This window comes from Eubalaena glacialis, chromosome 3 (genome assembly GCF_028564815.1).
Source record: "Eubalaena glacialis isolate mEubGla1 chromosome 3, mEubGla1.1.hap2.+ XY, whole genome shotgun sequence".
Taxonomy (NCBI): domain Eukaryota; kingdom Metazoa; phylum Chordata; class Mammalia; order Artiodactyla; family Balaenidae; genus Eubalaena; species Eubalaena glacialis.
This window is the reverse complement of record NC_083718.1, coordinates 182,136,708-182,207,121: the sequence shown is the minus strand read 5'-3', so window position 1 is coordinate 182,207,121 and position 70,414 is coordinate 182,136,708. Positions and strand designations below refer to the sequence as shown.

The window sequence follows — 70,414 nt, the reverse complement described above, 5'->3', positions numbered from 1 at the left end:
AGAACCAGAGCAGACAGTGCTTTGTGACCACCTAGAGGGGTGGGATAGGGAGGGTGGGAGGGAGATGCAAGAGGGAGGGGATATGGGGATATATGTATACATATAGCTGATTCACTTTGTTACACAGCAGAAACTAACACAACATTGTAAAGCAATTATACTCCAGTAAAGATGTTAAAAACAAACAAGGAAACAAACAAAAAAGAATCAGAGCAGAGTGTCAGGGATAAGGAGAGTGTGGGAGAAGGTGGGACAAGGTGTAACATTAAATAGAGTGATGGGCGGGGGGTGCTCACTGAGAAGGTGACATTTAAGCAGAGCCGTGAAGAAGGTAAAGGAGTGAGCCTTGTGGATATCTGGGGGAAGAGCATTTTATGCAGAGGAAACGGCCAGTGCAAAGGCCCTGAGGCAGGACAGCCTGGCAGCTTCATGGAACATCAGGAAGGTCAGTGTGGCTTGAGCAGAGTGAGTGAGGACTGAGCCTAGTGGGGTGGAGGAGGTTCCCGGGAGATGGCAGAGGGCAAATCAGGAGGGGCTTTGTATGCCATTGTGAGGACTTTGCTGTGTGTGATGCGAACCGTTGCTTTTGAGCATAAGAACAACGTGATCCGCTCTGAGTGGGGAACAGACTGGAGCGGGCACAGGTGGGCTTAGGAAGCTGCCCAGCACTCTAGGTGGGTGCAGGGGTGGCAGTGGAGGAGGTGAGAGGTGGTCTCGAATGGATTTCTTGTTGGGTTAGAGAATTTGGAAGCATAAAAGCAGGAAGCTTTGGGGGAGGGGGGGGATTGAGGATGTCCAGAGGTTTTCAGTCTCTGCTCTCTGGAGCCTCAGGGGCCGTGGTGGGAGTGGAAGGGTTAAACACCGTGGCTCGGCACCACCCCCGGCTCCCTTTTGTCCTTCTTCTGTCTGGGGTTCCACGCAAAGTCCACTGAAAGGGCTCTGCCACTAAAACAGAGCTCAACAGCCACTGCTCTGCTCCAAGCCCTTCATGTTGCAGATGGGGAGACTGAGGCCCAGGGACGACGTGCCCAGGGTGGGTCACATGGGAATCAGTGGAGAGCTGGGATGGAGCTCTGGGGCTCAACCAGGTTGGTCTCCTGGCCAGTGGCCCCCTCCCCCACCGCCGCTCCCCACTCCAGCTGTTAGGGGGCGCTGTTGCATAGCCGGGTAGCCCCAGCCCACTACCCCACTGGTCTCTCTCCTGAGCCCCCGGATGCTCTCCTCTCTCCTTTCTATCAGTGATGTGCCCAAGGGTGCTGAGACCTTCAGGGTCTCTGGGAGCTCCGGGGTGGAGGTCTTCACGGTCTACAACACAGCACAGGTGACAGAGCCCACAGACAAGGCCCACTGGCCCCTGGATGCCGGCGTGGACGTGATCATATCTGTGGACGCAGCCAGTAAGGCTTTAAACGATCTCAAGGTAAGAGGCTACTTCCCCACAGAAGGTAAGAGCCCCCCACAAAGCATACCCCGTTCACACATCACCCCCACTCAACCAAACCCCACAAGGCTTTGCCACCCACGTCCACGCGACACATCCTGATACAACTCAACAGACACCCAAACATGCAAACCGACCCCAATGCCCCAACGTCACACGCACACATACACGAATGCTCCCGTAAAAGCACAGCCTTCCTGCTCGCCCCCTCAAATTCACAAACGCCCCCTTTAACACAGCTCCACACAGACCCCAAACAAGCCCCCAACTCCTGTGCAGACAGGAGTCCTCGGCAGCACCCATACACACATGCACGCACGTGGACACAGGTACATACCAGAGTGTGTGTCTCCCACCTAAGGAAGCAGGAAGCCTTCTCTTTCACAGATGGTACCCTTCTCACTCACCCTCAGGCACCCACCACACACACAGTGACCCCTGATTCATTGATTCAGCCTTTTCTCCAACGACACCAAAAAGGTGGGGACTGTGCAGCTGTTGAGAGTAGGGGCCCTGGAGCTCAAATCCTACCTCTGAGCCCCATCTACTGGGGTCATCCTGGGGGCTCACTGAGATGGCCCGGGTCGAGTCCTGGCCATGGGTTCTAAGGCATGGGGAAAGCTCTGTGAGCTTGGGCTGCTACTATGGGGTGGGGGTGGGGGGTGGTCATTGTTCCCATTTTACAGATGAAGAAACAGAGGCTTAGAGAGGTTGAATAACTTGCCTGTCCCTAGTGACAGCTGTCCCTTCCCTCATTCTTTCTCTCTGACATCCCCATGGATTCCTGAGGGTCCAGCTGCTCCCTCTGGGATCCTCCCGCACCCCGTCTGGCCCTCCTTGCCCCTCAGCTCAGCCCTGGGAGCTGAGGAGGCATCCACAGCCTCTCCAGCTGGAGAAGGGGGCTCTGGATCCAAGCCGGGAGCCCGTGGGCCTTGGGCCTTCAGCAGCAGGGAGTAGCTGGGCCCCCCATGCCTCCCCTGCCTCTAAGCAGGGCCGCCGGAGTGTCCCCTCACTCCCCCTGTCACAGCCATCTCTGAAAGGGCAGCCGTGCTGGCTTAGGGTTGACCATGTCCCCACAGGTGAACGTCTCCTACTTCGGGCGGCAGAAGGACAGTGCCTTGGGCCACAGTGTGCTCTACCTCACTGGCGCCGGTAAGTCCCACCTCCCTGGCTCTCCGTACATCCACCCCTCCATGCTGGCTGCTTGACGGTCTTAGGGGAGCCCCCAAGGGCAAGGCCCATGGACATCTTCCTCCCCCATCGAGGAGCTTGGCTTCTTCAGAGGCGGTTCATCCACTCTAGAGCCTCAGGGGTGGAGTCCCAGCCATACTTAGGGCCATAAGAATCTGGAAACTGCACTGCCCGTGGGTCACCAGCTAGACCCACAATAGGCCTCCTTCATCCAGAGTCTGCCTATCACACTCACTGGAACTTCAAGACATCACTAAACCATGGAGAGCCACATGCTACCTTCGGCCAGACCCCGGCAGCTGGCCCTGAGAACCGCAGAACCAGCACCTAGAACCTCAGGCCTGATCCCGACCTCCAGAGTCAGGGCCCCCAAGAGCTAGCAATTCAGCCCACATAGATGAGTCAAAAATTCAAGAGCCAAAGCCTTGGGTCCCTCCAATGCCCAGAACCACAGGGGGCTGCCACAAGAGCCTCTCAGGTGTTGGGTGTGGTCCCCAGAACAGGGCTTCCTGGTTCTCAAGAGCTTGTGGGGGGGCCGAAGCTTGCCCCGACCTGGACGTTATGGTGCGAGGGTGGGACCGGGGAGCCCTGGTAGTCCCTCTACATCTCTTTGCAGACATCTCCCTCGACGTCGACACGGGCCGCACGGGCAAGGTGAAGAGGAGCCAAGGTGACAAGGTGGGACTCTCCTGGTTACCCCAAGATGGCAGAGTTGACAGGCAAACCTGGGGGTGGTCCTGGCGTGGAGTGGGCTCTTCCTCCAGAAGGGTGATGGATTCCTAGGGTCTGTGGTATCCAACAGTATAGGGAAGCCATCTGAGGACTCCCAGCGTGAATGGGCCTTAACTTACACTGTGTGATCAACATGCTGTGTGACTCCTGGAAAACAGCTTACCCTCTCTGGGTCTCTCGTGCCACCTTAGAACTGGGATTGGTTCTTTTTCTTGAGGCCTTTTCTATTTCCTGGGCTGTATTTGGACCCCCAAGCATGGTAGGTGACTTGTCAAGTGACTGACAGATCCTGAAGAGTAAGCACGAAGATGGGGTGGGCTCAAGACATTACCCCACCAGATGTATCTGAAAGCCATCCTGGGAGGGTAGAAGATATGATTTTCAGGGAAAGACCCCAGAGAGGAAGCCTGAATCACATATAAGACTTTGTGGACAAGATGGGGTAGGGCTGCCACGGATGACTGTGCAGGTTGTTCACTGCACAAGGTTGCTTGGGCAAGGTCGTGGGTGGGGCCTATGATATAAATCATGTCTTGGGCCCTGTACAGAGAAACATCTACCCAGAGGGGTGAACAAGAGTGCCATATAAGTTAGCAGTGGTCCTGTAAGGTCCCCCAGACCCAAGTTTGAATCCCATCTATGTGACTTGGGGTTCACACCCCAGAGCCTCTTTTCCCTCTTCTTTGAAATGGGGAAAATAAGCCTTGCCTTGCAGAGTCTAGTGGGGATAAAGTAGAAGCACGTCAGGAAGGGGACTTCCCTGGTGGTCCAGTGGGTAAGACTCTGCACTCCCAATGCAGGGGGCCTGGGGTTCCAACCCTGGTCGGGGTACTAGATCCCACATGCATGCTGCAACTAAGAGTCCGCATGCCGCAAATCAGAAGTATGTATGCTGCAACTAAAGATCCCACATGCCGCGACAAAGATCCTGTGTGCCGCAACTAAGACCCAGTGCAGCCAAAATAAATAAGCAAATAAATTAAAAGAAAAAAAAAGAAGCACATCAGGAAGAGCTTTGATCACAGAGGCAGGGTTCCAGCCATCTTCCCCACCTCTCAGCTCAGACTATCTTGCAGGGACTGCAGGATCTCAAGTGAAAGTCAGAGAAAACTGTGAGACAGGCCCCAGGAGAGGACTGGGATGGGGAGAGTCTCCCAGGAATTCTCCAGCCCCATCAAGGTCAGGGCGAGGCAGTCTTAGTCTGCTGGCAGGACCAAAGCTCAGCAGATTGGCAAAGGCCATTTCTGGTTTTGGCGCCATCACCCTTCCTCTTCCAGTGTGATGGCTGGGAGGAGCTGTTGTTCAAGTTGTTCACTGCACAAGCATGGAGTGGCTCTGGGTGTAGGGACCTGGAACTCCATTCCCCAAATCTATGATCCCTCTATAAATCTTTAAGCAAACCCAGAATACAGAAGTCTCCAAGTTAACAAAGCAGACAGCTCTAGCCATGTCCAGAACCCCTTCCCAGAGACCCCTGGGTCCCACTGACCCTAAGGCCTCTTGCTTTGCCACAGAAAACCTGGCGCTGGGGCCCTGAGGGCTATGGGGCTGTCCTGCTGGTAAACTGTGACCGGGATAGTCTCAGGTCCAGGGGGATCGACCTCGCCAACACCCAGCTGACATCACTGGATGGTGAGCACCAGAAGGGGTGTATGGGGTCGTCCAGGGTGATGGTGTGGGATGGAGCAGGATTGTCTCATGGGCACCACTCTCTCCAGACCTGCAGGACATGGCCCCAATGGTGCTGAGCTGCGATGGCCCTGATGAGCTCTTTGACAGCCACAAGCTGGTCTTGAACGTGCCGCTTTCTGATTCCAGGAGAGTGGGGGTCTTCTGCGCTAGGGGTGAGTGGCCTGGAGGGGTCTCTTCCCTTCCTGCTCCATCTTCTGCTTCCCAAACCATTCTTCTCTTATCCACCTCTCTCCCTCCTTCCATCATCATTTTGTAACTCTCACTACCACTTACAAACAGCCACTCCATCAGGACACGACATATCGCCCAAGAAAGAGGTTCCCAAACTAGACCCATTTTATGGAGGAGAAAACTGAGGCTCAGACATGTGAATTCACTGCCCTAAGGTCACACAACCAGTTGGGGATGGAGCAAGCATTCAAAGCCAGTCTCTTGGGCACCAAAGCCCCTCTTCTTTCCACTACCCTTGCCCTTTCTCCCGAGCCCATCCTTTCTCTGGTCGGTTAGCATGGAATGAGTTCTCGATGTAAAACAAGCACTGTCCAGGCTGGGTGGGGTGGAGGCAGGGACTAGCAAAGCTGAGGCCCAGGCCTGCCTTCAGAATCCAGTTGTTCTGACAGTTTATTAATCAAAGTCTGTGGATTAAAAAAAAAACAAAAAAACCCCCAGCAAAAACACTAATCCTTAACCCTGAGGTGCCCTTACATTTTCATAAATCACAAGAGACCTCTCCTGCCCCTTCCTTCTTCCGCTTCATCCTCCTCTGTTCAAACTGACTCAGAACTTGTCCCAGCTAAATGAGCCTGGTAGGGACCAGAATGTTCCAATGGTGGAAGGTTACCCAGGAGTCCGGCTTGGAAACACTTTCTGTGATACCAGAACATAAGCAAAGTCTCCGTAAGTGAGCTGACAACATTTCATGCTGTAAGAGCGTGCCAGGGTGGCGCTTCCCAGACAACCCTCAGGGGAGGGGAAAAGGCGACGGGCCAGAACTACTAGGTGCCAGGCGATTTTTTAAAAAAATTGAGATGAAATTCACATAACATAAAATTAACCATTTTATTTTATTTACTTTATTTTTTTATAAATTTATTTATTTTTGGCTGCACTGGGTCTTTGTTGAGGGGCGCGGACTTTCTCTAGTTGCAGCGAGCGGGGGCTACTCTTCGTTGTGGTGAGCGGGATTCTCATTGCGGTAGCTTCTCTTGTTGCAGAGCAGGGGCTCTAAGGCGCGTGGGCTTCAGTATTTGTGGCATGTGGGCTCAGTAGTTGTGGCACACAGGCTCTAGAGCACAGGCTCAGTAGCTGTGGTGCACAGGCTTAGTTGCTCCACGGCATGTCGGATCTTCCCAGACCAGGGCCCAAACCTGTGTCCCCTGCATTGGCAGGCGGATTCTTAACCTCTGCACCACCAGGGGAGTCCCCAAATTAACCATTTTAAAGTGAACAATTCAGTGACATTGAGTACATTCTCCATGTTGGGTAACTACCACAAAATTTCTAGCTCTAAGACATTTTCATCACCCCCAAATAAAGGCCTGTACTTATTAGCAGTCACTCCCCAACCCCCAACCCCCACCCCTAGGCAACAGCTAATCTGCTTTCTGTCCCTATGGATGTACCTATTCTGTGCATCTCGTACAAATGGAATGATATGATATGAGGCCTTTTGTGTCGGACTTCTTTCACTTAGTATAATGTCAAGGTTCATCTGTGCTGTAGCATGTATCAATACTTCATTCCTTTTTATGGATGAATAACATGCCAGCATATGGACATACTACATTTTGTTTATCCATTCATCCGTTGATGGACATTTAGGTTGTTTTCACCTTTTGTGCCAGCTGCTTTTACTTCCTTATCTAGTTTAAAGCTTACGCTGACCGCATGAGAAACATAATATTAGCCCATTTTACAGATGAGGAACTGAGGCTCAGAGAGGTTGAGTCATTGAGCTGAGGTCACACAGCTTGCACATGGCAGAGCTGGAGAGGAGTCCAAGTAGATCTAACACAAAGGTGGTTCTGCCTCTACATTCCTGGCCTCGGGTTTCCTGTCCTTGCATCCTCACAGCCCCACACCCCTGTCCCAGCACTGGGCCCCCAGTGCTGACTCTGGTTCCCCGTAGGTGGGAATTCTCTCTCAGACTACAAGCATGTGCTGGGGCCCTGGCGTCTGTCCTACGAAGTGGAGCGGCATCCGGGGGAGCGGAAGATCAGCTTCTACGTGGAGGGGCTCACCTTTCCCGATGCTCATTTCTTGGGGCTGGTCTCTCTCAGCGTCAGCCTGGTGGACACCAAGGTATGTGTGGCACTGGGGACTGTGATAGGGGATGAGGGGCTTCAGGGACCAGCTTGGAGGCTCCAGGGCTGGGAGGCTGGGGGCTGCGGGGTCTTGAAGCCTGATGGGGCTCCCTGCAGGGCCCACTGAGTCCTCATTTTCCCCCCAGACCCTGCCTGAGGTGCCCCACTTCACAGACACCGTGACCTTCCGCGTGGCCCCCTGGATCATGACCCCCAACACCCAATGCCCCCTGGAGCTGTATGTGTGCAGGTGAGGCCTCGCCCCTCCTGCAGCTCTCCCACCGTCTCTGGACTCATAGAGATAGGAACAGAATGCTGTACCAGGCTTGGCCCTGCACTCATACTGGACGGATTCATTGCAGGCACCCACGGACACAAGCTGGGAATAGGATAGCAGCAGGCTGGCTTGGGCCTGTCAGCCCCACCTGCTCTGAGCAGCTAAGGCCCTGGCTGAGGTCAATGGCTCAAGTCCAGCACACCTGCCCTACCCTGTCCTGCATGTAGCAGCCCCAGAACATCTAGGATTTATTCCAGGCAGTGGGGCCAGGCCCCGTTCAGACTGCTGGCAGCTGCAGGAGACCCAGCCTTGCTCAGATGTGGGTGTACTCCTGGGCCTGCAGAGAACTTGGGACCCAGACTCCAAAATCCTCTGTGAGCCCTGCCCCAACCCGGGTCCCTGGTCCTTCTGCCATCTCTCAGAATCCTTGTCAGGCCCCTTGATGGGCAGGTGAGCCTGGATTGGCAAGGCTACTCCGGGCCTCTGCATCAGAGGTTGGACCACTGGAAAGGGCCATAGATGACTTGGAACATAAGTCAAAAGGCCAGGAAGGGTGTGGCCAAACAGGTTTGCTCTGCTGAGCTGGGCCCAGGTGTTCAGAAGGGAACACTTTCTTTCTGTTTGCTCACTAACCCCACCCTGACTCCTTTGTTTAGGCCAGTTGTGAGAAACAGGAGGAGATGGGGCTACCTGCCCCCTCACTACCACCTTAACCAGTGAGATTCAGTCCCCAGTCACCTTCTCCAGGACTTTGGTGCCCTGCCTTTGGGCTCCACAGCCCCGGGCTTGTCCCTCCCCTTGCACCTGCCACCTGATGTGATCTGGGGACATTATTTGTCTCTGTCATTAGCCCATGAGTCTCTCTAGTGCAGAGACTGGGTTTGAACCCCTGTGCCCAGGGGCCACACGGGGCCTAGCACAGACCGCACCAAGGCCACCGCATCCATCCCCTGCCTCCTGGCCCTGAGGCCAAGGCCACAGTCAGCGGTCATTATTTCGCTCCCCTCTCCCTGTGTTTCGCAGTGTCGTAGACTCCCATGGCTCAAATGAGAAGTTTCTGAAAGACGTGTCTGACCTGGCGTCGAAAGCCAACTGCAAGCTGATCGTCTGCCCTTGGATTGAGAATCGGAATGACCGCTGGATCCAGGTGGGTGCGGGAGCAATCCGGGAGAGGAGGGCAGCCCGGGAGGCCTGAACCCCGTCCTTTACACTGGCTTTGGGAAAGCTGGCTTGCGCAGGCTCCTACCGGCCTCCGTTTCCCTAGAGAAGCCAGGCCGGCCTGGATGCCAGGACTTAGGGTGGGGGACATGCAGTCTGGGGGAACGCCCCCCCCGCCACTGCCTGCATCGCCCCAGTCTCTCCTGCTTCCCTCCAAGTGCTCTGGTCCCAGGCAGAGTCCTCCTCTGGCTGCGGTCCTGAGAGGCCTCACTCCACCTCTGTTCCCTGGCCCCTGCACCCTCCAGGTCTTGGGGAAGATCCACTGTCCTGCCCTGCCCTGCCCCGGGCCTGGGGGGATTAACCCATTCTTAATACTATACTGAGGCAGTCACTGTGGTCTTTTTCTCTCCCCTCCCAGGATGAGATGGAGTTTGGCTACATCGAGGCTCCTCACAAATCCTTCCCAGTGGTCTTTGACTCCCCCCGAAACAGACACCTGAAGTATTTCCCTTATAAGAGTATCCTGGTATGCGGCAAAGGGCAGAGTGGGGAAACCATGGGTGGCTCCTCCTATAAGATTCTCCAGTCAGTCTTGCCTGGTCCTAGTCCTTTAGGGGCTACAAAAGGACACATGTGGTGGGTTCTGGCAAATGGAGAGTTAGTGGGAGGTTTGGGAGGAATATGTAAATGAAATGCAAATCTCACGCAAATCACCCCTGTTCTGGGAGGGACAGGCCAGCAAAGTCCTCCTTGGGGTCCTTCCTCTCCCCCAAGGGGGAGTGAACAAAGGAGTCAGCTCTGGGGAAACCAAACTGCCTTTTGAGGGCAACGCACCCTGAGTGAGCCCTCATGGCTCTTGCTTTTGTGAGCCAGGTCCTCTCTTCAGGTAACGAATGTTTTCTGAACACCTACTGTGTGCCAGGCACAATGCTGCTTCTATACACGGGAGGGCGACAGGAGCCACTCCAGCAACCGTGTCCCAAGTTCCAGGCCCTCCCACCTAGCTTTACACAGTTGCTCATTTAATCCACGTGGACTCCTATGGATAAGTATGGATATCCATACTCCTATGGATATTATTATTCCCTCTTTACTGAGGCTCAGAGAGGTTAAGCAACTTACCCAAGGCCACACAGCTAGTTAGCAGTGGCTTCAAAACCAGAGGGGCTGCCTCCACGGCCCCTGAACTTTACCGCTAGGCTAACCCCCCTTTTGAGGTGGGTCGGGTCCCAGAACTCACATCTCTGCCTGTTTACTGACCCCTGTCCCCCACCTCCAGGACAATGCCAGGGTCTGGTGGGGGATATGATGGGGAAGGTCCAGGAACTCATGGGCACACAGAGCAGGGACATTTACCCCAGCCTGGAGGGATCAAGGAAGAGTCCCTGGGGAGGTGACAGTGAGCTCTGTGGGGTGAGTCTGCATCAACAAAGGGCCTGACCCCAAGCCCTGGGCTTGACCTGGCCAGCGCCTTTTCCACTGTTCTCTGCTCTGTCTTTATCATTTCCTTCCTTCTACTTTCTTTAGGTTTAATTTGCCGTTCTTTTCTTAGCTGGAAACGGAAGCTAAGATTTTTCAACCCTTTCTCTTCTTAATATATGTGTTTAGAGCTGTGGCAATTCCCTAGAAGTGCAGCTTTACTGGCATCCCCTCAAGTTTTAATGTGCTGTGTGGTTTTTACCTTTCACTTCAAAATGCTGTGTAACCTCCCCATTGATTTCTTCTTTGACCCATGGGTTCTTTAGAAGTATGTTGCCTCACTTCCAAACATTCAGGGATTTTCTAGTTATTGTTCTGTTATTGGCTTCGGCTTTAACAGCACAATGCTCAGGGCACCGGGAGGATGTGTGAAAAGTGAATAGCGGTTGTTTTTCAGGGAGTGGGATTCCCCCAGGAGCACCCCTCGCTCCCCTACCCCAAGAGCTGTCTCTTCCTTTTCTAACTGACCCCTCCTTCTGGGGGTGGGGGGCTCTCGACGGTTTTCCCTTAGGGTCCCGACTTTGGATATGTAACCCAGGAAATCCCGTTCGCTGGTGTCTCTGGCCTTGACTCCTTCGGCAACCTGGAAGTCAGCCCGCCTGTCACAGTGGAGGGCAAGGAGTACCCCCTGGGCCGAATCCTCATTGGCAGCAGCTTCCCCAAGTGAGAAGCCAGGGTAGGAGAGTGGTGGAGGTCATGGGAGGGCCCGGGGGACCCAAGGCAGCATCCACTCTCCAACCCCCACTGCCTCCACCGCAAACACAATTCTCCAGTCTGAAAAGTGGTCTTAAGTTCCTGCGTGGAATCTTAGAATAGAGTCACAGAATCGTAGGTTGGAAAGATCACGGAATCTTAGGAAAAAACAAACTATTGGCCCACGGTCTTTTGCCCTGCCTAGTATTTTATGAGCATAATTCGTCACCAACATTAAATATACATATATCAGGAGGCTTCATATAAAAAGCCAGATTTCTGACTTCTTTTGAAACATCAGAAGAGCGGGAAGGTCATGTGTAATCCAGGGCAGAAGTAGGAGATGGATCCGTTGACCTCTCCAGGGAGGAAATCAAAATAGCTGTTGTCCTAGCAACAGCTAGAAAGGGTACAGCCGTCACCAGGAGGCTGCAGGTCAGGATACCAGGGTGACAGAGGTAACTTGACAGGTCCTACCCTGGACAGCTGTCATCTAGCAGGAAACACTTATTGGTATTTAGGGTTTAGGGCTCAGACAGATGACAGCATCTGCTAAATCTCCCGAGTGGGTCCCCACCCAGCCTGTGGGCAGTCGAAGAATGGGGTGTGTAGCACAGGGGTCCTAGTGCGATCCCCTGCTTCCTGCCTAAAGATGAAGCGCACCCCAGGCCCTGGAGGTTGCCTTCCGGTTTGTGTGGGGTTGGCATGGAGCCCAGGCGTGCCCCAGCTTGCGTCCCCAAGCCCTGGCTATCTGGTCTTGGGCCCAGAGGCAGCCAGGCAGTCCTGGGAAGGTTACCCAGGCTCAAGTGGTGACCTTGGTGGCCTCACGGCTCTGGATCAGGTGAGGTGAGGCTTCCTGGCACCAACCCCAGGTATGAAGCCGGGTGCCCAGGCTGGGTGCCCGGGGCTGAGGTTGGCCAGGACAAGAGGAGTGCACTCACCTTGCTGCTGACTCATGTGCAGAACTACTCTGGGGCTGGATCCTGCCCACAGCTCTGGGGGGCAGAAGGGCCTTGGGACCTCTGGGCAGTCATTCTGTGCTTCCGGGAGGGATCCAGGAGGACTGAGCACAGGCTTTGAAAACTAATGGATTTGGGTTCGAGTCCTGCCTCTGCCACTTATTGGCCACATGATTCGGGGTACATCACCTAACTAGTGCCTACCACAGGGCCTGGAACATAGTAGGTGCTTGATTAATTCATTTAGAAATATTTATTACATGCCTACCATGTGCCAGGCACTGTTGAAGGTACTAGGGATACATCAGTTGGCAAAGATACATTATTAAATGGGCAAATTATTTTATACGTCATCCCTTAGTGTCCTCCTCAGTGAAATGGGCTTATAAAAAAATCCCTGTCCTAGCTATATAATAGCCGTTACTGGGGATAAAGGATTCACATTAACCAACTTCTGAATGCTTGGGTATTGTTTAGCTGGACCCCTGGCAGTGGATGTGCCTTGAAGTAGGTTGGAACTCAATGGATAAAAGTTATTGATCACCTACATGCCATGAACATGGTGCTTTACCCAGGTTACCTCCATTAATTCTTACAACAGCCCTATGAGGTTGAGATGACTATTATCCCCATTTTACAGATGAGGAAGTTGAGGCTTAGATAAATGAAGTGAATGCACTAATTCATGCTTTCATTTATCAATTCAATAAATATTTACTGAGACTTCCTATATGCCAGGTTCGGGGCCCCGTGCTGGGGATAAAAGAAATGTTCTGGAAAATCCCAGGCTCAGAGCAAGGACCCTGGATGGGAACGTGTTGGGGGTCACTAGCAGAGCTGGGCCTCACTTCATTGGCTATTGTGTTGAAAACCAGGAACAAAGCTCTTGGTGGACAGATGGAACCCTGAGGCTCAGTGAGGGGCAGCTACTGCCTAGGACCACACAGCAAGTTAGGGGAATAGTCAGAATTCAGATCTCCTCCTTGGACCCCGAATTAAAATTTAACATCCAGGCTGCTGTCCTGTGTTCCTGTCTTGGCTTCTGACCTTAGCAGTGAACAAAACAACCTACATACATCCTAGCAGAGAGAAACAGACAATAAGCATAATTGTTTACATAATAAATAAGTAAATCATCTAGTATGTTAGGTAAAAGAAGTGTTGGTGAGAGGCTGACATTCCCCTGAAGGAAACGAGACAGTTAAAGACGTGGCTATTTGGGAGGAGAATGTGCAAGGGAGTGGAAACAACTAGTGCAAAGGACCTGAGGCAGGAGTGTGCTGGAGACATTAGAGGAACAGCAAGGAGGCCAGTGGGGCTGGAGCAGAGTGAACAAGGGGGTGTGGGGGGATGAGGTCAGAGAGCTTGGTCCGGCAGAGTTCAGATCATGACATGGACCTGTTATTTTTACGTACATAATAGGGTTATCATGGGGATTAAACAAGACACCCAGTGTGAGGAGCCTCAGGCAGGCGCACAGCGGGTGCTCAGCAAATGGCTCCTCTGTTCTCTACTATCTTGGGTTCTCCAAGCTCTGCTCCCCACATTTAAAACGATCTTGGAACAATTCTGCCTCCTGGTGGCAGCTTTGATGTGACTCAGAGACCAGGTCTGATGCTTCTCAAGGCTGGAGTCATCTGGTCCATTCCCCTGCCTCCAGGCAGAGGGCTGCAGAGTCCCAAGGAGGGACTTAAAATAACAGAAATTAAAATATTAAATATTATATTAAAATAAACAGAAATACAAGAAAAATATTTTCCACATTCCCATCCCCTGAATCAAATCAGTGTTGTCTTGTGTCACTGCTTGTTGGGTCTCCCTTCTAGTTTTGTTGAGGACGTATCCAAGTTATATAGACTGTGGACTCTTACACAGCTGTTCAAAAGCCTTAATATCATTCACAAATATTTTTGAGCATCTATTCTATAAGAGGTGCTGGGGATACAGCAGTGAACCTAGAGAAAAATCCCAGCCCTCCTGGAGCTTACATTCTAGTGGGCTGCCAGGCAAAAAACAAGATATCAAGTATGCCAAATAGTACCAAATGCTGTAAAGAAGAATAAAGCTGGGAAAGGAGTTGAGGGGTTGTTGTTATTTCCAAAGTCCACATAGAGAAAGAGGTGACATTTGAGTTAAACCTGAAGAAAGTGAGGGACATGGGGAGTGGGCAACAATTCCCACACTTTGGGAAACACTGGACTAAGCAGGGTGGGGGGTGGCTTGCCAGGTCCCAGTCATGTTTTGAACAAAAAGCTTGGTGCCTTGGGTAAAGAGTCAACCTCTCTGAGTCCCAGGAATTGAGATGAGGGTCTTCAGTTCCCTTTGGCAGATGGAGGGCTCTCATTTGACTCTCTTTTGCAAGAAGGGGTGGCAGGACCTTTCTGGCCTTGGGGAGGATGCTTTAAGGTGAGGGAGGGACAGACTCTCTTGGGCGATACTCAGGATGGACAGCGAGTTCCTGGGAGCACCTGGGCGCTGGGGCCAGGAAGCAGGGACCAAAGAAGACCCATTCAGAGGGTTGACAGTGGGCAGGGAGGGGCTCAGGAAGTGCCTGCAGGGAACCAGCACACAACAGGCACGAGGTGACCCTGCTCTTTCCCTCCCTGGCCAGGTCTGGCGGGCAGCGAATGGCCAAGGTGGTGCGCGACTTCCTGAAGGCCCAGCAGGTGCAGGCGCCCGTGGAGCTCTACTCTGACTGGCTCTACGTGGGCCACGTGGATGAGTTCCTGAGCTTTGTGCCCACCTCCGACCAGAAGGTACATCCCCTCTCCTCCTGCCTGAGCTACCTCTGCCCCTCCCTATCCTGATGGGTCAAGATAGGGCAAAGCCCCCTGAAACTAGCTCACCACCTCTGTCCATAGAGAGCTTGGAGTCAGGGTACCCTCTGGGCCAGGTGGTGTTAATCAGGGGGGGCTTCCTGGAGGAGGTCAGAGCCCAGGTCAGGAGGGAACTCGTTTGCTCACTTCTCATACACCCATTCTCACACACTCATTCTCACACTTACTGGGTGTTTGCTCTGATCCAGACCTCTCAGTCAAGACCCAGGACTGACACTGGTGATAACTAGTAACATTTACTGAGCACCTGTGAGATGTATGTGTTTTAATGCATTTAATCCTCTAGCAACCCCATGAGTTGGGTACTATTATCATTTCCTCCATTTTATAAATAAGGAAAATGAGGCTCAGAAGGGCAATTAACTGGTAGGGTAAAATTCAGACCAAGATGGTGGGCTCGGGACCAGCATGTTAACCACTCACTGCCTTGCAGAGGTGATCAGGGTGGGTACAGCCCGCAGGGAGCAGGCAGCCTGGGAGGGGAGGCCTCCCAGTGACCAGTGGTTGAGCTCCCTGGTGTACAAAGTGGGGAAGGGCTTCCAGGAAAAGAGAAGGTCATGGACAAAGGCCTGCAGGTGTGAACCGGCTTGGAGGATTGGGGGGAGTACAGACAGTCCTTTGTGGCTGGTGGGGGGGATTGAGGGGGGGGTGCCATGTGCAGTCTGGCCTCTGAACTCAGGCCCCTCCTGAGTTTGGGGTTTCCTGCATCGGGGGAGAACCTGTCCACTGAGCTGCTCTCCCATCCTCTGTGCCAGGGCTTCCGGCTGCTCCTGGCCAGCCCCAGCGCTTGCCTCAAGCTGTTCCAAGAGAAGAAGGAGGAGGGCTACGGGGAGGCGGCCCAGTTTGACGGTGAGTGCCAGTGAGCCCATCACCCTGCCAGACCATGCCCTCTCGTTGCCAGCCCTGGGCACCATTGATGGCTGTCACGGCTGCACTCTGTTTACAGGCCATTCGTCTGCCAGCTCTCAGCTCAGAGTCCATCACTGATTTTCCCAACACCTTCACATGGGAGCAAAGGATGAGGGCTCTCCCTTTCTTGGGCCAGGGATGGAAGCCTGGGTGGCCTCCTCCATACACTGGGTTGTTCCTGGCCACACCCCAGGGGAAGAAAGGAACAGGAAGCCATGAGCCTTCCCACGTGCCTGTCCGTGCATGCACTTTCATGCTCTTGCCCAATCAGATCGTTCACCCCCTTCTCCTCATCCCTTTTCATGGAGGAGAAAACTGAGGCTCAGAGAGGGGAAGCGGCTTGCCCAGGGCTAAGCAGCAGGGAGCAGCAGGGCCAGGGGCTCAAGAGAGGGAGGGGTGAGAAGCCAGGAGGGTGGTCGGGGCCCCTCCGTGGACCTTCCTCGGGGAATCGACAGACCCTCCAAGGGCCTGGTTGGCCCCCTTGAGCACCTCCCCCTTCCCCACCAGGGATCTCAGTGTTCTCACCTGAGGAATGGAGCATTGGAAGGGATGTGACATAGCCTTCAGCAAAGATAGACCTGGATTCAGATCCTGGTCTTGCCACTTGCTGGCTATGAGATCAAGGATGTGTTCTGAACCTCTCAGTGCCTCCATTTCCTCTTCTCTGAATGCGGAGTGATAACTAACCTGACCTAGCATTGTTTTAGAGATCAATAATAAATATAATAGGAGGCCCAGAGCATAGTGGGTGTTCAATAACGGTAGCTCTTCTGTAATTTTTAGGCTCTGAGCTCAGGTGTCCCTTCCTAAGGAGTTTATAATCCATCACCAGGATTTACTTGCAGCCAGAGCTTGGTCCCATCAGAGTTTCCAGTCTCTGGCTTTCTCTGTCCTTGCTTTAGACCCTGGCGCTGAGGTGGGAGAAAAATCCTGGCCCGGATTCTGCAGCCCAGGCTTGAGGTGGCCCCAGGCAGTACTCCCTGAGCAGGCTGTGGTCTTCTTTCTCTTGCAGGGTTAAAGCGCCAGGTGAAGAGAAGCATTAATGAGATGCTGGAAGACAGACGTCTCAGGAATGACAGCCTCCATGTACAGGTGAGGGGGGTGGAGGGTGAAGCAGCCCCAGGAACTGCCGTGGTGGGGGTGAGGGGTTCAGCCCTGGGCCTCTGACTCTCCTGGGGGCTGCTGAGACCTGTGGGTTGGGTAGGGCCTCTGCTCTTGGGAAACCCACAGTCTGATGGAAGAGACACAGCCGTGCCAGTCCGGTGGGGGAGATCTTGCCCCCATTCTGGGGAAATGATGGGTTTCAGTGGAAGTAGAATTGAGTTCCCCGAGAAATCTGGGGAGATGGGAGAGATGTGGTGGGGAAATGGGGCCCTGTAGGGGCGAGGGCTGGGGTGGGTGGGAATCAGGGTGACCTGGTGAGGAGATGGGGTGGAAGGAGGTCCCAGGAAGGGGCGGGGCTAATGCCTGCCACGTGCCTGGTGTAGGCCTGGCATGGAGTCCTGCTCAGTAGATGGGAGGAGGCCCCGTGCTTCTCCCCAGTGGCGCCCGACACCTTTCCTCCTAAACAGCTGAGCTGGGCAGGAGCGTAAGCCCGGCTGTGGCTGGGACAGTGTGTGGTGACGGCAAGAACTTTTGCAAGCAGAAGCTGCCTGGATCCAAACCCCAGGTCCACTACTTCCTAGCTCTGTGCCCTTGGGCAGGTCACTTGAGCCTCAGTGTCCCCATCTGTGGTAGCAATGGCACAAAGCTGTTGTGAGGATCAAACAAGCTAAAGGGTGCAGAGGGCACCTACGTGTTGGGTGCACAGGGCCCGACACGTAGCAGGCTCTCAGAAACGTTGGATCCTTCCTGGCTCCCTGGGTGCCTGTGCCCCTCCTCCCACCCTCAGAGATGCATCGACTGGAACCGGGAGGTGCTGAAGCGGGAACTGGGCCTGACTGAGCAGGACATCGTGGACGTCCCCCAGCTCTTCTTCCTGAAGGATTTCTATGCAGAAGCCTTCTTCCCCAACATGGTGAGAGCGTGGAGGGAGGACAGGTCATTTCCATCCTTGGTGCTGGGCGGGGTCCTGCTGGGCGGTCAGTTGTGGGTCCAGAGGAGAAGCCGTCCCTATCCTGGGACAGACTGGCAAGGAGGCTGGGACGGGCCCTGCGGACCTCGCCAGTGTTTGCTTTTTGGGGCAGATATAGAAAATCTCCATCGGTAGTTCCCAACCAGGGTGATTTCTTCCCCCACCCCGCCGCGGGCACTTTGATTGCCACACGAGGAGGGTGCTACTGGCATCTAGTGGGTGGAGGTCACGGATGCTGCTAAACATCCTACAGGGCACAGGGCAGCCCCACAACTAAGGGCTTTTCCCCCCCCAAAGTGGAACATGGAAGCGTGATTTGGTTCCAATGTTTCAAGCTTTCGCTTCTGGGTCTCAGCTGCCTGTTCTGCTCCCCAGGCTGGCACCCCACTGTCTGCTCCCCAGAGGGATCCTGAGTTGGGCAGGCATGGCAGGTGGCAGCTGCCACCCTGGCTCTCATTAACTCAGGCACCTGACAAGCAGATGAGCAGATGTGATCTCACCAATGTGGCCCCTGGGAGGGGTCTGAGCGATGCTATTGGCACAGCCCTGCCCATAGTGCCCAGTAACCCCTTGGGAAAGGATGTTGGGGCATGGGCAGCAGTGAGGGGTGGTTCCCTAGGATGGGAGACCCTCCCTCTTCAGCCTGGGGCCTTTACTCGAATCCCTGTCATTGGACCAGCCAGTGAATCCTGGGGTCCTGATTGGAGGCCAGTGTATAGGGTCGGGCTTCCCCACCAGGGTCGCATTTCACTCCTGACCCCTCGCTGTGAGGTCCCTGCAGAGACCTCGTAGGCAGGGCTTCACAACCTTGGTTCTACCGATATTTGGGGCTAAAGAATCTTTTGCTCTGGGGGTTGTCCTGTGCATCGTAGGATGGTTGCAAAATGCCCTGGAGGCAAGATCGCCCTGGTTGAGAGCCACTGCTCTAGCGCGGTGCTGTCAGAACTTTCTCGGGTGATGGAAATGTTCTACATCTGTGCAGTATGATGTGGCTGCCGCCACATGTGGCTACTGAGCGCTTCAAATGTGGCCAGCGTGACTGAGGAACGGAAGTTTTACTTTCATTTTAATGAAAGTAAAAAGCAGCCACATGTGGCAGATGGCTACCGTATCAGACAGTGAAGCTCTACGGGGTGACCTGCCTCTGGTTCTGGCTGAGCGTGGGGGAAGGCCCATGACCGTGGTCAGCCCTGGGCTGTGGCCTTGCCCTCCGCTGCTGGGAGCCCCTCCCCAACACACAGCCCTCCGTGGGAATCTCCCAGCTTCAGTCCAGGCCCAGCTAGAGGATCCCAGCATGTTCTCACTGGAGGGCCCTTAGGGAACACTCAGTTAACCCCTCGTTTGTCAGAAGGGGAAAGAGGCCTTCGGAGGAGAGTGGTTGACTTGCCCGAGGTCTCCAGCGAGCAAATGGGCTGACCTCCAGTCTCCTGAGTCCTCATCTAGGAGGAAGCAGAGCCAGGCTGGCAATGGTCCTGACTACCGCTCCCTGTTCCTCTCCCTGCCCTTTGTCCCTCTGTGTGCCCCACTCCCACCCCCCATGTTCTGGCCCATTAGTGGGCAACCAAGCAGGTCAGGGCCAAGGCCATGTGACTGACCCCCACGGGACCCTCCAGCTCCATGTTGGTCCCAGCCGCGGACGGCCCTGCGGGGCAGACTTGAGGGTGAGGGGCTGGGGCGTGGAGAGTGTAAGGGCAGCCCACCCTACACTGAGATGACCCAGCGAGTCAGAGTGTCCCCTCTGAACACCAAGGACATCTCCTCTGGCCATCCACTGGGCCAGAAGTTACCTCTAAGGAGCCTCCATACCCTGCACTGGGCAGACTTCCCTTCCCTGGTGTTAGGGCCCCTGCCAGGTCCCCCAGCCAGGGAAGCAGAAGTGCCATTGGAGATAAACCCAGGTGCCCCCAAGGGCTCCCAGCCCCTTGCCCCAACTCCTTAGCACCCCAGGCAGCCACAGTGCTATACTCTGGCAGCGTAGAAAGAGCAAGAGTTTTGGCATGAGTCAGACCTGAGTCAAATTTCAGTCTCCCTGTTCTCTGGCTGTGTGGCCTTAATTATATTACTTAACCGGTCCAAGCTATGGCCTCGGAGGGAGGCTGTGAGGTTTACGGATGCTATATCTGGCACGTAGAAGATGCTCAATAAACGGTAACAATTATCAGGGCTTCCAGGAACGGTTGAGCTTGGTGTGTACTGCACAAATAAATGCACCACACCTGCGACATTCACACCGTGGACCTTGTAGATGGATATATTTGCTGTACAAGTTTTTGGCAGATAATGGTAAAATCTTGTTCTAACAAAATCATTATAATCTACTTTTCTGATAGGTGGAGGAAAGTGTTGTAGGAAGGGGTGACTTTTATTTATATGAAGTTACCATGTATGTTACTGGCAGCCCTGCCTGTTATAAATCCTCTCTTCCAACTACGGATCTATGTCTTTTCTGCTTCCATAGACCTTAGTTCTTGAGCGAGTGCCAGCCTTAGTGGCCGGAGATGCTGGCAAAGATGGGACAGGCCCTGGGGATGGGTCTGCCAGAGCCAGAACCCAGAAGGGGCCCCAGGTGTAGAGCATCCCCAGCTAACCGGGTCTCTTTCTTGCCTTGTCGCTTCTACAGGTGAACATGGTGGTCTTAGGCAAGTACCTGGGCATCCCCAAACCCTTCGGGCCCATAATCAACGGCAGCTGCTGTCTGGAGGAGAAGGTGCGGTCCCTTTTGGAGCCTCTGGGCCTCTACTGTATCTTCATCGATGATTACTTGTCCTACCACAAGCTGCTTGGAGAGATCCACTGCGGCACCAACGTGCGCCGGAAGCCCTTTCCCTTCAAGTGGTGGCACATGGTGCCCTGAGCCTGCTCCCCACACGCCATCCTCTCTCCCCACCTGCCAGGGAATCCCGCCAGGCTAAGGAACCTCCACCTGGCCTCCATCCTCTTGGGGGAGCCTTGGACGCTTCCCCCTGTGTGCTCACAAGTGTACTGGTCACCGTGGTTACCAGGATACAGGGATGGACACCGCACATCCTCACCTCTGGCTTGGCCTGCCAGCTCAAGAAGGACTGCTCTCACTCTTCCCTCCCCTCTTCCCCATCCACAACTCCCAGAGGTTCTGGAAAAGATCAACAGCCTTAGCACATTCAAGGATGGCAGCGTGTGGCCTCAGCAGTTGCCCCAATTTGAGTTGCCCCTCCTCTGTTCTGACATTCCCTTCGTGTTTGCACCAGGAATGGGGCTCACAGGGCCTGGGGCCTGGGGTGAGGGCCCTGGGTCTAGGCCACCGGTGGCTCTTGTAAGACCAGGAAGGGGGATTTGGGGCCCCCTTTTTCCTTTTCTGGCTATCTTCTCCTTCAGGGGGCCCCCAGGCTGTGATCTCCTAGCACCCCTCAGCCATATTTATGTAGGCAAATAAGGACAGGAAAACTCAGCGTCTGATTCTTTCTCTTTTTTTTTTTTCTCTGTTTCTTTCTCTTTTTTTAAACATTCTCTGTTTTTTTCTCTTTCTCTTTTTTCTTTTTCTCTGTTTCTTTCTCTTTTTTTAAACATCTTTATTGGAGTATAATTGCTTTACTGTTTTAAAAAGAAAAAGCAACAAAACCCCTTTAATACCTGACTCCCTCCTCGGAAGGGTGCTTGTTACCTGTTTGGAAAGCCTTTAATTACGCATGCTGGCTGCCTCCGGCTCACAAACGCTGAGAGGCCAAAGTGAGGCCCAAGGAGGGCACACGGAGGAAGGCTGGGCAGCAGGGGAGGAGGCCAGGATGGCAGAGGAGGCTGAGGCACGGGGATAAAACCTGCGACCTGGCCTCTGCGCCCTAGGCCTCCCAGGTTTTAAGTGTCGGACTCTGGATGTGATGGGGTCTGGCTGTTCCAGATGCAGCAAGGAGAGGGGGCCCAGATGTTAGAAGAGGGTGGTGGTGGGGGATCATTAGGTTATCTTTGAGGGTGGGGTTTAATTTCCTTTAATAGTCGTTAATTATTCCCCTTTGTTCTGCCGGCAGTGGGAGGGAAGGCTCGCCCAGTCTCTCTCAGCAACTCAGAGACCCTGCATGTAGCTTGGGTTTCACCTGTGAGTAAAGCCCCGTGGCAGGCCTGTGTCCCCTCCCATAGAAGGCAAGGCAGAGCTGCCATGGGAATTTAATAGCCTGGCCCCAGGTGAGGTCACCGGGACATGCACAGGGAAGCTGGCTTGGCCGGTGCAGGGCGAGAGGTGGCCCCTGCCCCAGACAAGCATGGGCAGGAGGGAACCAGCCTGCCTTCCTCTCCCACAGCCTCTGGGGCCATCTCAGTGGCTCTCAGCCCCTGGACCTCTACCTTCTGGGTTTTCTCCCTGGCTCCTGGTGAGATTTAGATTGAGCCATCTACCCTTAAACTCTTTTAGCTGTGGAACACTTAGCCATCAGAGGCTACCACGGAGACCCAGCACGTGAAACTGATGAAAACGGAACTGCTCTGGTTTAAGGTGGCGGGGGTGGTGTACGAGGATCCTCCCCTTCCAGAAGGTTCTGTGGAACCCCATTTGCAAGCCCCTGGTCTAGCCCGTGCACTTTCTGCTCATAAGCATGATGCCCCTTAGACTGAGCCAAGAGGAGAAGGAATCTCTTCGGCGGCCAAGGGTGTGCAGCCGGGGTTCCCCAGGGAAAGCGCTGTGGGTGGGAGGGGAGTGGGCATTGCAGAGAGATGGGGATGGTGGCACTGAATGCAGGGAGTGGCACTGAGTGCGGGGAGCTCTGGAATTGCTGCTGGGCTGTTTGGGGGGGTGCGTTGCTGATGTTCCCTCTGAGAATGTTCCAGGTGACTGGTCACCTCCTTTCGGATTAATAAAAATGTCAACATGCATTTCTTCAAGAGGCTGCCTCCTTAGCTTCTGTTTGTTGGGCCGTGGGGAGGAGGGGAGGGAAGGGGGGGAGAGGTGGTCTCAGTTCCACCCACTATGCTACCAGCTCCTTGGCTCAACTTCCACTGGCCATGGGCAGCTCCTACCCAGCTGGGAGAGCCCCCAGGGCCAGTGCCAGGCAGGTAGGCTGACGCAGCAGGATGGCTGGCACACGTCCATTGCCGTGAGGCTGCCTGCCCTGCTGAGATGGCTATCGGGGAGGGTGGGTCCTATCTCTTCATCCCTCTCCCTTCCCTGGACTATCTCCTCCATCTCTGAGAGGGCAGGCAGGCTGGGCCCTATTGGCATAGTGGGAGAGTCCCCAGCAGGACTGGTGCCCAGGGCCACAGGCCAATATAATTCCCTTGCATTCCTGCCTCTAAAGCTACTAAGCTACCCAGCCTTGGTGGTCTGATTTCAGGGACCTGAAATTATCAACCCTCTCATCCTACATACTTGGTGCTGCCTCAGATTGCTCCCCTGACACTCACTCACTCACTCATTCACTTTATTTTAGATTTGTTGTGGACTAAGAGGCAAAAAGTTGCTGCCCATCAGTCGTGGACACTTTAGTCTGAATGAACCACCAATCTCTTTCTAAAAGCTGGCATGTAGTAATTGGGGAGAAGTGAAAGCATGAGTCTACTTCCAAAGGGAGATCCAGGGCTCTGAGCTGGAGGCTATCCTGTCGCCATCACAGTGGGCCAGTGCCCAGAGGAATGCCCCTGCTTCTGTATCTGTTCCCCAGCTGTGCCCACAAAACAGGCTATGGAGCCTGCCTGGGGCTTCCTCCTGAACTCTGACTCTTACCCAGAGCTGAGTCAGCCCCCGAGCCGTTTTACAGCCAAACAAGTGAAGCTGTCCCTGGACCCAGCAGCCCAGCAGCTCTCCTTGAGAAGAACATCCTTACCAGAACCTGGGATATAGGGGTGCCAGTCTTAGAGTCTTGCTGAGATCCTTGAACTGGCGTGAATGCACTAGCCGGGGACTCTGGGGAGCAGATCTTGGTCCCCACCCTGCCTAAGATTGTCAGCATCACCGGGGAGGAGGGAGGGAACCTCTATTCAGCACCTTCTGAGCCTTGCCGGACAGGGTTTGTCCCACCATTATCTCTGCCAGGGCTGGTGATTAGCCACATGTTCTACGGATGAGGACGCCAAGGCTCCAAGAGAGGGGACATAACCCCCAAGGCCACACAGCCAGTGCCTGGTGGAGCCTGGGTCCAAACCCGAGACTCCTCTCCCCAGAGCCCTCGCTCCTTCCGTTTCAGGTGGCCGAATGCCCCCTCTGGGCTCAGTTTCTCCACCTAACGAGTGAGCCTTCCTACTCTGACATTCTAAGCTCCTCCTGGCCAGAGAGGGTTTTCACCCTTATCACTAACTCCTTCCAGAGGCTTTTGGCATCTAACAATAATAACAATAACAACATCCATAATAAAATAATACTGAGCTCCGCACTAGAGCTCCACCCACGTTTTCCCCTTTAACCCTCATAACAACCATTTTTCAGATGCCAAAAGTGAGGCACAGAGCAATTAAGTGACTTGCCCCTGGTCACCCAGTCAGGATGTAATTGAGGCAGGGCTGAAATCCAGTCCTGCCTGTAAAATCCATGCTCTTAAGAAAAAAGTTGGTGTTCCTCAAAGTGCCTCAAAATTGTAAAAAAAAAAAAAAAAAGACTCCAGACGCCAGGCTGCTTATCAAATTGGAGGCTGGGCCTGGGAATCTGCGTTTTCATCAGTTCCTCCATCAGGGTAGAGAAACTCCCCACTAAAGCAATGATCTCTGAAAATGCAGAAAAAGGGGTGAAGAGGCTGAGTGTGGAAAGCAAGGAAGGTCCCCTGATCCATACCCTGCATCTCTGCACGCCCCCCAGGGTCCTGGTGCCTTGGCCAGATACTTACTTGCTCCCCTTAAAGTGAGAAATTAACTCTTTCTGCGCCTGGGTGGGAGCAACATGTTCATATGCAAATATTGGGTTCCTTCCAGCCAATCCTGAGCTCTTGGCTCTGGGAAGGGGCTGGGCTTCCAGGACTGGAGCCAATGAATTAGCATCTTGGGCTGGAAGGGAAAGGCCAAGGGCTTTTAAACCACATGCCAGGGGTTTTGTGGCCCAAGCCCAGCCCAAGGCTAGCATGTCTCTGCAGAGGATTGTGCGAGTGTCCCTGGGGCATCCCACCAGTGCCGTGTGTATGGCTGGCGTGGAGACCCTCGTGGGCATTTATGGGTAAGAGCCAGAAGCCTGGGGGTTTGCAGGCCCCTGGTGTTGACCTCTTGGGCTCTCCCTGCGAGCTGTGTGGGGCTTCCTCAAGGCTCAGGCCTGACTTGGCTGCCCTCTCCTGAGCCTTGGCCTTGGCATAGCTGCCAATCATGGAAGCTTGGGTCCTCGTCTTTCTCAACCAGGCTTCTTAAAGAACCCCTGCTAGCGGGTGTTAAGTGTGGGAGACTGAATGGGGGTAGAGAGGCTTCTACTCACTAGATGCCAGTAGCACATCCCCGACTTATGACAACCAAAAACATCTCCGGACGTTGCCAAGTGTGCCCTGGAGGGAAAATCACCCCCAGCTGAGAACCAGTGTCTCGGACTAAGACTTTAAAAACTGGAGTGAACTTAGAAGCAGAGATGGGGTTGGTCCCAGGGCATTTTAGATGACAGGGGGTGAGGAGCTGGTCATGGGAGGGAACCAAGTCTGGAACAAGCCCTCCAAGCTAGTAGGAGGAGCTAAAGCCCAGTTGAGGGTGGGTGGGCAGTGAGGAGTGGGAAGGGGATTCAGCTGATCCTGAAGCAGGCGGCAGCCACAGAGGGGTGATGAAGGAGGAGGTGTACCCGTGCTGGCTGGCACCACCACCTCCTCCAGCACTGTGTGCCCATGGCTGCCTCATGCCCTGGCTTCCTCGCACCCATGGGGCAGATGTGTCTCTAGTTTGACCTGCCCCAGGAAACCGGGGGCTGGTTCCTTCCCTGCAGACCTTCCTAGAGGATGGAGGAAGGATTTGGGCCATGAGAGGCAAAGGCAGCAGTATCTTGGGGTATTGTGGATAGATGGGCCACTTTGGGGTTTGCAAAGGAGCTGTGGGTGGGACAGTCACAGGGTTGGGGGTGGAGCCTCTGGCACCCTCACACGGGGGACTCTCGCGCCTCCAATGACCAGACCACATTGGGGATGGGGGAGAGCTCCTAGTTTGTTCTTTCACACATTCGTCAAGTATTTCAAGTATTTTTGGGTGGTCTAGTGCGTGCCAGGCATGGGGACACAATGGTGAACAAGCAGGCGTGGTTCCGGCCCTCTGAGAACCTGTCCTGCAGTTCTAGCAGAGGCTGGACTGCCTTGCAGGGGTGCTGTGGAAAGGATTCCTATCTTGCAAGGGGAGAGGGACTGGACTAATTCTAAAGTCCCTTCCGGCTCGGAGATACAGTGATTTAGTAATCTTTGGTGCTCAGACTGTGGGCCAACAAGAGAAAGGGCACTAGGCATGGTGGCTCAGTCCTGGCTCTGCCACCTAGCAGCTGTCTGACCTTGGGAAAGTCACTTAACCTCTCAAGTCTGACCTTGGGAAAGTCACTTAACCTCTCAAGTTGCTCTTTCTTCATCTATAGAATGAAGGTCATAATAATGTCAGCAATGATACTTAGAGGCTGCTCCATACCAGTCACTGCCTTAAAGGCTTTACATATGTTAACTAATGCTCACAACCATTCTGTGAGATGGGTACTGTCTTCATCCCCATTGCAGAGATGAGGAAACTGAGGCACATAGAGGCTAAGTCACTTGCCCCATGTCACACAACCAGTGAGTAGACGCAGAGCCAGGATGCAGCCCGAGCACTTTGGCCTTCACTTCAAAGGGCTGTTGGGACGACTGATACTTCAAAGGGCTATTGGGACGATTGACGCTTCAAAGGGCCATTGGGACGATCGAATGAGATTGTGCATGCAGCGCACGTAGGCAATGGCTGGCATGTGAACATTCAGTTATGGTAACTGCTACCAGTATAACCATCATCATCATTTTAAGTATCCTTCCTGGCTCTCTAGACAGCCTCAAGCGTCCCCAAACCTGCCATCCACAAGATGGCTGGGGAACAAACTCTGAGCCATACTGGGAGAAGGAGGAAATGAGAAAAGAGAAATTAACACAGGCTGAGCAGTCAGGGCAGGCTTCCTGGAGAAAGGGCACCAACCAGAGCGTTGCAGGATGAGCAAGACCTTTGGGGCTCTCTAATCGCTAGTGGATTAAACCCTGTCTTCCTTCCTTCCATTGAGTTGGAGATGGCCCAGACTTGGTAAGGGGGTTTTGCTTTCCTGAATAGGGATCCTTAGGCAGGAGGGTAAGGAAGGGTAATACACAGGTGTGCTGAGCCACATGCTGGATGTGCAGCCGGGGTTGAGAACCGCTGCCCTAGCTGGAAGGGCAAACAACTCACCCGTTGCTCAGCAGAGGTGGTCTAATAGAAAGAAAAGACTTGGGGCACCTGGGGGCCAGGAACCCCGAGTTTTGGTCCTAGTTCTTTCACCCTTTGCTATGTCACCTTGAGTAACTTTCTGCTCCTTCCTGGGCCTCAGTTTCCCCATATGTACTCTGAGGAGGTTGGCGTAGAAGAGTGGATTTCAAGCTCTGCTCATGGAGGCCTCTGAGTCTCCTCCCTGATTTGACAAAGCAGCTCCCCTTCTTTCTCTACCAGATTTTGTTTGATGTAAAGCTCCAACCTGCCTGTGCAGAGAGCTGGGCTCTGGGAGGTAGACGCACCTTTAACTCTCTTAACTATTTGGACTTTGTAAAAAGTGTTTGTGTGACTGCCATTTTCCAGGGGCAGGAAGACGTAGAATTAAGGAGGGGCAGTGACTTCCTGAATTGTGTTCTGTTGGCGAGGCCAGTGCCGTCGGGGATCTGGGAGCCTCACTGAAGAGGGAGGGGCAGCTGGTACCCAGAGCCTGAGCTGTTTGGGCCTTGGTCTCCTCGGCTCCTGTGGGCCAACTTGCTGGGGACCTTGGTGGTCATCTTGTCAACTTTCCTGTTTTCAGCCACAAAGACCTTTACTGTCAATTTCCCGGCTCTGAAATGTCTGATTTTGTTTTCCCAGAGGTGGAGGCCCTGAGCCCTTGAAGGGAGAGGGTAGGTTTTGGTTTGCAAGGGAGTGGGGACAGAACTGGCTGTGAGTCCTGGCTCTGTCACTCACCAGCTGTGTGACTTTGAGCAAGTCACCTGTCATCTCTGGGCCTCAGTTTTCTTATCTGTAAAGTGGGGGAAATAGTACTGACGTCCTATGACTAGGAGAGCCGTCTTCATCACTCTTGTCGCCACCATCATCCTCACCATTGAAGGGGTGGCACGACTCTAAAGGAAGACCTGACCTGTCTTGATTCCCAGGAGGGCGTGAGCTCGCATTGAGTCACTCCCACACTCCCGGGGGACCAGGGTCCACTGTTTCTGAGACAGTCCATCCTTAGCCATGGTCCTCAGACTTCACTGGGCATCAGTGTGGTTTAAAATGCAGGTTCCTGAGCTCTGACTGCAGAACTTATGGTTCTGGAATCTGCATTTTCAATAGCTAGATCTGAAGTTGACCACTGTGAGGGTGACCAGCTGTCCCAGTTTGCCCAAGACTTTCTAGGTTTTAGCATGGAATGTCCTGCACCCCAGGAAATGCCTCCGTCCCTGGCAAACCAGAATTGTTGGTCATCCCATCATGTTTTCCCCACTGTGCACCAGCTCCTAGGCTGGCTGTACCACTGGATCAGTTGGGCCCTTGGGCTGGCTAGAAGGGCTCAGTGCTGGGGAGAGTCTTGGACTGTCCCACTCGTTGGGGGAGGATGAGGCCCCCAGCCACAAGTGCCCCCAGGAGTGGGCTGGGGATGCTGTCTAGAGCAGCATGCTGCACTTGGGGTGGCCTGGCTGGAGGGAGAACTTCATCCACGTGAGCCTCTGGACGCTTTCCCTGTCCTCCAGGAAACGGGAAATCCAGATCATCCTGTACCTGACGCAGGCTCTCCTCCTAGAAGCCTCCCCTTTGATCTTCCTAACACATGGCTGCATGATGGAGCATGAGCACTAGACTGGGAGTCTAGGGCCCTGTCTTCTAGTCTCTCCTCTTCTGGGCCTCAGTTTCCCCAGCCGTGAAATGAGGGCATGGGTTCAGGTGCCTCCAAATTTTACTCATCCCCAGTGTTTACTCACACTCCTTTCGTCTTCTCATCACCCCACTTTATAGATGTAGACACTGAGGCACAGGGAGGCCAAGTCACTCCCCCAAGGTCACACAGCTAGTGAGTGGTGGGGCTGGGATTTGAACCCAGGCTTCCTGGCCCCAGAGTCCACAGGCTTAACCACCTCGCCATGGTTCCACTGTGTTACCCCTCCTGATCAGGAACCATCGCTGGCTTCCCATTACATAGGGGTGAAATGAAAATGAGCTCGTTGTAGCCTGAGTTTGCACTTGACCTCCTAAGGCTCTGCAGTGGAAACCCCTTCCCCTTAGATGTGTCTCTTCCTTGTCCTCGGTTTACCTGCCTTCCTCCGGGAAGCCTTCCCCAGACACCCCAGTACACCCTCTCAACCTGCTCCCATCCACCCATTTCCTGTGCCCTAATTTACCCTAGTAACCCCTTCCCCAGTCCTGGGCCGGTGGTTTTCCAAGACTTCCCCATCTATTATCGTGCTTGAGCATCACAATTGCCTGTGAGGTTGGCCCAGTAGGTGTCATTATCCCACTTTACAGGTGAGGTAACAGGGCCCGGGGAGGCTAGGTGATTTGTTCAAGGTCACCTGGCTGATGGGCAACCCAGCCCAGTCTAGAACCTGACTCTTGACCTTGGTCCTGGCACTACCAAGCTCTCAGCTTCTTTGGGCCCCTCCTGGGCAGGGGCACTTCTGTCTTCATCAGGGGTCCCCTGGTGCCTCATACAAGGCCTGGGCCAGGGAGGTGCAGGGGAGCTGGGCTGCGATACCCCAAACCAGAGGCTGGGGCCTGGGAACTGGGTGGGCTTCGTACCAGGAGGACCATCCAAGGCGCTCCGCTCTAGCTTGTGTTTTGGGGGAGGATGCTGGGGGCCCTTTGTACCCGGGTCTATCTCCATGAGTCTCTGTCTCTCTGTCTCTCTATATCTTTTCATGTCCCTTTGTCGCTGTCTCTGTGTCCCCATGTCTCTCCATCTAGATTCTCACACACCCAGGGCACAATAGGACAGAGCCCTGGAAATTACAGCTTCGGGAGTAGGGTTGCCAGATAAAATCCAGGATGCCTAGTTAAATTTGAAATCCAGATGAACAATGAATAATTTTTTAGTGTAAATATGTCCCAGATATTTCATGGGACATACTTATACTAAAACAATTGTTTGTTGTTTATCTGAAATTCAAGTCCGACTGGGTGTTCCGTATTTTATTAAATCTGGCAGCCCTGCTTGGAATGAGACACAGGTGTGTCAGCCCCTCCCACCTGGTGAAGATACCTGGCAGGGCCAAGCCCTGGAGTGGGACCTGCCTGGTGGCGTACAGTTAGGCTTCATTTATTTCTCTTTTTTTTAGAGGAAAGGCATGTTGAGAAGTGTCAGACTCATGCTGGCAGAGGAGTGAAGAGGGTGCTTTGGAGGAGGTCTGCTTTCTTCCACGTGGAGGCAGGGACGGGAAAGGGCCTGGGTAGTGGTTGTGGCCAGCTGTGCAAGCTTGGGGAAGCCCCTTGCCCATCCTGAGCCTCAGTTTCCCCACGTTAAGTGGGAGTAATGATCCCCTCCTCCTGGGGCTGTGCTGAGGATTAGATGAGCTGTTATTTGGAAAGTCTTAGCCAAGCCTGCCATGGTAAATGTTCAGGGGATGGGAGCCCTGGGGGTTATGATTACTGTTGTTATTACTCTTGGGTAAGAATGTGGACTCAGGAACCAGAAGGCCTGGGTTTGGACCCCAGTCCTGCCACTAACTAGCTCCATGACCTTGGACAGTTTACTTTAACCTCAGTTTCCCACCTGTAAAACGGGAGACAATAATAGTCGCTACCTCCTGGGGTTTTTGAGTGGATTACATGACATAAGGCACATAAAGAAACTCAAATAGGGCTGGCACATAGCAAGGGCTCAACCAAAGTCAGCTACTGTTATCCCCCAGCTGGATGTGTGTGCTGCTTCCTCCAGGAAGCCTTCTGGTTCCTCTGGCCCACAGTGGTCTCTCCCTACGTGGGATCCCACTGACCCCTGACCCCGTCACCCTGAATCCCATCTGGCTGCCCTGGGCAGTGCTGTCCTCAGCTCCCTAGCCAGACTGAAGGCTCGGGGGCAGTGGGTGTATCTTCCTCAGCCCAGCAGTGCCAGCATGCGCAGGAGGCACCCCACAGACAATCAGAGGACGAACAGACTGATTTCAAACAGGACTCCCAGACTAGCTGGAGTGGGGGAAATGAGGTCCCAGGGCCACAGAACAGCATGGAATTTTTAACCCTACAATTCATGCCTGGAGAACCCACAAGGGAAATGTTAATGAACACAGAACCTTAGAATGTGAGAATGTTTATCTGTGTGTGAGGTCCAGGCTTGACTTCCAGGAGCTTGCTGTGAGAATCTGAGAGGCCTGGGGTAGTCAGGGAAGGCTTCCTGGAGGAAGCAAGAGTTTGAGCCAGAGCTCAAGCATCAGAACAAGGGCTGCCCTCTAGCACTTCCCGTGGCTCCCTGTTCTTCCCAGGTCAGTACCTGAGGGAACAGAGATGTTTGAGGTCTACAGAACCCCCGGCGTGGACATCTACATCTCTCCCGGAGTGGAGAGGGACCGGGAGCATGCAGACACCAGGTGGTGGTGCTTTGATGCGGGGTTGCAGATCATCGTGGCCATGAACTCTCCCAGAAACGACCTCAATGACAGTCACGTAAGCAGGTCCCTTGGTCTGAGGGAGTGATGGGGAGGCAGTGATCTCACTCCACAAGGGCCCAGTGCCCTCTCTTTATCCAGAGTGCAGGGTAGCACAGTGGGTAAACGCCTGGCCCTGGAGCCAGCCAGCTCTGCAACTTACAAACACAAACTGAGTCTGCTGGTGAGTCACATCACCGCTCTGGGCCTCAGTTGCCCCAACTGTAAAATGGGGATAATCATAGCACCTTCCTTCTAGTGTTGAACAGGAGCCAGCCTTTGCTCCTTCTCTTGCTTCCCAGGACCCCTTGTGAAGGGAGGAGTTGTCCTAGTTCTTCTGTGGCGGGCCTCAGTTTCCCCATATGTAGGCTGAGGGTTGACTCGTGGTCTCTGATACTCTGAATGAGGGAGAGAAAGCAGAGATGGGGGAGGGAAGCCGCTGCCTGGGGAAACCCCTTTCCCCAGGGGCCTCACCTTCCCCTAGCCCACTCTCTTCCTGACCCCATTCACTTCTCGAGGCAGGATGCCTCCCCTTCCTCTCCTCTCTCTGCCCATTAAGTTTGAGACCAAGACCCAGCTGGAGGCAGTGTTCTGGCCCCAGGGCAGGGGGGGATTTAAAAAGTGGGAGAAGTCGGGTGTCCCTCGACACAGGGCACAGGGGATGCCCCCTAAAGGGGTGATGGGAACCAGGCCTTGTCGTGTGGGTGGCAGGTCCCCACTCCATGTCGGGAACGATACTTTGGGAAACTGGCCCTTTAAGGAACACTGACCATGCACCCAGCATGGGGCAGCCGTGACCTCCCCCAGCCCCGACAACAGCCCTGAGAGGCAGGGTCTGATCCCCACTTCACAGGTGGGGCCACCAAGGTTCAGAGTAACTGTCCTGGAACCACATAGCTGATCAGTGGGAGGGCTAGAATTCAGGTGTCAGAGCTGCCCGACACCCGGGGACAGGCTCCCTCCATCACCCCCACATCTTTACCATCCATGTGTCTGAACGATCCTATCCAGGGATTTCCATGAGGCAGGTGGGGCAGGACTCAATGAACCCATTTTACGGACAAGGAAACAGACCAAGAAGGGGCGTGGCTTACCTGAAGTCACATGATTAGTAAGTAGCGGAGTTGGTGAGAGTCAGAACAGAGGCCCCCGGAGCAGGGCAAGGGGACCAGCCATCCTGTGAGGGGCCGCTCCTGGGTGCCCTGCACTGAGCCAGAGGCTGTGTGGATACCTCCCCAGTCTGAGCTCCCTGGCACCGAGGACCGCAGGGACTGAGGAGGGTCATCGGCGTGTCCCCTACTTCCCCTCCCCCCCTTTGCCCGGGATCCAGGTAATTTTATGCCTGAGGTGAGCATCATTGCTGGGGCTTGACACATGGGGGTTAGAAACTGCAGGATTCAGGGGCTCCCAGGACGGAGGGGTGAGGGTGGGGATGGGGGGTCCAGGAGGTGGCAACCACGGAGGACCGTGGGCATTCTGGAGCTGCAATCACTGGGGTGAGGAAACCACTCAGTGTGACAGTGGGGAGCAGAGCAAGATTGTTAGTGTCTCTGAGCCTCAGTTTACTCATCTGTAAAATGGGGAAATTAACACCCACCCTGCTGAGTTGCAGTGAGGATTAAATTATAAAATGCACGCCAAGAGTCTGGCAGAGTGGTCCCCCTTTTCCGTAAGGGTTGCATGTGTTCTTGAACGTGAGAGTGTTGCAGACGCTGCTGCCCATCTGGTGGTCGTTGTAAGGAAATGTTAGATGCAGGAGCTGAAGGAATGATGTCATTTGTCTGGGGCTCAAGTTCTTGGTGCTGCCTCTATGGAGGCTATTGGAAGTTACTAGAAGATTCAGCTCTGGTTTATCTTATAATAGCACACACGGGTCCCCTAGCCCCCAACACAGTAAAAACCCTTGTGTGTTTATGAAAGTCCCTTGTTTAGGACCTGAGAGGGTCTGGAAAACAGCCAAAGGAAAGAACACGCATCCTAAATCAAATCCCAGTGGTGCCACTTCCCAGCAGGGCCTCACCTCTCTGAGCCTCGGTTTCCCATCTGGCAGAGAGGATGGCTGTAGAGCCCCAGCAGGTGGCAGACCCATCTGTCCGCGCCCTTCTCTTGGTTCTGGAGAGGAAGCCATGCCGGGCAGCGCGAGCCGAGGGGAACCGCCCCGCGGGCAGGTCCTGCATCCTGCTTTGTCCCCCACTGTCTCTGTCTCCAAGTCTCTGTCTCTCCATTGTTCTTTGAGCCACTTGTTCGTTCTCCTGTTGTAACAGACACATGGCGTGTCCCTCTCCCATCCCCATCCTCCTGCCACAGCACCTGGGCAGCTGGGGACGCCCAGCTTCCCACCTCGGCTTTGTGAGCATAAAGGCAAGCAGCTGTGCATGGAGCAGAGAAGGAGCCTCCAGGCTTCGGCAGAGAAACCAGGGCCTTTCTTAAGTTTTGGTTCGGCCAGGGAGGTGTAGGGTCAACTGAGGCACTTGAGCAGAGGGGCACTGGTTCTGCTGTACCATCCCTTGGACGTGAACTCTCCTCCAGCAAGGGCCACGCATTCTTTATTATTACTGTTACTATCATGTCCCTTCATTTCTGATATTATTACCTAGCTACTGAAGAGGGGCGAGCACCACACGTGGGCCCTTCAATCTGCACAACAGCGTAGAAAGCATCATCGTAGTAAACATTATTCCCATTTTACAGAGGAAGAAACTGAGACCAGAGAGGGTCAGTGCTTAGGCCAAGGTCACACAGCCTGTCAGAAGTGGCCCAAGCCCATCGCCACTCTCCAGCCCTTTGAGGCTGCCTGCTTTTCCCGGGCTGACCTGGGAGAGGTTTCCCATGGGCAGCTGAGCCCCTGCGTCTCCGCTAGTCTGCAGGCAAGTGTCTGATCACAAAGAGCCCCAGCCGGCTGCAGACACCACATCCACAGGCATGTGCCGTAGCCAGCTGGTGTAGACAGACTGGCCCCTGGGCTATTCGATGTGGTGGCAGGCATAGTTTGTATACTTCGTCCACATTGACCCTGGCTGTCTCCCCGACCCAGACAGTCAGTGCCTCCCAGGGACGACAACCCAGCCATCCTGCTCCCCGACCACCATTGTGCTGGGAGCAGGTGGGGGCAGGTAGGAAAGCCAGTGCCTGCACCAGGGGACACACAGGGACACCTGCTGTTAGAGTTTAGCAGAAGTGGAATGGTGTCTTTGTCAAGGACTGATCCTGTATTAGTTACCTATCACCATGTAACAAATTGCCGCAAAACGTGCTGGCTCAAAACAATAGCGTTGGAGGGGGGAAGAAGATGGCGGAAGAGTAAGACGCGGAGATCACCTTCCTTCCCACAGATACATTAGAAATACATCTACACGTGGAACTGCTCCTACAGAACACCCACTGAACGCTGGCAGAAGACGTCAGACCTCCCAAAAGGCAAGAAACTCCCCACGTACCTGGGCAGGGCAAAAGAAAAAAGAAATAACAGAGACAAAAGAATAGGGACGGGACCTGCACCAGTGGGAGGGAGCTGTGAAAGAGGAAAGGTTTCCACACACTAGGAGCCCCTTCGCGGGCAGAGACTGCGGGTGGCGGAGGGGGGAAGCTTCGGAGCCACGGAGGAGAGCGCAGCCACAGGGGTGCGGAGGGCAAAGCGGAGAGACTCCCGCACAGAGGATCGGCGCCGAGCAGCACTCACCAGCCCGAGAGGCTTGTCAGCTCAGCCGCCGGGGCGGGCGGGGGCTGGGAGCTGGGGATCGGGCTTCGGTCGGATCGCAGGGAGAGGACTGGGGTTGACGGCATGAACACAGCCTGAAGGGGCTACCGCACCACAGCGAGCCGGGAGGGAGTCCGGGAAAAAGTCTGCAGCCGCCGAAGAGGCAAGAGACTTTTTCTTGCCTCTTTGTTTCGCGGCGCGCCAAGGAGAGGGGATTCAGAGCGCCGCCTAAACGAGCTCCAGAGACGGGCGCGAGCCGCGGCTATCAGCGCGGACCCCAGCGACGGGCATGAGACGCTAAGGCTGCTGCTGCCGCCACCAAGAAGCCTGTGTGCGAGCACAGGTCACTCTCCACACCGCCCCTCCCGGGAGCTGGTGCAGCCCGCCACGGCCGGGCTCCCGTGATCCGGGGACAACTTCCCCAGGAGACCGCACGGCGCGCCTCGGGCTGGTGCAACATCACGCCGGACTCTGCCGCCGCAGGCTCGCCCCGCATCCGTATCCCTCCCTCCCCCGGCCTGAGTGAGCCAGAGCCCCCAAAGCAGCTGCTCCTTTAACCCCGTTCTGTCTGGGCGGGGAACAGACGCCCTCAGGCGACCTACACGCAGAGGCGGCTCCAAATCCAAAGCTGAACCCCGGGAGCTGTGCGAACAAAGAAGAGAAAGGGAAATCTCTCCCAGCAGCCTCAGAAGCAGCGGATTAAAACTTCACAAACAACTTGATGTGTCTGCATCTGTTGAATACCTGAATAGACAACGAATCATCCCAAATTCAGGAGGTGGACTTTGGGAGCAGGATATATTAATTTTTCCCCTTTTCCTTTTTTTTTGAGTGTATATGTATATGCTTCTGGGTGAGATTTTGTCTGTATAGCTTTGCTTTATAATAGCTTTATTTTACTTCACTATATTTTATCCTCTTTCTTTCTTTCTTTCTATTTTTTCTCCCTTTTACTCTGAGCCGTGTGGATGAAAGGCTCTTGGTGCTCCAGCCAGGCATCAGGGCTGTGCCTCTGAGGTGGGAGAGCCAACTTCAGGACACTGGTCCACAAGAGACCTCCCAGCTCCACGTAATACCAAACGGCGAAAATCTCTCAGAGATCTCCATCTCAACATCAAGACCCAGCTTCACTCAACGACCAGCAAGCTACAGTGCTGGACACCCTATGCCAAACAACTAGCAAAACAGGAACACAGCCCCATCCATTAGCAGAGAGGCTGCCTAAAATCATAATAAGGCCACAGACACCCCAAAATACACCACCAGACGTGGACGTGCCCACCAGAAAGACAAGATCCAGCCTCATCCACCAGAACACAGGCACTAGTTCCCTCCACCAGGAAGCCTACACAACCCACTGAACCAACCTTAGCCACTGGGGACAGATACCAAAAACAACGGGAACTACGAACCTGCAGCCTGTGAAAAGGAGACCCCAAACACAGTAAGATAAGCAAAATGAGAAGACAAAAAAACACACAGCAGGTGAAGGAGCAGGGTCAAAACACACCAGATCTAACAAATGAAGAGGAAATAGGTAGTCTACCTGAAAAAGAATTCAGAATAATGATAGTAAGGATGATCCAAAATCTTGGAAATAGAATAGACAAAATGCAAGAAACATTTAACAAGGACGTAGAAGAACTAAAGAGGAACCAAGCAACGATGAAAAACACAATAAATGAAATTAAAAATACTCTAGATGGGATCAATAGCAGAATAACTGAGGCAGAAGAACGGATAAGTGACCTGGAAGATAAAATGGTGGAAATAACTACTGCAGACCAGAATAAAGAAAAAAGAATGAAAAGAACTGAGGACAGTCTCAGAGACCTCTGGGACAACATTAAACGCACCAACATTCGAATTATAGGGGTCCCAGAAGAAGAAGAGAAAAAGAAAGGGACTGAGAAAATATTTGAAGAGATTATAGTTGAAAACTTCCCTAATATGGGAAAGGAAATAGTTAATCAAGTCCTGGAAGCACAGAGAGTCCCATACAGGATAAATCCAAGGAGAAACACGCCAAGACACATATTAATCAAACTGTCAAAAGTTAAATATAAAGAAAACATATTAAAAGCAGCAGGGGAAAAACAACAAATAACACACAAGGGAATCCCCATCAGGTTAACAGCTGATCTTTCAGCAGAAACCCTGCAAGCCAGAAGGGAGTGGCAGGATATACTTAAAGTGATGAAGGAGAAAAACCTACAACCAAGATTAATCTACCCAGCAAGGATCTCATTCAGATTTGATGGAGAAATTAAAACCTTTACAGACAAGCAAAAGCTGAGAGAGTTCAGCACCACCAAACCAGCTTTACAACAAATGCTAAAGGAACTTCTCTAGGCAAGAAACACAAGAGAAGGAAAACACCTACAATAACAAACCCAAAACATTTAAGAAAATGGGAAAGGAACATACATATCGATAATTACCTTAAATGTAAATGGATTAAATGCTCCCACCAAAAGACACAGACTGGCTGAATGGATACAAAAACAAGACCCATATATATGCTGTCTACAAGAGACCCACTTCAGACCTAGAGACACATACAGACTGAAAGTGAGGGGATGGAAAAAGATATTCCATGCAAATGGAAATCAAAAGAAAGCTGGAGTAGCAATTCTCATATCAGACAAAATAGACTTTAAAATAAAGACTATTACAAGAGACAAAGAAGGACACTATATAATGATCAAGGGATCGATCCAAGAGGAAGGTATAACAATTGTAAATATTTATGCACCCAACATAGGAGCACCTCAATACATAAGGCAAATACTAACAGCCATAAAAGGGGAAATTGACAGCAACACAATCATAGTAGGGGACTTTAACACCCCACTTTCACCAATGGACAGATCATCCAAAATGAAAATAAATAAGGAAACACAAGCTTTAAATGATACATTAAACAAGATGGACTTAATTGATATTTGTAGGACATTCCACCCAAAAACAACAGAATACACATTCTTCTCAAGTGCTCATGGAACATTCTCCAGGATAGATCATATCTTGGGTCACAAATCAAGCCTTGGTAAATTTAGGAAAATTGAAATCGTATCAAGTATCTTTTCCGACCACAACGCTATGAGACTAGATATCAATTACAGGAAAAGATCTGTAAAAAATACAAACACATGGAGGCTACACAATACACTACTTAATAACGAAGTGATCACTGAAGAAATCAAAGGGGAAATCAAAAAATACCTAGAAACAAATGACAATGGAGACACGACGACCCAAAACCTATGGGACGCAGCAAAAGCAGTGCTAAGAGGGAAGTTTATAGCAATACGAGCCTACCTCAAGAAACAGGAAACATCTCGAATAAACAACCTAACCTTGCACCTGAAGCAATTAGAGAAAGAAGAACAAAAAACCCCCAAAGCTAGCAGAAGGAAAGAAATCATAAAGATCAGGTCAGAAATAAATGAAAAAGAAATGAAGGAAACAATAGCAAAAATCAATGAAACTAAAAGCTGGTTCTTTGAGAAGATAAACAAAATTGATAAACCATTAGCCAGACTCATCAAGAGAAAAAGGGAGAAGACTCAAATCAATAGAATTAGAAATGAAAAAGGAGAAGTAACGACTGACACTGCAGAAATACAAAGGATCATGAGAGATTACTACAAGCAACTCTATGCCAATAAAATGGACAACCTGGAAGAAATGGACAGATTCTTAGAAATGCACAACCTGCCGAGACTGAACCAGGAAGAAATAGAAAATATGAACAGACCAATCACAAGCACTGAAATTGAAACTGTGATTAAAAATCTTCCAACACACAAAAGCCCAGGACCAGATGGCTTCACAGGCGAATTCTATCAAACATTTAGAGAAGAGCTAACACCTATCCTTCTCAAACTCTTCCAAAATATTGCAGAGGGAGGAACACTCCCAAACTCATTCTACGAGGCCACCATCACCCTGATACCAAAACCAGACAAAGATGTCACAAAGAAAGAAAACTACAGGCCAATATCACTGATGAACACAGATGCAAAAATCCTCAACAACATACTAGCAAACAGAATCCAACAGCACATTAAAAGGATCATACACCATGATCAAGTGGGGTTTATCCCAGGAATGCAAGGATTCTTCAATATATGCAAATCAATCAACGTGATACACCATATTAACAAATTGAAAAAGAAAAACCATATGATCATCTCAATAGATGCAGAGAAAGCTTTCGACAAAATTCAACACCCATTTATGATAAAAGCCCTGCAGAAAGTAGGCATAGAGGGAACTTTCCTCGACATAATAAAGGCCATATATGACAAACCCACAGCCAATATTGTCCTCAATGGTGAAAAACTGAAACCATTTCCACTAAGATCAGGAACAAGACAAGGTTGCCCACTCTCACCACTATTATTCAACATAGTTTTGGAAGTGTTAGCCACAGCAATCAGAGAAGAAAAAGAAATAAAAGGAATCCAAATCGGAAAAGATGAAGTAAAGCTGTCACTGTTTGCAGATGACATGATACTATACATAGAGAATCCTAAAGATGCTACCAGAAAACTACTAGAGCTAATCAATGAATTTGGTAAAGTAGCAGGATACAAAATTAATGCACAGAAATCTCTTGCATTTCTATACACTAATGACGAAAAATCTGAAAGTGAAATTAAGAAAACACTCCCGTTTACCATTGCAACAAAAAGAATAAAATATCTAGGAATAAACCTACCTAAGGAGACAAAAGACCTGTATGCAGAAAATTATAAGACACTGATGAAAGAAATTAAAGACGATACAAATAGATGGAGAGATATACCATGTTCTTGGATTGGAAGAATCAACATTGTGAAAATGCCTCTGCTACCCAAAGCAATCTACAGATTCAATGCAATCCCTATCAAACTACCACTGGCATTTTTCACAGAACTAGAACAAAAAATTTCACAATTTGTATGGAAACACAAAAGACCCCGAATAGCCAAAGCAATCTTGAGAACGAAAAATGGAGCTGGAGGAATCAGGCTCCCTGACTTCAGACTATATTACAAAGCTACAGTAATCAAGACAGTTTGGTACTGGCACAAAAACAGAAATATAGATCAATGGAACAGGGTAGAAAGCCCAGAGGTAAACCCACGCACATATGGTCACCTTATCTTTGATAAAGGAGGCAAGCATATACAGTGGAGAAAAGACAGCCTCTTCAATAAGTGGTGCTGGGAAAATTGGACAGATACATGTAAAAGTATGAAATTAGAACACTCCCTGACACCATACACAAAAATAAACTCAAAATGGATTAAAGACCTAAGTGTAAGGCCAGACACTATCAAACTCTTAGAGGAAAACATAGGCAGAACGCTCTATGACATAAATCACAGCAAGATTCTTTTTGACCCAGCTCCTAGAGAAATGGAAATAAAAACACAAATAAACAAATGGGACCTAATGAAACTTAAAAGCTTTTGCACAGCAAAGGAAACCATAAACAAGACCAAAAGACAACCCTCAGAATGGGAGAAAATATTTGCAAATGAAGCAGCTGACAAAGGATTAATCTCCAAGATTTACAAGCAGCTCATGCAGCTCAATAACAAAAAAACGAACAACCCAATCCAAAAATGGGCAGAAGACCTAAATAGACATTTCTCCAAAGAAGATATACAGATTGCCAACAGACACATGAAAGAATGCTCAACATCATTAATCATTAGAGAAATGCAAATCAAAACTACAATGAGATATCATCTCACACCGGTCAGATTGGCCATCATCAAAAAATCTAGAAACAATAAATGCTGGAGAGGGTGTGGAGAAAAGGGAACACTCTTGCACTGTTGGTGGGAATGTAAATTGATACAGCCACTATGGAGAACAGTATGGAGGTTCCTTAAAAAACTACAAATAGAACTACCATATGACCCAGCAATCCCACTACTGGGCATATACCCTGAGAAAACCATAGTTCAAAAAGAGTCATGTACCAAAATGTTCATTGCAGCTCTATTTACAATAGCCAGGACCTGGAAGCAACCTAAGTGTCCATCATCGGATGAATGGATAAAGAAGATGTGGCACATATATACAATGGAATATTACTCAGCCATAAAAAGAAATGAAATGGAGGTATTTGTAGTGAGGTGGATGGAGTTAGAGTCTGTCATACAGAGTGAAGTAAGTCAGAAAGAGAAAAACAAATACAGTATGCTAACACATATATATGGAATCTAAGGAAAAAAAAAAAAAGGCCATGAAGTACCTAGTGGCAAGACGGGAATAAAGACACAGACCTACTAGAGAATGGACTTGAGGATATGGGGAGGGGGAAGGGTGAGATGTGACAGGGTGAGAGAGTGTCATGGACATATATACACTACCAGATGTACAATAGATAGCTAGTGGGAAGCAGCCGCATAGCACAGGGAGATCAGCTTGGTGCTTTGTGACCACCTAGAGGGGTGGGATGGGGAGAGTGGGAGGGAGGGAGATGCAAGAGGGAAGAGATATGGGAACATATGTATATGTATAACTGATTCACTTTGTTATAAAGCAGAAACTAACACACCATTGTAAAGCAATTATACTTCAATAAAGATGTTTTTTTAAAAAAAAAAAACAACAAAAAACAAACAATAGCGTTTATGATCTCACAGTTTCTGTGGGTCAGGATCCAGTGTGGCTTAGTTGGGCCCTCTGCCTTGGGGGCTCAAAGGCTGCAATCAAGGTGTCAGCGGGGCTAAAGTCATGTTGAGGCTTAACCAGGGCAGCCCTGCGTCCAAGCTCAGTCATGTGGCTCTTGCAGGATTGCGCTCCTCGTGGGCTTGTGGACTGAGGGCCTCAGTTCCCTTCATGTGGTTGGCAGGAAGGCTCCTCCAGTTCCCTGCCATGTGGGCCTCTCCATAGCTCACAGCGTGGCAGCTGGCTTCATCAAGGTGAGCGAAGGTGAGAGAGAGAGAGAGAGAGGGAGAGAGAGGAGAGAGAAAGAAAAAGAGAGGCGGGGAAGAGGTATTTCATAACAGCCCATTACTTTTGCCATTTTCCGTTGGTTGAAAGGAAGTCTCTGGGGAGACTTCCTACACTCAAGGGGAGGGAGTTACACAAGGGCATTAACACCCGGGGTGGGGATTATTGGAGACATCTCAGAAGCCTGCCTGCCACGTACTTTTCCTGTATTTTCCTAATTCTCTATAAGGAATACCTACAACTTTTGATATGGAGACAAAGAACTTTATTACAAAAATAAAAATGAAAAGTGTAATCATAAAATCCATGTCTTGTGCCATTATGGAGGGAGGGCTGCCTCTCTAAGTTGTTTCCACTACGGTTTGAATCTGCTCCAATTTATTAGCCCTTCTGTCTGTGGGGATTTCGCTGTCTGTGGGTCATTCACTGTCACAGAAAGGGCTGCTCTGAGCATCCTTGAACGTGTCTCCTGGTGTACGTGTGCAAAAGATTCTCCAAGAGTGGAATTGCTGGGTTTGGGGTGGGCTAATGTTTGACTTTACAAGATAACAGCAAGTTCTTTTACAAAATGCTTAACTTGACACTCCCATGAGCGGTGTGTTAAAGTTGCCTTTGAACCATATAGTCTATGATGTTGTTTTTCACCAATCAAATAGGTGTAAAACCCTGTCTCAAGGCTTTAATATTTCATTTCCTTACTTATTAGTGAGGTGGAGCACCTCTTTATATGTTTATCATCCACTTGTGTTTCAATTTCTGTGAATGCCTGTTTGTATCTTTTGCCCTTTTTTTTTTTTCTATTGAGTTGTTTGCCTTTTTCATGTTGAGTAGCCTAAGTTTTTTTTTTTTTTTTTTTTGAGTGAAGTAAGTCTTTATTTCTAGGATAAATAACAAGAAGTAGGATTTCTAGATTATATGTCTAACTTTATATGAAACTACCAAACTGTTTTCCAGAGTGGGCTTATTGTTTTGCTTTCTCACCAACAATGTATTCCAGGTGCTTTGCATCTTCTCCAGAACTTGGTATTGTCAGAGTTTTTTTAGCCATTCTAAAAGGTACGTGGTGGTACCTTATTGCCATTTTAATTTGCATCACCAATAGCTAACGATGTTGAACATTGTGTATGTGCTTATTTGCCATCTGTGTATCTTCTTTGGTGAAGTGTCTGTTCAAGTCCTTTGCCCATTTTTTAGTTGGGTTGTTTCTTACAATTGAGTTCTGAGAATTCTTTATATATTCTGAATGAAAGTCCTTAAGTTCTTTAAGTATTATGAATGCTACGCCTTTGTAGGTTTTATGCTGTGAATATCTTCTTCTCAGATTATGCTTGCCTTTTCACTGTATAGAGTCTTTTGATGAACAGAAGTTATTTATTTTCATCTAGTTGAATTTATCAATATTTTCTTTCTTGTTTATGGATTTTGTGTCTTATTTAAGTAAGGTCATCAAGATGTCTCCACCATCTTTGAAAGATACAAATGCTCATTCATGATAAAAAGTCTCAGTAAACTAAGCATAGAGGAGATCTTCTTCAACTTGATAAAGAATATCTACAAAAGACTTACAGCTCACATCACACTTAATGGTGAGAAACTTGAAGTTTTCCACTAAAGTCAAGAACAAGGCAAATGTGTTCCCTCTCCCCACTGTTTTTCAACACAATATGGAAAGTCCTGGCTAAAGGTTAAGACTAGAAAAGGAAATAAAAGGGATACCTACTGAGAAGAAATAAACTGTTTTTGTTCACCGATGACATGATCATCTATGTAGAAAAACCCAAAGAACTGACAAAAAAAACTTCTGGAACTAATAAGCAATTATAGCAATGTTGCAGGACACAAGTCAATTGCTTTCCTGTATACCAGCAATGAACAAATGGAACTTGAAATTAAAAACACAATGCCATTTACATTTGACCCCTCCCAAATTAAATACTTAGGTATAAATCTAACAAAATATGTATAAAGTCTATACAAGAAAATCTTCAAAACTCGGATGAAAGATATTAAAGAAGAAGTAAAAAAATGGAGAGATGTTTCATGTTCATGGGTAGGAAAACTCAATATTGTCAGTTCTTCCCAACTTGATCTGTAGATTCAGTGCAATCCCAATCAAAATCCCATCAAGTTATTTTGTGGATATCAACGAACTGATTCTAAAGTTTATATGGAGACACAAAACAAAGAAAACAAAACAAAACAAACAAAAAAACCCCAGAATAGCCAACAGAATATTGAAGTAGAACAAAGTTGGAGGGCTGACACTACCTGACTTCAAGACTTACTGTAAAGTAAATCAACTATACCCTAATAAAAATTATTTTTAGAAAAAGACTTAACTGTAAAGCTACAGTAATCAAGACAATGTGGTATTAGCAAAGGAATAGACAAATGAAAGAATGGAATAGAATAGAGACCAGAAACGGCCATGCATAGATATAGCCACCTCGTCTTTAGATGTGGCACAGAGGATTTTTATGGCAATGAAACTACTCGATATGGTACTGTAATGGTGGATATATGTCATTACACGTTTGTCCACATCCACAGAATGTAAAACACCAAGAGGGAACCCTAATGTAGACTGTGGACTTTGGGTGATGATTATGTGTCAATGTAGGGTCATCAATTCTAATGAATGTACCACTCTGGGGGAAGATGTTGATAATAGAGGAGGCTATACATGAGTTGGGGCAGGAGATATATGGGAAATCTCTGTACCTTCCTCTCAATTTTGCTGTGAACCTAAAACTTCTCTAGAAAATGAGCTATTTTTTAAAACAGATGCAAAATTCTGTCTTTCTTAAGTCTTTAGTATATGATGTGAGGATGGGATCAATTTAATTATTTATTCAATGTAATCATTTTCCATATGGATAAGCAATTGTCCCGGCACCATTTATTACACAATCTTCACTTTCCCCAGTTATTTGCAAGACCACCTCTGTCATAGATCAAGTAGAATCTCTCTTAAGTTGCATCTGTCATTGTCTTTACCTAAGCCGTTACAACACAATCCATGACTTTACAGTAAGTCATACCTGGTAGAGCAAGTCTCTCACCTTTTGCTTCTTTTTCTTACAAGGTACTTTGACTATCTTAGCCTCTTGGTTTTCCAAGTAAACCTTGGAATCAACTTGTCAAGTTCAAGTAAAACCCCAGAATTTCTCTGACCACATGAATCCATTTGGAGAGAATTCATACCATGATGATGTTAAGCCTTCCTAACCATGTTCATGGTATTTCTTTCTTTTAATTTGGGTCTTCTCTAATTGATTTCAATAAGGTTTGATCATTTTTCTCCATAAAAGCCTTACACATCTTTTGTTAGATTTATCCTAGGTACTTTACAGTATTTCTTCCTAATGTAAATTATATGCTAATAGTGTGGTTTTTGTCTAAAAATTAATTTTGTCTGATATTAATGTATCCATCCCAGCTCTCTTCTGGCTAATATTGGCTTAATGTATCTTTTTTCCTTTTTTTTTTTAAAACTTCATCTTTCCTGGATCCTTGTATTTTAGGTTCATCTCTTATAAATAGCATGGAGCTGGATTTTATTTCTTTATCTAGTCCAAAACTCTCTTTTAACTAGTAACATTATTTATATTTATTTTGATTATTTATATATTTGAGTTTGTTTTTACCATTTGCTTTTTAGTTTTTAGTTGTCTATTTTTTTTATGTTGCCTTTTTCTCTGTAATTGCCTTTTTGAATGGAATTATCCATTCTTTTAAAAAATTATTGCATTTTCTCCATGTATAGAAATTTATGAACTCCATTTCTATTCTTTTGGTGAATACTTTTACATTTCTAGAATTAAACATTATCTTAATTCTCTCTTCAATTGAAGACCTCATAACATTTTAACTCTCATTACCTCTCCCAGTTTACATTCTGCTCTTTTTTTTAATCTCACAATTTTGATATTTTTATAAACTTTTTTTTATACAGACAGTATTTTTTAGATTTACCAAAATATTTACCATGTTATTTGTTCACCATTTTTTCTTGCATCCAGATGATTCTGACATTAGTTATCTTCTTCTTAAAGTATGTCTTTAGAAGTTGCCTTAGTGAAAGTGTGTTGGTTTTAAAATATCAGTTTTTCTTCACCTGAAAATGTTTTTATTAAAATATAATGTTTTATGTACACAATTCTAAGTTAATAGTTATTTTTTCAAGATACTTTGAAGATATTATTCAACTCTCTTCTGGATTTCATTACTGCTGTTGTGAAGTCTACTTTCAATCTATTGATAATTATTATTCTTTTATAGGTGACCTGACTTTTCTTCTTTCTGGATACCTTTAAGATCTGTTTGTCTTTGGTATTCTTAACCACAGTGAGATGTGTGCGTGTGTATGTGTGTGTGTGTGTATGCAGAGAAGGGAATTCTTGGCAATTTCCCTTACTTTTCACATCTCAGCAATGGTTTGAAAAGTATATTCTAACCATGATCCAGTTGTTTTATAAGGGGAAGGTCCTTCAGAGTACTGTTTGTACTGTTTGTGTGATTCTTCATATATGCACAACACTGTGTGTGCATGTTTGTGTAGTATAAACCTCTGGGTGCACACATCACTCTATGCACACATCTGTGTGTGTGTGTCTTTTCCTAGTTCAAGCGTAACCTCTCCAGGTCCGGGGATTTTCTTTCTGTTTCTCACTACCTCCTGACAACCTACCAGTACTTACTCCCATGGTCAGGGTCAGTCTGACTGCCTTCTGGTGTCCACACTGGTGGGAAAAAGAAGAACGCTGGGGAGAGCAGTAGTGGGCCAGGCACTGCCTCACCATGTCCCCCTGTCCTCCCCATCTGTCTCTTCCGCAGCTCTGCCCCCAAGGACTGCACATCCTTTAGCATCAGTGCTTCCCCAGGAGTGGTCGTGGATGTTGCCCACTGCCCTCCAGCCAAGAAGAGTCTCACAGGTTCCTCCAAGTGGCCCCTGGGCCCTGGGCTGGAGGTGAGCCTGAAGATGAGAGCTGCCAGCGACAGCACAGGTGACCGGAAGGTGAGTGTGGCAGCTGTGGGCTGGGATGTGTAGGAGGAGGTCAGCAGGTCATAACAGGTCAGCCACTCAATCGACCTAGAGCCCCAGCCCTCTGCAGGCTCTGGGGAGAATCAGTTCTTTGTCTCTCCCAGCTTCTGGTGGCTGCTGGTATTGCTAGACTTGTGGCTGCATCGCTCCAATCTCTGCCTCTGTGGTCCATTACCTCCTCCTCAACCTGTCAAATCTCCCTCTGCCTCACTCTTATAAGGACACTTGTCATTGGATTTAAGACCTGTCTGAATAATACAGGACGATCTCATTTCAAGATCCTTGATTACATCTGCAAAGATCTTTTTTTTCCAAATAGGGTCACATTCACAGGATCCAGGGAATAGGATGTGGGCATATCTTTTGGGGAATCACCATTCAACCCACTGTAGCCGCATTGACTATAGATGGACTCAACAGGACCCTCCAGGATTCCCACAGGGATCTGGGATAACAACCACTTGTTCCCAGCAGGACAGGCCAAGTAGGATACCTCCTGGGGCAGAGGTGTTGCCTGCTGTTAAGAATACGGACCTTGGGCATCAAAGCCGGTCAGCAAGGGTGCAATCAGAGGAAGCTTCCTGGGAGAAGTGGCAAGCTGATGGATGGTATCAGTGACCTGCTTAAGAGAGGAAAAGAGGAGCGAGAGCTCTACACAGAGGATGTGGCCCGTGTGCACACTCTGGATAAGAGAGGGTGAGGTGTGTGTTGGGGAAGCTGAGGAAGAGCTGTATGGAAAGAAAGGAAGGTAGACGGGAAGGCGAGGGAGAGAGGGAGCCAGTATTAGAGGGTTTGGCATCAGAGACCTCATTCTCTTAGGACAACAGGAAGCCAATGAAAACCTTTCATCCAGGAGTAACAAGACCACATATGTATGTTAGAAAGACCCACTGGCTGCAGTGTGGTGAGTCAGTTAGATCCAGGCAGCAGACTGGGGGCTGGGCAACCAGTCAGGAGGCTGATGCCGTGGTCCAGATGCAAGGTGACAGTGGCTGTGACATTTCCCTGGATTCCCATTATCTGCAGGACAGGTCGAGACACCTCAGTGCGACCCTCAGGAGCTCCCCTTCTTCTGGTGGCAGCTCTTTGGTTTTGCTTTGGGGAACCCCCCTCCGCCATCTTGCTTAGAAGTGTGGTTCCTGACACTCTGCCCTCCTCTGGCCAGGCTGGGCCAATCAGATGGGTTCTTCCTGGATTTTTAACCTTGGGCAGTGGGAGTTGGTGTTGCCACTCTCCCTCCAACGCCTCTTCCACCACATCCCCATCTGCTGAACTCCTGCTCCCCTTCCAAGATCTACCTCAAAGGGTACCTCCCTGACACCATGCAGGCAGAGGAAGCCCCTGCCTCCCTGGTCTCCCAAAGGACCCTCTTCTATACATCATAGTCACTTGAGTGTTTTGCTCCCCTTCCACTCCCACCAGTTGGGGTGTTCCTAACAGGCTGGGAGCCTGATCCTTGTCTCCTCAGCACCCTGCTGGCACATAGCAGGCCAGTTAGTGTTTGTTGAATGACTAAGGGAAATCATTAGTGGTTTGTTCCTGTCCTTTAGGTTCAGATTTCATACTATGGACCCGAGACCACTCCAGCTGAAGCCCTGTTCTACGTCACCGGGGTCGGTAAGTGACGCCAGGGATCTTGGAGCACCACCCCTATCTGTCCACACACACACACCCATGCAAGGCATCTCTTCAGGAGAAACTACACCCTGAAGCTTACTTTAGACTGAGCAGAGAAAAGGATAATTTCTAGCCAGTCATGCATCTGGTAGTTCATAAGTATTCCTTCCCCAGTCAGCGAACCCCGAATAGAGCTGGGGAGAGAGGGCGTGTGCAGGAAGCTTCAATTACATCTCAATATTTTATTTCTCAGCTTAGGAAGTGGTACATGGATTTTCAACATATGAGTCTCTATACCTTTTTGAAACCTCAAATATTTATGAGAAAAAGTAGATGATAAGACTGTTTTACACAATAATAGAGACCAGTGTTCCCCAAATTCCATTATTTACATCCCATCTTCACCATTTTTGCCACATCAGTGACCTGCTTGTACTCATATTTATTTAGCATTCTTCTTTAAATAAAGTACATTTTTAACTTGACCTCATCTGGGGCAATAATATCATAATATTATTATTACTATTTAAACATGCATTAAATATATGAACAGCATGTGAAAGCTTCAGGTTTCTTTTCATTAATGAATTTCATTCATTTATTTCATTAATACACATTTTCATAATAATAATTGTTATTGTTGTTGTTATTATTATATAGCACTTACTCTATGCCAGGCAGGGTGCCAAGACTTTACATTTAAACCTTACAACAATCCAATGAAATTGGCACTATTATTACCACATTTTACAGATGAAGAAACTGAGGTACAAGAGGTAAAGGGACTTGCCCAAGATTACACAGCTGGTTAGCAAAGGAGCCAGGAAGTTCTGGCCACCAAGCACTATGCTCTATGGCCCGACATTGATACATGGCTATGGATATGTTTAAAAGGTCATCTAGGTCAATCTCATTCTGTGAGCTCACAAGGTCGCTACACGATGTCATTGGAATGCTCGTATAGTCATGCGTTCTGATGAGAGGGGAAGGATTCAGAAGCGAACGTATGCTTTCTCAGCCATGCCATTTGGACAGAGCAGGGTATGTTTGGGGCTGTGGTTTGTCCCCAGTGCAGTCACACTACACAGAACGAAGAGCCAGGTGGGGCTGGAATAACCACTGTGTCCCCTACCCCAAAGTCACTGGGGGCTGGAGTTGGGGCCAGAGGCCTTTGAGAGCCTGGCAAGGTGTCCTTGCAGGGGCTTCATACCATACATCCATTGGGGTGGCCAGGAACTCTTTCTGAGACCCCCGGGGGTGGCCAGACAGGCAGGGTCTGGTTGGCATCACAGCTGTGGCAGGTCCTCCATGAGAGGGGAATGCGTGTGGTTAGAAGCCCTGGCTCTGCTGTCAGAATTGCTGCCAGACTTCTTCTTGGGAGACATGGGGGTGTCTTAGAACCTGTGTCTCCTCTGAACCGGTGAGAAAGAAGCCTTTGTGCAGATAGGTCTCCTGGGGCAAGGATTGTCCATCTGGGACCAGACTGAGTGCTTCCAACTTGCACCCTCGCTAACCCTCTCCTCTTACTCCCCGGGATTTCAGAAATCTCCTTGAGCGCGGACTTCACTCGCACTGGCAAAATGAAGTCCACCGGAGGCAGGAAGGACCAGGTACGGCTCGACCTTGTCCGGCACCCCAAATGCTCCCGTAACTCCACTGGGTTCTCCTAGCGCGCCCCCTGGTGGTGATGAGGTGAACAGCGGTCTGTCTCATGTATCCATGTTAATAGTAAAAGAAACACAAATTTAAGAAGAACAGGAAAAAAAAAAGAAAATTAAAATCACGAATACCATTACCGTTTTGGTTTACATATCCTGCAAAACTAGATTTTCACGATTGTGGGTTCAGAGAATGTGTTGTCCCACAAACTGGAAACTAAACTCACCCAGTTCATGCACAGCAGAGAGAAAATTTGCAGGCAGGTCTCAACTCTGACTCAGAAATCCCCTATACTATGGGGAATTCCCTGGCGGTCCAGTGGTTAGGACTCCACACTTTCACTGCAGGGGACACGGGTTCGATCCCTGGTCTGGGAAATACGATCCCGCAAGCGCAAAGCGCGGCCAAAAAAAAAAAAAAATCCCCTATACTAGACTTTAGCGACCAGTGAGAGAGGTTCACATGGGGTGAATAATAGAGAAAAGAGGCAGGGGGTGGAGGAGGGAAGGAGCCAGGTGGGGGAAGGGAATGTATGTTGCAGAAATATAGGGTGGTGTGGTATGCAGGTGATGAATCGTCTTAACTGGGGTCCATGGATAAACCTCAGGGTGTCCCTGAAACCCCAAAGCTGTCTGCACATTTTTGTGCTGGTGTGCACTTTTTTATTTTATTTGATTGATTGATTGATTGATTGATTGATTATTATTTTGGCCACACTGCGTGGCTTGCTGGATCTTAGTTCCCCGGCCGGGTAGTGAAAGCACCGAGTCCTAACTGGACCGCCAGGGAATTCCCCATATGCGGGTGTGCACTTTAGGATGATATGACCTGTCAAAAATTAAGATTCCTTTGTGGGGTCAGTCAAAAGTGGGGGGAAGAATTACAGCTCTGGGAGTGGAATTCATCCTTGGGTCCCTCCCAAAATGCAGTCATTCCCCGGGGGAGAATGCTCTCCTACAAACAGAAGATGTCATCACTATTAGATTCCCGCTGGGAGGGGCTGCTCAATTTGCTTTCATCTTTGGGCAGACAGTAACCGGCTGCTAAGAATAGTGCCCACACTTTGGTGAACGAGTAATTAAGAGTTCTCAGAAGAGGAGCTATTTAGATTTGAATCGAGACACAAATATTTAGCTCAGTTTGGTTTGCTAATCCAACAGTTTTTAAAAGCTGTTGAAATCAATTTTACTGTCTTGGGCTCCTTTTTTTAAGTGGATGAATGGAATTTGTTTATGACTTTTGGGGCAGGCAAAAATCCACTCTTGGGACCAAAAAATTACCTGATGTGGGAACAAAATGTGTAAATCACACAAGGGTATCGAGGTGCTAGGGCAAGGTGGCTGGGCTTTCCCAGGAGTTGGAGGGACATACACAGGATCCTAAGTGTGCCCCATCTCTGCTGGGTGTCCACAGAGGACCTGGACCTGGGGCCCTCATGGGCAGGGCGCCATCCTGCTTGTGAACTGTGACAGAGACAGTCCCATATCTCCCACTATGGACTGCAAGGATGACCAGCTTGACAGCAAAGGTAAAGACCCCCCAAGAACCAATGGGAATAGAGCTTTGCCTTTTTGTGAAGCCTTTTGTCCTGAGCCTTGTAACAACCCTCAGAAACCAGGGTTATTGGAAGCGTGTTCTTGTTAGCATGCTCGTTATGTAGGTGAAGGAATGGACAGGGGTCCTGAGAGGGCAAGTAACCTGCCCAAGGTCACACAGCAGCCAGGGAAGAGCTGGGAGCAATGCTGAATCTCCCAATGCCTCCTCCAGGGCCCAGCTTCCATCCCCAGCCTGTTGACCAACCCAAACCTCTGCTCTTGGGTCAAACCTGGGGCCCAAAATAATTCAAAATGAAAGCCTGACTAGAGCCCCAAATTCACGTCAGAGCAGCCCTGAGCCCCTGCCATAGGCTGGGCACAGCTCGGACCAGTTCAGAATTCTTAACTCACTTGATCCTTCAGCTCAAGTTTCAGAAGTATGTATGGTCCTCACCCCCACTTTACAGATGGAAAAACTGAGGTATGGGGAAGTTAAGCAATTTGCTCTGGGTCACACAGCTAGTAAGTCATAGGCTCAGGATTTGAACCCAGGCATCCCAACACCAGGGCAGGTTTAGGGACACAAGTTGGGCGCAGGGTCCCTGCTGGCACACCTCTGAGGCATGGCCAGGGTGGAAGACCTGCACGGGTGGAAGACCTGCACTGGAGGAGGGCACTGAGGGGGGCGGGATCATTTGGCCAGGGCAGCAGCTGCCGCCTTCTTGGGGAGTTGCTAGACTGGCCTAGAAATGGATGCATTTTAAAGTTGCGTGGAGTTGGCCTGGCCTGATGCCAGGGAGCAGCTTCTACATGGCGCCTGGCACACAGTAATAATCAAACAGCCCGCATGTACCCTCCCAGGATGCCGGGCGCTGTAATATGCACTTTACACATGTGACTGCACCCTTCCTTCCGTGTGGGCTCTGCGCTTAGCCCTGTGTTTTTACGAGGAAGCAGAGGCACGGAGAGCTGAAATACCTCCCCAGGCTCACACAGATCCAGGGTTCAAACCCCGCCCACTCCAGTGCCCTTGACCATGTGACTCTTGTCCAGCCTCTGACTCTCGTCCAGCTTCAATCTCCCCAAGCCTTTGCCGGCCACTATTCAGGTTGGCTCACTTCCCACGCAGGCCCCGTGGAGAAACCTTTCCACTCATTCACCCCACAAATAATTATTGAGCACCTGCCTTGTGCTAGGCATTGTTCTAGATGCTTCTCGGAGCTGGGAACAGAGCAACAAACAAGATAAATGTAATTTCTGCTTTGGCGAGCTTACATCCTAAGCTCATCCTAGTGGGAGAGGACCAAAACCTTGAATTCCTTTAATTCTAAAATGAAAAATATTGTTTAAATACTGGAAAGAGCATAAGGAAAATAAAGCCAGGTGACGTGATGAAGGGTGGTCTTGGTGAGGGGGGCGTAGTCTCAGGGGCCTGCGTCTCAGGCCACACCCTTCTCATTCCAGACCTGAAGGACATGTCCTTGGTGACCCTGAGCACGAAGACCCCCAGGGACTTCTTCAGCAAGCACCGGCTGGTGCTCCACGTGGCCAAATCCGAGATGGACAAAGTCAGGGTGTTTCGAGCCAATGGTGAGTCGCCCTTGGCCGTCACCTTGGTGTTCCCTTCCCACCCCAGCCAATGGGACTCAGCCCCTTCACACACACTTCAGTGAATAATTCCCGAGCACCTACCCTGTGCCAGGTTCTAAGAACCGAGGATGCAGCAGTGAGCAAGATGGACATCTCTGCCCATTACCTTGTAGAAAGGGCACAGACAAAATGCAGGCAAACAAGATGATGTCTGGTGCTGGATGAGCACTGAGAAGGAAATGACCTCCCTCCCAAGGACTCTTGTAGTTGTTCTCTGTGTGTCTGTCTCTGTCACACACACACACACACACACACACAGGACTGTTGTTTACAGAGGTTTTTGAATCCAAGCTGACTGCACATAATAATTGTAATATGTAGTAATTTGTTCTCCAACAACCTGCTGATCAGAGACATCAGTAACTTCTCAGTGGCTTGTGAGCACCTGCCACTGAGTGCTGGGCTCGGTTCTAGGCACAGGGCACGGAGCAAAGAACAAAACAAAGTCCCTGCCTTCATGTCACTTTCATCTCAGCGGGTTGAGAGCAATGATATGTAAAATCATTAAATAAAGTGTCTAGTGCCTCAGACGGCATTAAATGCTACACAGAAGGATGCAACAGCGAAGAGGAAGAGAACGAGGGGTGTGGGGAAGGGGGGCCGGGGAAGGCTTCCCCCAGAAGGTGTCATTGAGCAGACGGAGGTGTGGGAACACCCAGGGGAAGGGCACTCCTGGCAGAGGGAACCACAAGTGCAAAGGCCCTGAAGTGGGATGTGCCCATGGGCTTGAGGAATGTAGGGAGGCCGGCTCAGCTGGAGTACATCATGCAAGGGTTAAGCGGGGGATGAGGGTGGAGAAGAAAGGCCAGAGGGGAAGGGGCTGGGTCAGGGAGGCAGGAAATGACTGTGGCTTCTAGTTTGTGGGAGGTGGGGGGCCATCTGAGGGCTGTGCAGAGGCGCAACTTGATCTGACTTCCATTCAAACCACAGCGATTAGACTGACATTGGTTTGGCCACAAACCAACTCCTTGCCTCTGTGGAGGTATCACCTCCTCCAGGAAGCCTTCCCTGACCTTCCAGAACTTACTACTATCTGTAATTGTGACTGTCTTTGCTCCTCCCTACTTACCCAGGAGATTGTGCCCTCCCTGGGGACCAGGACAGTGACTGTCGCCCTGGTCTTTCCAGGTGTCAGCTGAGAGCAGGTGATAGGGAGTGAATGGATGGATGAATGAATGAATGAACTATAATGTATATTGGACTTTCTGTAAAGTTGTGAATGACTCAGGCACCCTCATCACTCCATTCCTGGACCTCCATCGGGAGGGTGAGGGCGGGGCCTTTAGTCCCTTCCTCCTAAGGGGAGGCTCCTGCTAGATCCAGCTGTGAGGGGTCCTTAGGGGTGAGATGTCATGGCCTTGGGAAGGCATCACACACCAAGAAGACAAGGTCTCAGAAGTAGGGACGCAGACCTGAGCCTCCCCTGCTCTCTCCCAGCAGACAAACAGCCCTCCAGGTACGGCATGATCCTGGGGCCACAGCACCCCTCTCACCCCCTGGAGCTCCAGGGTGGCCATCACAGCACAGACTTCTATGTGGAGGGCCTGGCTTTCCCAGACGCCAGCTTCCCAGGGCTCATTTCCCTCAATGTCTCCCTGCTGGACACGTCCAACCCGGTAGGCCAAGAGGGGGGATCTGGGCTTCCAGGCTCTGGCCCAGCTGGGGAGGGGGCTCCAAACAGCCACTGGGAAGCAGTAGGTGTTGGGCCCTGACTGCTGTGACAGTTCCTCCCCTGCCCCTCCCCCTGCAGGAGCTCCCCAAGGCCCTGGTTTTCCATGACAGCATGGTCTTCCATGTGGCCCACTGGATCATGACCCCCAATACTCAGTCCCCAAAGGAGGTGTATGTGTGCAGGTGAGGGGCCCTGGAGGGCTGAGGGCAGGGCACAGACACATCCCCAGGGAGAGCCCTGGACCAGTAGCCCATCATGCACTTGCTGTGTAAATGGGGAAAAGGTGATATCTGTGCTATGGCTTGCTGAGGGCTGAGGCTTGTTAAGAACCATAAAAAGGTCGGGAAAATCATTATTGGTGGTGTTTTCGTGTCACTATCCTGCCCTGAGGCAGGCCAAGGGCTGCTTTAGCTCCTGGGGGCCTCTAGAGTTTGCCAGACCTGGAAGATGAGAACCCTGAGTCCCTGGGTGAGGCCTCCAGGGCTCCTCAGAAGGCAGCCTGTGAGCCTTCTGCACCAGAAACCCCTGGGCACTCATTTAAAATGCACGTTCCGGGCCAACCTCTGAACTGCTGGGTCTCGACTCTGGGGACGGGACGGGGCCCAGCTGTGTTTTCACAAGTTGCCGGGGGAGGCTCGGCATCCCTCCCGCAGTCTGAGAGCCCCTGCTAACCATGCAGGGTCACAGGGGGACCTTCCCCTCTCCTCTTCCCATTGCTTTGGGGCAGAAGGGGTGAGAATGTAACCCCGTGGTCAGGACGCAGGCTGGAAGCCAGCAAGGCCTGGGTTCAAATCCAGATGGCGTGACCTTGACCTCTGACCTCCTCATTCTGTCTCCTCCTTGGTGGAAGGCTGCCCGCTAGTTCCCATCCTGGGCTGTTACCAGAGTTCAGTGAGCTAAGCTTGCTAAGAGCAGAGAGACAGGGTGAGCTGCGGTCTCTGTCCAGGCTCCAGGTGTCTTGGAGCTCCCGCTGTGCCCCTCCCCCACTCCACCCAGCCCTGAGTTCCTGCTCCATCCCTAGAGACACCCCAGGAGTCCAGCTTGCCCCCTTGGAGGCCAGCCAAGGCCACTGGCTGCTGAATCAAGGGCACTAAGGAGATTGTTCTTTCTGTTCTTTCTAGGTTATTTGAAAATGAGGATTTCCTGAAGTCAGTGGCTGCTCTGGCCAAGAAAGCCAGGTGCAAGCTGATGGTCTGTGCCAAGGAGGAGAGCATGAATGACCGGTGGATGCAGGTGCGTGGCCCGGGCACACAGGAGGCGCATCCCTGAGGGTCAAGGGACATGGGGACCTGGGCTCCTAGGGCTCGGCCGAGCACCTGGCTGGCCACCCTTCCTCAGACAGGCAGGGAGTTAGGAGCCTCTGAGGGTCCTCGCAGACGGAGGGCTCAGGCAAGTGACTCCACTGACATCTACTGCGGCCACATCATGCCCGCCGTGGTCACCAAGATGACCACCTTCCTGCTTGAAAGGTCTCAGACAACTTCAGGAAATTGAGGAAATGCTGCAAAGGTCAGGAGGCTGGAGCTCAACCATTCTCCCTAGCAGCCTCCCTCCAAGCCAGCCTTCCCGGGCTCGGCCACCAGGCCAGGCCACACCCCTGCTCCAGCACTTTCCATGGCTCCCATCTCCTCCTTCTCAGCTTGCCTCTCAATCTGTCCCACACCGGCCACACTGGATCACCATTCCGTCTCTGTGCCAGGCTCCCCCTCCACCCCGTCGTGCCACGAGCCCCCTGAGGGCAGAGAGGGAGTCTCATTCAGCTCAGCTCCCAGAACCTGGCTATGGGTGGTGCCAGTGGGCAGTTGGCGGGCTGACCGAGCCTCCGTGCCTCTCCTTCCATGCTGCCCGCCCTGCTCCCACCCCATCCCATAGCCCTGCTCCTTCTCTCCAGCCGCCCTCCCCATTCCCACCCCCACGTCCAAATCAGTCCTGTCCAATCCCAGCTCGAATCCCCTCCATAAATGTCCTCAATCCCTCCAGCGGGAATTCATTCCTCTTTCTTCTAAACCTCCAAATAATACCCTCTCTTCCTTTCTCATCCTTCCATCTGTGTTAAATCAGGTTGAACCAGAAGAAATGGCTGATATGCCACCATTTTTACCTCCAAGAATGGCAATTTCGGATGGTTCAGCTAATAGTGATGTGTCCAACATCACGCCTGCCTCCTAAAATACAGGCAGGATGTGTACTCGATTCATTTCTGCGCCCTCCCCGTCTCTGCCCCATGGGCTCGGCTGGGGCCTCACCTGCCCTCCTTTGGGGCAGAGCTGCCTCTGCCCTCCAGCCTCAGCTCAGCAATGCTCTTTCTTTCTTTTTTTTTTTTTTTAAACATCTTTATTGAAGTATAATTGCTTTACAATGGTGTGCTAGCTTCTGCTTTACAACAAAGTGAATCAGTTACACATATACATATGTTGCCATATCTCTTCCCTCTTGCATCTCCCTCCCTCCCACCCTCCCTATCCCACCCCTCTAGGTGGTCACAAAGCACCGAGCTGATCTCCCTGTGCTATGCGGCTGCTTCCCACTAGTTATCTATTTTACATTTGGTAGTGTATATATGTCCATGACACTCTCTCACCCTGTCACATCTCACCCCTCCCCCTCCCCATATCCTCAAGTCCATTCTCTAGTAGGTCTGTGTCTTTATTCCCATCTTGCCACTAGGTTCTTCATGACCTCTTTTTTTTTTTTTTTTTTTTTTTTTTTTCCCTTAGATTCCATATATATGTGTTAGCATACTGTATTTGTTTAGCAATGCTCTTTCTCTTTTTTTAAAATTAATTTTTATTGGAGTATAGTTGCTTTACAATGTTGTGTTAGTTTCTGCTGTACAGCAAAGTGAATCAGTTACACATATACATATATCTTCTCTTTCTTAGATTCCCTTCCCTTTTAGGTCACCACAGAGCATTGAGTAGAGTTCCCTGTGCTATGAAGTAGGTTCTTTTTAAGAACTCTCCTCTGACCCGTCCCAGCTGAATCAGGAGTCCCTCCTCCGTGTTCCCGAAGACCCCTCACCTCCCTCCCATCACCTCCTAGCACCGGGTGGTGAGTGCCCAGCTCCTGGATCTCCCCTCGAGGACAGGCTTGTACACCATGGGTCTCTGGCATCTGGCCTGGCACTCACCAGGAGCGAGAGTGAAGGGCACGCCATTGATTCCACTACACGTTTGTTCAAATACAGGACAGTAAGCTCTGCTTTCCCGGAGCCCCTCCTCTGGAGTTGAATGTCCCACGTGCGTTTGCTCTTGACTGCAAGGGGGAGAGTGTGGATGGTTCCCCACCCCCATCCCTGCGCTGGGGGTTGAGACCCAGGCAGCGCGTGTAACAGCCTCCCCTCCACTCGCTCTTCACAGGATGAGATGGAGATCGGCTACATCCAAGCCCCACACAAAACGCTGCCCGTGGTCTTTGACTCCCCAAGGAACAGAGGCCTGAAGGATTTCCCCATCAAATGCATGCTGGTACGTACTAGGCGGGGATGGGCACCAGCGCTGAATCCCTTGCCTTGAGGCCTCCCTCCTCATTTTCTGTCTCCCACCCCCGCCTGCTGCTGAGCATCCTGCAGGTGTGCGTCCTGCCCAAGCAGCCATCACACAGGTGGCCAGGGCATTTCTGTTATGTGATGAGATCTGGCTCTTCCTTTCCCAAAGCCCTTTCTGGCCATGAGCTCACTTTGTCCTCAGGAAAACCCTGCCAAGGACATAAGTCCTCCCCACAGATGCTCTTGGGACTTCCCTGGCGGTCCAATGGATAAGACTTCACGCTTCCACTGCAGGGGGCATGGTTTCGATCCCTGGTCGGAGAGCTAAGATCCCACATACTGTGCAATGTGGCCAAAAAAAAAAAAAAGATGCTCTTGCTGGAAGGTGGGGGTAGGGCCAGGACCAGAACCTTCCCCAATGTCCAGCTGGAGGCTCTGTCTTTTGGGTGGGAGTCTGGTCTTTGGGGGGCTCCCTCTGGGACATGGGGGTGTTCAGGATCAGGGTGGTCATTTCCTCGGTGTGACTTTATCAGCCAAGGTCTCTACATGTGTTTGGGGGGTGGGGCGAGGGTGACATATTAGTGAGTCATGCTTGACTAACCTGGCAGTTTCGGGCAAACTCAGCAGAGAATAATAATAATAATAGCAATAATAATGGTTACATTTATTGAGCACGCGTTCTGTGGCAGTCACAGGGCTAAATTCTTACATGAGCTGACTCATTTAATCTAACAACCTCTAAGGCAGATGCTGTCACTAGGCCCATTTTATAGATGAAGAAACTGAGGCTCAGAGAGGTGAAGTAGCTTTCCCGAGGTCACACAAAAAGAGAGTGAAGCTAGAATTCAAACTGGGCCATGAGCACCCTGCTCCCTGCTTTCCCAGTAAGACCCCAGGCCTGCGATCTGAGCCTGGACAGCCCCCTAACCTCAGGCACCAGGGAAAACAAAGGAAAGAGTGCGGGGTGCAAGGTTTGCTGTGGTGAATGGCTTTCCAAGGAGCACCCTGTGCCCCAAAGGGAAAGGAAGCGGCCCTGCCCACGCAGGAGGCTTTGAAAGGAAACTTGAGTTTAACTCGCTTGTTCTCCTGTGCTGAGTGGTGCCAATGAGGGGATTTAGTTGGGGTCACTGGTGTCTCTCTGCCACAGAATCAGGTTAATCCTGTTTCAGGAGCAACAGGATGAATTTGCCAGCTGCGCTGAGACTTTGGCCCTTCTCGCTGATTTCAGTCCTATTGTGTTCAGTGGCCATGTCTCCAAGAGTGAGGAAGGCTAGGTTCTCTGACGTCACAAGCCAGCTGCCAGGCAGACAGACAGACACCGCAGCACAGGTGTCCTCACCCAACCCACAGACAGCCTCGGAAGAGGGGGGCTGTGACGGTCTCTTAGCCACGCTCGTCTGGGGTATTCAAATCACTCAGGAAAAGAATTGGGATCAAAGTCAAACTCCTCGAAAAGGGAACCCTCTTGCACTGTTGGTGGGAATGTAAATTGATGCAGCCACTATGGAAAACAGTATGGAGGTTCCTTAAAAAACTAAAAATAGAACTACCATATGACCCAGCAATCCCACTACTGGGCATATACCCTGAGAAAACCATAATTCAAAAAGAGTCATGTACCACAGCATTCATTGCAGCTCTATTTACAATAGCCAGGACATGGAAGCAACCTAAGTGTCCATCGACAGATGAATGGATAAAGAAGATGTGGCACATATATACAATGGAATATTACTCAGCCATAAAGAGAAACGAAATTGAGTTATTTGTAGTGAGGTGGATGGACCTAGAGTCTGTCATACAGAGTGAAGTAAATCAGAAAGAGAAAAACAAATACCGTATGCTAACACATATATATGGAATCTAAAAAACAACAACAAAAAAAGGATCTGAAGAACCTAGGGGCAGGACAGGAATAAAGATGCAGACGTAGAGAATGGACTTGAGACATGGGGAGGGAAAAGGGTAAGCTGGGATGAAGTGAGAGAGTAGCATTGACATATATACGCTACCAAATGTAAAATAGATAGCTAGTGGGAAGCAGCCGCATAGCACAGGGAGATCAGCTCGGTGCTTTGTGACCACCTAGAGGGTTGGGATAGGGAGGGTGGGAGGGAGACGCAAGAGGGAGGAGATATGGGGATATATGTATACATATAGCTGATTCACTTTGTTATACAGCAGAAACTAACACACCTTTGTAAAGCAATTACACTCCAATAAAGATGTTAAAAAAAAAAGTCAAACTCCTCACCAGGCAACGGCCCCATCTGCTTCTCCAACCCCGTCATGGGCCACTTTCCCTGTCCCTCACCTGGCTCCAGCCCCACTGGCCTCCTTCTTGTTCTTCAAATGTACCCAACTTGTGCTTGCCCCAGGGCCTTTTCGTATGCTGTTCCCGCTTCCCGGTTAGCTTCCCGGTTCACATGTCTGGCTGCTTCTCCACCTTCAGGTCTCAGCTTCAATGCCCTCCTTAGTGAGGCCATCCTGGTACTGAAGGACACATCCATGCCCCTGGCATTCTCCACTGTAGCACTGCTGGTTCCTTCTGGAGTCTCTGTTATAAATCACTGGACTGTTTACTTTCCATCCTCTGTCTCCCTGCTAGACTGGAAGTACCACAAGGGCAGGGCCTGGGCCGTAGTGCCCGTCACTGTACACCAGGCACTTAGCACGCAGCTTACACGTGGTGGGTGTTCTCCCACAAGACAACGTCAGTACATTTTAAACCGGTCAGTGGAACACCAGTAGCACTTGCCATAAGTAGAAGCGTTGAACCTTGAAGTTAAACAGAATGAAAACAAAAGAGTGCTATTAAATCCAGCTCCACACAAATGACTGCAAAAACTCTGAACCAGGTTTCGCCCTCCGCTTGTTAAGACGGGAGGTTAGCGGGTGTTAAGGATGGATTTGCATCACCCACTCTGGGACTTTCATCTTTGATGAACCAGAAAGACTGGAGGAGAACTTGGACACATTCTAAGCCTGTGCTGGAATCTGTAGCAAGTAGCGCATGTGAGCATCTCCTGCACATCTTGCTCTGGGTTGGGGGGGACCCTTCTCCAGACCATGGATACCGCTTCATTTGCCTGCAGAAATCCAAGCCTGCAGCCTAGGTAGCTTTCTTCTCATGGCGACAGCCAGGGCAGTGACTTGGATGAATTTGCTATTCATTCATCAAACGTTCTTTGAGCACATACTCCGTGTCCAGCTCTGTTCTAGGCACTTGGAATCTATTGGTGAGCAATGCCAAGGCCCCTGCCCTCATGGAGCTGACATTCTAGCCCAGAGAGATAGACAAGGAACAATATGTTTAATGAATAAATACATTACATTATATGTTGGGAGGTGAAATCAAGTACTACAGAAAAAGAAAGAGCAGAATCAAGGGGCTCACAGGTACCAGAGTGGTGGGGGGATTGGATTGCCATTTTAAATAAAATGGTCAGGGGAGGCCTCTTTGAGAAGCTGACACTGGAGCAAAAACTGGAAAGAGGTGAAGAAGTTGACTCTACAGACGTCTCGGTGAAGAGTGTTCTAGGCGGTGGAACAGCCAGTGCAAAGGCCCTGAGGCAGGGCATGCCTGGCACGTTCACAGAATAGCGAGGAGGCCTGAAGGGGTGGAGCTGAGTGAGCAAGAGGCAAAGTGGTAGGAGAGGCAGAGAGGTGATGGGAATGAGGTGTAGTGGGGAGACGGATCCTGTGAGCTTCTTGGCCATCGTAAGGGCATTTGTTTAGAATCTGAGAAACTGGGGAATCATTGCAGAGTCTTAAACAGAGGATGATTATGATCTGATTGATGTTATTAAAGAGAACCTCTGGCTGCCCACTGAGAATGGACAGCAGCGGGGCAAGGGTGGGAGCAGGGAGAGTGGGGATGAGGCTGGTGCTGTAACTGGTGAAAGATGATGGGGTTGCAGACCAGGGGAGCAGGGGAGGGGGTGAGAAACGGCCAGATTTGGGATATGCTTTGAGGACAGAGCCAATAGGATTTCCTGATGCTGTGAGGGAGTGACAAGCCTAGGTGACTTCAGGTTTTGACCCTTGTGAGAGGCAGGTGTCATCCCTTGAGATGGGAGGACTGAGGGAGGAACAGGGGACAAGGGGCTGGGAAGCGGGGATCAGCAGTTCTGTTTGGGGCAAATGTGAGATATTTAGTCAACATCCAAGTGGGATGTTGCACCACATGTACGGCGTTTGGGAGGGAAATGCAGACTGAGATATAAACGTGGGCATGGTCAGCACGTGGATGGTATTTCATGAGACTGGGTGAGATCATCAAAGGAGGGAGTGAATCAAGGCCCGGGTCTGGGGCCCCCAGTACACAGGAGGCTGAGAGGGAGGAATGGCCGAAGCCAAGTGCAGAAAGTGTGGGAGGGACGTGGGGGTGACCAGCTGACTCGGATGCTGCTAATGGACAAGGAAGCCTGGGCACTGCCCATTGGGTTTAGCTGTGTGACCACGAAGACCTCGAGGGAGCAGTGTTGATGGCCCAGCCGGGGAGGAAGTCAGGTTGGCATGGGTTTTAGAGAGAAAGGGAGGATTTGGAAATGATGGTTTTTAGACTTATGCTATCACAGACCTCCTTGAGACTAGTCATCTTCCCAGAAAAACGCACCCAAGCTCACTATTTGGAATCTGTTTTCAGGGAGTCTGTGGCCCCCATGAAGCCCCAGGGTACAGACCATCGACTTGTAGGAAGCAGAGTTACAGGTGCAGTAAGTAGACCGAATGATGGCTCCTCAAATGTGGCCTAATCCCCAGAACCAGATGCTGTCTTACATGGCAACAGGGGCTTTGCAGATGTGATTAAGTTAGGGATCTTGAGATGGGGATTCTCAGGATCTGGGTGGGCTCTATGTAATCACAACCCTCCTTGTGAGAGGGAGGAAGGCGGGTTGCGGTGGGAAAAGGCATGTGATGAGAGCAACAGAGGTTGGAGTGATGGGCATTGAAGAGATGGAAGAAGAAGCGACCAGCCAACGTGGCCACTAGAAGCTGAAAAAGGAAAGAAAATGGATTCTCTGCCAGAGCCTCCAAAAGGAACCAACATGCCACCCCTTGATTTTAGCCCAGTGAAACTGATTTCAGACTTCTGACCTCAGAACCGTCAGAGATAAATGTGTGTTGTTTGAAGCCACTAATTGGGTTACAGCAGCAGCTGGAAACTAATACGGGGGTGAGAGGTGTGTCACCTGCCCAGTCTTCTCATGAAGATGGAGATGTCACAGCCATTTGGGGAGGTTCATTCCAGCCCGAGGTCAGGATGCAGCCCCATTGGACCAAGACAGCCTGTTGTAGAGACAGTTCAAATCCCAGTCCTGCAAACTGGCTGTGGAACCTGAAGAGCCACACACCACTCTGACCTTAGTTTCTGCTCTGAAAATGAGGATAAAAACGAGATCTTGCAGATTCATTATTACACCCGAGTTAAGGTTAATGAAGCTGCGGGTGCCCATTAGGGACTCTTACAAATCCTGGTCCCTTTTCTTGCGCCCCTGACTCAGCTTTCCTTCAATATTCCACACATAATAATGAGACCTGCTCCGAACCAGCTGCTGAAAGGTTACTCCCTGTGACCAGGTTAATCTTTAAACCTGGACCCCACCCTCTCTTCACCCAGGGACTAAGTTCTCTAACTCTTGGCACTGCTTCTCCCATCTCAGGGTCCAGATTTTGGCTACATGACTCGAGTGCCCCAAACAGGGAGAGTTACTGACCTCGACTCCTTTGGGAACCTGGAAGTGAGCCCCCCCGGTGACAGTCGGGGAGAAGGAATACCCGCTGGGCAGGATTCTCACTGGGGACAGCGGTTACCCCAGGTAAGGAGGGGAGGGGGGGAGAGGGCTGGCCAGGACCCAGGGATGCTGGGGAAAAGCAGAGGCCAGAGCAGAAGCCTTCCCTACTTGCTCCCAGACCAAGAAGGCTCAACAAACTTGAGGGGGTATGAGAGCGATCAAAATACACAGCAAGGAATACCTGCTGAGGAGCCCAACAGTTCCAAGCTCAAATTCCAGCTCTGCCACTTACACACTTTTGGTAGGTAAATATTTACTGAGCACCTACTATGTGCACGGCACTGTGCTAGGAGCTAGGAAGGAATGTAGCCGTGAACATGACAGATAAGTCCCTGCCACTATTCTAGTGGGGGAGACACATAATAGAAAAGCAAACAAATAAGATAATTTCAAACAGTGAAGAGAGCACAAAAGAGAGGGGCAGAGGAAGAGTGGGAACTATGTTAAGGTGACCGGGGAGGGCCTCTCTGGGGAGGGGGCTTTTGAGCTGAGGTCTGATGACAAGGAGGACATGGCTGCATGGACATCTGGGGTGGAGGGTTCCTGGCAGACGAAAGAGCATGGGCAAAGACCCTGTGGCAGGAATAGCTTAGTGCAGGGGTCCCCAACACCCGGCCACGGACTGGTACCTGTCCGAGGCCTGTTAGGAACTGGGCCGCACAGCAGGAGGTGAGCGGCGGGAGAGTGAGCAAGTGAAGCTTCATCTGTATGTACAGCCGCTCCCCATCGCTCGCATTACCGCCTGAGCTCTGCCTCCTGTCAGCACTATGGTGAGTTGTACAATTATCTCATTATATATTACGATGTAATCATAATAGAAATAAAGTGCACAATAAATGTAATGCACTTGAATCATCCTGAAGCCATCTCCCGCCACCCCCCATCCCTGTCCATGGAAAAATTGTCTTCCACGAAACCGGTCCCTGGTGTCAAAAAGGTTGGAGACCTCTGGCTTAGTGGGTTCAAGCAGGCCAGAGTGGCTAAAACAGACTGAGCAAGAGAAAGAGCAAAGGGCTAGATCACAAAGGACCTTGGAGGTCAGAGCAAGAGGAAAACTGATGTCCCCAAGGGCACACAGCTAATAAGAGTTCACCGACTCAGTGGGACCAGCTCCAGACCCCACGTTTACTCACAACACCAGCATCTAGGCTGAGTCAACAGGAAGTGCTTTCTGAAGCTAAGCTCTGGTCCTACTTACCTTACTGACTCCATGCCTCAGTTTTCCCCGACAAAACTGGGGTGACAATTTCTAAATTTCTCAGATGTTAGGAGATATAATAATAATAAAAAAAGGCATCCCAGGGTCCTGAATCCCTTCCCTGAAGGAGAACCTTGACCCCTTCGCCAAGTCCCAGTCCCGCAGAGACTTCCTTGTTAATCCCCACCCTTGTTGGCTCCCCCACCCCCATCTCCCCATAACCCCTTTAACCCCGCATTGGCAGCAAGGAAAGCCAGGAGATGCACCAGGACCTGCAGGATTTCCTCAGTGCCCAGCAGGTGCAGGCCCCCATGAAACTCTACTCCGACTGGCTGTCTGTGGGCCACGTGGATGAGTTCGTGAGCTTCGTTCCAGTGCACAAGAAGGTGCAGTCTGGGGGGCTGCCTGGAGGAAGCCACATGCCTCCTTCTTGGGTTTCCAAACACAGCTCTGCCTCTGCCTGGGGGTGACTGACCTTACCTTCCTGACTCTGTTTTTCCCTCACCCCCAGGAGGAGGCATGTAAGAGGTGGCCTGCCCAGGTCCAAGCCCACACTCCCCGTACCCTCAGCAGAGCCTTCCTCCTTAGGAGACCCAGGGGCAAAGCTAACCTCTGATCCCAGGGTTTCTGCCTCCAGGGCTTCCGGCTGCTCCTGGCCAGCCCCAGGTCCTGCTACAAACTGTTCCAGGAGCGGATGAAGGACGGCCATGGGGAGGCTCTGCTGTTCCAAGGGGTCAAGAGTAGGTTGGCCGTGCCTGTTCTTTTACCTGGGAAACTTCCTCTGCCTTCACATGGTCTCCTATTGCCAGACGGAATCATTCAGGCAACAGACATCTTCTGAGCAGCCACTGAGCACCAGGCTTTGTGCTAAGTGCTGGGAATGCTGTATGAACAGGGCAGAATAGCTCCCTGCCCTCAGGACCCACAGTCCGGGGCAAAGTGAGTGAAGGAAACAACTAAACACAGGGGCATTGAGGGGTGTCTGGGAGGAGCTCAAGGAAAGCTTCCTGGAGGAGGCGAAGATCAAGCATGAGCGTGAGAGATGAGCAGGAGTTGGCCAGGCAAATGGGGCAGTGGGATGGGAGGAAGAGAGATATTCCAGACAGAAGGAACAGCAAAGGCGCAGAGGCAGGAGAACTCAAGATGTGTTTGAGGACCTGAAGAAAGTTTAGTCTGGGTGGAGCACAGAATGAAATATGTTTTTCAGTGAAGTCCACAGACACTGGCCAGAGTCAGAGGTTGAAGTCACCATGGCTGAGAGTTTTCACCTAATATCTGTATATGTCCTGTGGCATCAGGCAATGGTCAGACCTCTGTTTGCCCCTCCGGAAACGGGATCCCTTTGGAGATAAGAGAATTTAAGGGAGCAAAGGTAACACTCTTAATGAGAACTTACCCTGGTAGATTATTTTGTTAAAGTCATCTGCCTCCCAGATGCTCATAATAAACCTATATGTTAGGAATCATTGCTGCCCCCATTTTATAGATGGGAAAACTGAGTCCCGACTGGACCTGCTGGGAAGAGCAAAATGGACCTCTGAATTCATCTGCTTTTTTTCTTTTCTTTTTCTCCATGACAGACAAAACCCAGCAGAAAATAAAGGACATTCTGTCAAACGAGAAACTGAGAGAACATAATTCATATGTGGAGGTACTAGCCTGGTTGCCCAGGAAATGCCATACCCTGGGCAGACCTGACACCCCCACCCCCACCTCCAGCCCCCTTCCCTGAGGTTAGAGGCCCAAGGCAGAGCCTTCCACAGGCTCTGTGATGAACAGCCCTGGGATTTAGGTCAATGTATGTGTGAGAGAGAGAAAGAGAGAGAGGAGACCTCGGTCACCACTACAGGAACACACACAAGGTGATGCATGGAAGAGAGAGAATTGGCAAAGCTGGAGTTGGAGAAAGATGGGGGAAACTCTCAGAAACAGAGGGACAGGGGCAGGAGAGAGGCCAAGCGTTGGAGTGACCGGAAAGGCAGGGACACAGAAGCAGAAACAAGAGGTAGAGGGACTGAGCAAAGGGAGGGAAGGAGGGAGGAAAAGGAGGTGCCCATCACAGCCTTCCTGACCCTGTCCCTGGTCCTTCCCCTGGCCGGCCTTGGCCCCACCTGTCCCTCCCCCACGGCAGTCCCCGCCCCGCCCCGTGCTAGCCCCACCCCACCCACCGCCGTCCCCTCCTCCCGCCCCCCCAGAAATACATCGACCTGAGCCGGGAGGTGCTGAAGCGGGAGCTGGGCCTGACGGAGCGGGACATCGTGGACATCCCCCAGCTCTTCAAGCTCCAGAAAGGCTTCGAAGGGACCCTCAAGGCTGAAGCCTTTTTCCCGAACATGGTGAGGAAGTGACCTTCTGAGTAGCCTTAAGTCAGAGAGGCCAGCTGGGCACTGGGTCCAGGAGGCTTGGTTGTCTCCTCACCCGTTGGGGTTTGCACGGCCCTATCCGCCTTACAGAGGCTTTAGGCAACCACCTGGGGGTCAAAGACTATCATCGCCCCCACTTTACGGATGATGCCCAGGGAGACCAGGTCCCTGGCAAGAGGTGGGATTCGGAGCTGGGATTCAGAGCCTGGGGTCTGGCTGAACTGCCCGCTGTGGACTTCCGGTGGCGGGTGAGGTAGGAATAGGGCAGGTTTTGGTGGGGGAGACAAGCAACAAGCAAGATGCTCTCAGGTCGAATTAAGTACCATGAAGGGAATAAAGGTGGGGCACCTTTTCAGACTGGTCCAGGAAGGCCTCTCTGAGGAGGTTAGGCTGGCACTGCCTGGGCGAAGTGGGACTCACCTGTCTGAAGGTGAACTTGAGGGAGATCCACTTTTGTCGAGAACTTTTAACTGATCCCAGCACCATCTTGAAGTCATCTAGTATATATTTCCCATCCCTCTGCCCTCTTGCTCTGTCTCTTCCAAGAATACCCAAAGGCCAGGCAGAAACCTCACCCAATACTACTGGGGTCCTTCAGCCCTCTCTCCTGCTGCAGCTGCGGATTACAGTTCGGGGAAGAGCCAGTAGTCCCTGGCACAGCGGTCCTCAAACTGGGTCCTCCAGGGCCCTGGGGTTCCAAGGTAGGACCTCAAATGCAGTGGTTTAGATTTTTTCTGTTCATGCATTGAAGTGCTGCAGAAGATTTTGTTTAGAATAAACCTTCCTTGGCTAAAACGAGACAGGAGGGGGCACCCTCCTCTTAACCCCCGGAATAAAATTGGCCCCAAGCATTTCATTTTTTCTCCAGTTTAGCCCAGCCAGGCAAGAAAGCCGATGCCGACGGCTGGGGGATGAGGCATCTCAGATGAAGTAATCAGCTATGCTGAGGGCCGACTTGGTACCTCCACTGTGCGAGGCCCCAGAGGGAGCTGGAGCCTGAGCCATGACTCTCCCAGGAGCCCCGTGATGGGAGGTGGGGGCGTGGGCCTGGGCGTGGAACAGGCGGAGAAACGAAGAGTGCCAGGCACTCGGCACAGGCTGCATCTGAGCAGCGAGATGCCCCTTCAGTGACTCATAAGCCCTGGTGACTGACTCCGTGCTTACTACGAGCTGGCACAGACTCTGCATACAGGTTCTTATCCAATTGTCATAGCAATGGAAATGTGTTTGGGCTCTTTTTGCTGATGGGGCTCAGAGAGGCGAAGTGACTTGCCTAAGGCCACATAGCTGTATAATAGTAGTGCTGGGATTCAAATCCATGTTGGCCTGGAGCCAAAATCCTCATCCTTTCACCTCACCAGGCCACCTGCCAATATAATGGAGGAAACATAGTCATTTACATAAGGTACAACATATGGAAAGTGCCCCAAAATAGGTAGACACTTATTCACCAGATCATATCAACAGATATTTATTAAGCGCCTACTCTGTGCCAGGCACTGTGCTGGGAGCTATGGAAACACAGAGGAGGATGACTAATTCACAGGCAGCTTCACGGAGGCGGTGGTACTTGAGCTGGGCCTTGAGTAATCGAGTTTGCCAGAGGGTGGCAGTGGGGAAGGAGAGAACAGTGTTAAGAATGTGGACCCCGGAGTCTGACAGAATTGAGTATAAGTCCTAGACTCGCTGGGTGGCCTTAAGTAGCTCACGTTACAGGTCTGGGCCTCAGTTTGCTCATCTGTGAAGTGGGGCTGTTATTTCCAAAGGTCAGAAGAGGAAGGGGGCACTCAGATGGTGCTGCAGGCTGCACGCTGCTGCCCCTGACCTGGGCTCCCGCTTCTTTGCAGGTGAACATGCTGGTGCTGGGGAAGCACTTGGGCATCCCCAAACCCTTTGGGCCCATCATCAATGGCCGCTGCTGCCTGGAGGAGAAGGTGCGGTCCCTGCTGGAGCCGCTGGGCCTCCACTGCACCTTCATCGATGACTTCTACACCTACCATGTTCAGCACGGGGACGTGCACTGCGGCACCAACGTGCGCCAGCAGCCCTTCTCCTTCAAGTGGTGGTGCATGGTGCCCTGAGCCCATCCCCCCCCCCACCAAGCTCCTGGCCAGAGGCTCTGGTCCCCTGCAGTGAGGCACAGCAAGAGCTCTTGGGGACATTTTGGCTCCCGGGGCGGGGTGGGGGATCACCCTCTGGGCAGTGGCTTGATTCCTTCCCCTGTGCCCCAGCCCCTGGAATCCTCATCGAGGACCCCCACATGGTCGTGGCATTGAAAACTCA

At 50.9% G+C, this 70,414-nt stretch overlaps 2 protein-coding genes across 2 annotated transcripts in view; both read left to right on the top strand.

Moving 5' to 3' along the window:
• Window positions 1-21,163, top strand: part of LOC133088921 (protein-arginine deiminase type-1-like) — a 28,861-nt gene extending 7,698 nt beyond the window's left edge. Inside the window, exons 2-16 of the mRNA XM_061187061.1 lie at window positions 1,240-1,420; window positions 2,521-2,593; window positions 3,249-3,310; window positions 4,879-4,996; window positions 5,083-5,208; window positions 7,185-7,357; window positions 7,506-7,609; window positions 8,660-8,783; window positions 9,213-9,320; window positions 10,785-10,936; window positions 14,537-14,681; window positions 15,518-15,611; window positions 16,684-16,763; window positions 17,563-17,688; window positions 20,366-21,163. Of these exons, the coding sequence (XP_061043044.1) occupies window positions 1,240-1,420; window positions 2,521-2,593; window positions 3,249-3,310; window positions 4,879-4,996; window positions 5,083-5,208; window positions 7,185-7,357; window positions 7,506-7,609; window positions 8,660-8,783; window positions 9,213-9,320; window positions 10,785-10,936; window positions 14,537-14,681; window positions 15,518-15,611; window positions 16,684-16,763; window positions 17,563-17,688; window positions 20,366-20,599 (1,900 nt within the window). The 3' untranslated portion in view covers window positions 20,600-21,163. The remainder of the gene's footprint in view (window positions 1-1,239; window positions 1,421-2,520; window positions 2,594-3,248; window positions 3,311-4,878; window positions 4,997-5,082; window positions 5,209-7,184; window positions 7,358-7,505; window positions 7,610-8,659; window positions 8,784-9,212; window positions 9,321-10,784; window positions 10,937-14,536; window positions 14,682-15,517; window positions 15,612-16,683; window positions 16,764-17,562; window positions 17,689-20,365) is intronic.
• A 3,592-nt stretch (window positions 21,164-24,755) lies between these two features.
• LOC133087258 (protein-arginine deiminase type-4-like) lies at window positions 24,756-70,212 on the top strand. The gene is given in 19 exon segments (XM_061184084.1): window positions 24,756-24,847; window positions 31,290-31,470; window positions 46,733-46,815; window positions 46,945-47,125; window positions 48,703-48,769; window positions 50,312-50,379; window positions 51,842-51,956; window positions 53,428-53,553; window positions 55,051-55,229; window positions 55,364-55,467; window positions 56,407-56,518; window positions 58,645-58,752; window positions 64,439-64,522; window positions 64,524-64,594; window positions 66,013-66,154; window positions 66,406-66,508; window positions 67,349-67,419; window positions 67,964-68,104; window positions 69,979-70,212. Coding segments are annotated over 19 exon segments (2,262 nt in total).
• The last annotated feature ends 202 nt before the right edge of the window (window positions 70,213-70,414 follow it).